The sequence below is a fragment of the Melopsittacus undulatus genome, chromosome Z, assembly GCF_012275295.1.
Source record: "Melopsittacus undulatus isolate bMelUnd1 chromosome Z, bMelUnd1.mat.Z, whole genome shotgun sequence".
In the NCBI taxonomy this organism is placed as follows: Eukaryota; Metazoa; Chordata; class Aves; order Psittaciformes; family Psittaculidae; genus Melopsittacus; species Melopsittacus undulatus.
The window spans coordinates 84,622,055-84,693,520 of record NC_047557.1 but is presented as its reverse complement, the minus strand read 5'-3'; the positions used below and the strand labels follow the sequence as shown (position 1 = coordinate 84,693,520).

The 71,466-nt window shown below is 38.6% G+C and overlaps 4 protein-coding genes across 7 annotated transcripts in view; 2 read left to right on the top strand and 2 right to left on the bottom strand.

Annotated features, from left to right (window-relative positions):
• LOC101868433 (dipeptidase 2) overlaps window positions 1-15,113 on the bottom strand; it is a 16,196-nt gene extending 1,083 nt beyond the window's left edge. The window contains exons 1-11 of one of the 2 annotated variants that reach the window (XM_031052016.1): window positions 14,960-15,113; window positions 13,037-13,137; window positions 7,948-8,089; window positions 6,493-6,619; window positions 5,935-6,064; window positions 5,464-5,605; window positions 4,518-4,587; window positions 3,859-4,035; window positions 3,182-3,269; window positions 2,461-2,536; window positions 586-724 (exon numbers count right to left, since the gene is read on the bottom strand). In XM_031052016.1, the coding sequence (XP_030907876.1) occupies window positions 586-724; window positions 2,461-2,536; window positions 3,182-3,269; window positions 3,859-4,035; window positions 4,518-4,587; window positions 5,464-5,605; window positions 5,935-6,064; window positions 6,493-6,619; window positions 7,948-8,078 (1,080 nt within the window). In that variant the 5' untranslated portion in view covers window positions 8,079-8,089; window positions 13,037-13,137; window positions 14,960-15,113. The remainder of the gene's footprint in view (window positions 1-585; window positions 725-2,460; window positions 2,537-3,181; window positions 3,270-3,858; window positions 4,036-4,517; window positions 4,588-5,463; window positions 5,606-5,934; window positions 6,065-6,492; window positions 6,620-7,947; window positions 8,090-13,036; window positions 13,138-14,959) is intronic. The other variant, XM_005152232.3, reaches the window with a different exon arrangement.
• Window positions 15,114-28,620: 13,507 nt separating this feature from the next.
• Window positions 28,621-38,730, top strand: LOC101868601 (galanin receptor type 1-like). Its single transcript, XM_005152233.1, has 3 exons — window positions 28,621-29,340; window positions 30,874-30,939; window positions 38,375-38,730. The coding sequence occupies exons 1-3, from the start codon at window positions 28,633-28,635 to the stop codon at window positions 38,690-38,692; spliced, it is 1,092 nt and encodes a 363-aa protein (XP_005152290.1). The 5' UTR covers window positions 28,621-28,632; the 3' UTR covers window positions 38,693-38,730.
• A 1,252-nt stretch (window positions 38,731-39,982) lies between these two features.
• Window positions 39,983-43,900, bottom strand: DDX28 (DEAD-box helicase 28). Its single transcript, XM_034072620.1, has one exon. It carries the CDS (start codon window positions 43,898-43,900, stop codon window positions 42,275-42,277), a length of 1,626 nt encoding a protein of 541 aa, XP_033928511.1. The 3' UTR covers window positions 39,983-42,274.
• Window positions 43,303-70,690, top strand: DUS2 (dihydrouridine synthase 2). Of its 3 annotated transcripts, none has more exons than XM_034072621.1 (16): window positions 43,303-43,348; window positions 44,396-44,535; window positions 48,537-48,582; window positions 50,131-50,222; window positions 51,001-51,044; window positions 51,834-51,894; window positions 53,865-53,912; window positions 57,500-57,565; window positions 60,866-60,936; window positions 61,393-61,479; window positions 63,163-63,331; window positions 64,312-64,433; window positions 66,843-66,986; window positions 68,146-68,233; window positions 68,890-68,963; window positions 70,187-70,424. In XM_034072621.1, the coding sequence occupies exons 2-16, from the start codon at window positions 44,413-44,415 to the stop codon at window positions 70,422-70,424; spliced, it is 1,473 nt and encodes a 490-aa protein (XP_033928512.1). In that variant the 5' UTR covers window positions 43,303-43,348; window positions 44,396-44,412. The 3 variants fall into 3 exon arrangements, with proteins under 3 accessions (XP_033928512.1, XP_030907672.1, XP_005152291.2); XM_031051812.1 differs by lacking the exon at window positions 43,303-43,348 and adding an exon at window positions 43,951-44,005; XM_005152234.2 differs by lacking the exon at window positions 43,303-43,348 and adding an exon at window positions 44,241-44,282 and having other exon boundaries at window positions 70,187-70,690.
• The last annotated feature ends 776 nt before the right edge of the window (window positions 70,691-71,466 follow it).

The window sequence follows — 71,466 nt, the reverse complement described above, 5'->3', positions numbered from 1 at the left end:
ACAGTAGGAGACAAGCAGTTTGTGAGTTCCAGCAGATGCTTTTGAAACAGTTGCTGTTTAGGGGGTCCTTACTCTTGTACAGTCTCTCCCTCTGCTCCTCCCTCTTCCTTCTGGATTAGCATTTAACATTTACACATAAAGCTTTTGATCTAGTTGTTATGTTTATGCTTGTTAGTGATCTGGTCATGGCAGAAGCCTTTTGGGTAGCAGCCAGATCCCATGACAGGAATTACATTGATTTGCAGGAGACAGCATTCCTTACTGCACCAGCAAACACAGCCAGACTGTGATGCTGGTACGTCCACAGTTCCTCCAAACCATGAAGTGATTCTATTGAGAAGTCAGTTATGTGTACTTATCAGATTACCATACGGAGAAAAAGTTCCAAAGAGCTTTGTCCACTTTCTCACTTTCCTTTGTTCTCCTAACACTCTCTTGCCATCTCGGATTCTTTCCCAGCATTTGTAATTATTGCATTAAGTGCTTACATTTCCTCATAGCTCTCTCATGGTGGGGTTGAGGGAGCAACAAGGTTCTTTCTCCCTTTTAATAAGAATCAAGATTCAGTTTTGGTTTTAATCTTACATTTTCCACTTCTCTGAAGACACGAAGGAAGTTCTCCCTTAAGACCCCTTTCAGTTCAGTTTCGTTCCATCCTCTTCTAAGAAGTTCCTCAATCAAAGAAGGGTATTTAGAAACGTCTTCCAATCCCTCAGGGAAACTGCTGGCAAGAGTCACACAAGAACATCCAACATATACCATTGAAAAACATGCAGAAAAATATTTTTAATTAGTCTTTTGCACATATTTGCATTTGGAGTGAGCTCAGTTTAGACCCAGCGCTTCCTCTGAGAAGTTAAAAAAATAATTAAGAATTCAATGGACAAACAGAAGCAGGGCTGGGATACAAAGGCTTTTTCTGCACAGATGATCCCATAAACAGAACACAACTGGGTATTCGGGAATTAAGATGCATTTGTGTATAGGTAAAACAATAGTATGGAGCATAAGACAGAAGTGCAAAACACAAAACCAAATTCATGTATGAAGTAACCCACTCTTTATCTAGCCTTTAGAGTAAAAGGAAACAGCTGCATCACAGATAAAGTTGGTACAATCCACTTTTGCAACTGAGAACAAGAGGGAACCTCCTAATACATGATGAACTAAGGAATTGAAGGCAATTCTATGTACTCTGTTGTTTACAAAGTCATTTTCCCAAAGAACATATAATTAGAATAATAACATTGTTTTGAATTCAGCAGTTTAGGCAGTGAAACAAAAGCTATTCAGAATTCTCTACTGAAGAAATTACAGTAAGCAAAATTGACCTGTGTCTTGTGCTAGTTCTTATCAAAATAAAAAAGGAATTAGAAGCTGCAAAACCTGCATTAAAAAGATGTTTTAAAATTGTATTTCTATGAATCTTTGTTTTGAGATAACTAACATTTTCTGTTATTTTTCTTATCTGTGGAGATATGGTGATAAGCATATCTCAAGAAATCTGTGTCATTACTTTCTACCAGGATTTAGGACCTTAACTCCACTACCAATCAAACTGATGGTCTCTGCAAAAATGCATGCAATAAAATTTGTCTTTTCTTTGAAAACTGTGGTTTTATTTTAGAGATTATAGTTTCAGAGTTATGATTAGCTAAGACTCATGTGAGCTGACACACTGTTCTTGTGATCCTGCTTTACAGATATGAGTCTGATTGTGACTCTCATATCAAAGTCTGTCTGACCTCAGGGAGGGGGCAGGGGAAAGAAGATTCAACAGAAAGATAGAAGGCAAAAATAGGCCAGCAAATGCCACCTAATCTGCATTTATTTCCTGTGCTGTAACAACACTAGCTCAGGAGTGAGGAGGAGAGGCTATGTTGTAAGCTGTCCACCATGCTCTGCTTGTCTCAAACACTTTTCAAGCCTCAAAAGTAGGAATGAATTCACACATTGGGCTTTCCGCACTAGAAAGTAATAGTGGAGGGAAGAGTGGTGCATCATCTCCTTAGGCTAACGTATCAACCATGTAAAGCCTGAGGCATTCTGTTATTAGTCTCTGGCTTCTCGGAGGAAATAATTTCTCTTGCTGTTTTTGTATGTGCAAACCACTGCCTAGAACTCACAATTGCGGAGTTCAGAGAGTATTAGAATCCATTTCCACATTTTTAGCACTGCTTCATACAGTTCTACAATGGAATCATTGTGCCTTGTTTTCATAAAAATTGGTTTAGTGCTCCTGACAAGACAACTCACTGTACCTCTTCAAGGCCAGGTTGGATGGGGCTTTGAGCACACTGTCCCTGTCTGTGGCAGGGGGTTGGACCTAGATGAGCTTTAAGGTCTCTTCCAACCCAAACTATTCTATGATCTCTTAGTGTACCTTCTATTTTTCCTGAAAGGATTTAAAACCTTCCTAATTTAAGGAGCAGATATCAATGTATGTGCAATTTTACTAACCGTTCTACTCCATCATAGTCACCACCAATTCCTATTGATTCTGAACCTGCAATTTTCTTTATGTGGTCAAAATGATCTGAAATAAAATGTCAAAGACAACAATATCTAAGCATCCAGCAAGAAGAAGTAGTTCAGACATATTGGAACTAGATGACTTTTCTCCTTAATCATGGGTTCTTAACCAAATCATGTTAATAAAAAGCCAAACAACATCCTGATAATACAAACTAAAATTTAATAATGCAGTTAATATATTTTACTATTGCTTAACTAGATGTTATCTGTTATTAAGGACATCAACTAGCAATCTTCAAAAATAAAAGCTACACTGATGAGATAGATATAAATGAGGGAAAAGACATGATCATCACAGCACACGATTTTCCAACAAGTATCCCACATATACAAACAGATTTTTCCTTACCTGTTACATACCTATGTTTTCCACTCCTAATTGCAAAGGTTTAAGACCTAAGAAGATTAACAACTTCTTTGGGGTTAATGGTTCTTGGCTCCCTTTGGGAGCATCATGTTCTCCAGCTACACACTTTTTAGCTCTTGCTATTGTTTAATGAATATTAGCTCCAAAATTACTTAGAGCTGGAGTAAGGTATGGGAAGGAATAAACAAGCACTAAAATTTACACTGTCTCAAAAATGACACAGACACCAGGAAATTCATAGAAGCCACCCACAAAAACTTCAGTATATTAACTTCAAACCTGCAAGGGTAGAAACATTAACAACTTTTCTGCCGCAGGCCAGTACATCTGCATTGAAAGTCACCATGATAATTCCCTTGTTCTTTTTCTGAAAGATATGAAGAGACAATGAATGGAAACTTGTGTTTCCTGCAAACCTCATGGACATCTCATGTAGAGACTTCTCCATCCACCCACCCACCCACCCATTCATCCATCCATCCACCCATCCATCCATCCATCCATCCATCCATAAGCATAATAACACTTTGTAAAAATCAAAGCTCAGATGGCAACAAAAGGCTGTGCCTCTCTGTCCTTTGCCCTGGATTCATTATATTAGCATGTAATCTGAATCAGCAGAAGTCCAGTCCATGTCAAACAAACTCAACCAGGAACTCAAAGTATTTGCAAGCACTGCATTTTTTGTAGCCAAAAAAAATACACAACCCAAATAAAATGTCTCAAGAAGCAAACGTGTAACTTGCTGCTTACGGATTTGCTTATAAGTCCAATTCAGATATGAGAAAGTGAAAAGTAAGCACCATGACTTGAACATGGAAGTTTTTCTCAGACCACTAAACCGAACAAAATAAATAAATCCCCAAATCAGAAAATCCAAATACCTTCCCAAAACAAAACAAAAACTACACACACACAAACCCAACCAACCAAAACACCGCCACCATACTGCTCACCAGTTTCTGGAGGATGTCATCAGGAACATTTCTTGAGTGATTACAAACAGAAAACGCTGAGGAATGGCTGAAAATTACTGGTGCTTTTGAGATACTCAGTGCAGCTTTAGCTGTCATATCTGAAGTATGAGATAAATCTACCAGCATACCCAGGCGATTCATCTCCTTTACCACTTCCTAAAACAGACAAGAGTGTCAGTATTAAATTTCCTTAAAGGAAACAGTTTGATATATATAAACAGATAAATACATTCTGGAGCTGTCAGCTAGTCATAAATACTCTGTGTCTGTATGGATTTCTGTTTATCTATGAATTGAACAGTCGTTTATTCACTCACAATTAACTAGCACACAACCATGTGCTCAAAATTTAGAAAACTCAGTCAATCTGTAAGTAATTTCAACTGTTATTCGTATCCCACTACTTCCACATATTCATACATTTGATATGTATTAAAAATTGTTAAAATTAAATGTAGAACTTCTTTTACACTAAAGAACACTCAGGGAGTTTGGTTTGACTGAACCCTGAGCAACTCCTAACTATCAAAAACTTCCAGTAATTAATTTTTAATAAGTTACTTTTGAAAAAATAAGGCCAGAAGTTCTTAGCTGCATGAGAGATTGCTAAGGTTAACATTTTTGAAAGAGATCCTTACTTGGCCAAATGCAGTCAGACCATTAACATTAGGGTAAAAGTTGTGCATTCCTTTAGATGATGATTCAGACCTTGGGGGGTGGGGGGGAGGTGAGGAAGGAGAAACATTATATTATTCTGGAGACCTCAGTATCAGCAACTGAAAATTCTTATGCTACACACAATAAAAATCATTACCATGTCACATAGCCAAGTGTAGGGATCATGAGCTACATAATAATCTTGTTCACAACTGTTTTTGTTTTCTGGACATTATGTCTTTATGTCCAGAACTGTTGCATGTTTGTGAAGCAATACAAGACAAGCAAAGAGATGCTTGTAAGAATTTTTCTGATTGAACAAGCATCAGGGAGCAAAGATAAACTGAAATGTCACTGCACTGACTTGCCAGCCAGAAAGCCTGCTTTTCAGCCCTCTCTGCACATAATTCTCCTTTCCCTGAGTCAGTACAAGAAGAAATTTTTACAATCCAACAAGTAGTAGGTGCTAATATTCTGATACAGAACTAAGTACTCATCTCTGATGCTGCACATGGGAGCTGTACTTTTGAGCTGGCCAGAGAGGACAGTGTTGAAGGCTGCTGACTGCTGCTGACCTACATAGCGTTTACCTCTTACCTGTATCTTATGCATTTTTAGTACTTCTTTTTTTCCTTTTTTTGCCCTATGTAGCTTTCCTAATAAAGCAAAGGGAATAGCACATTTACCATCTTTATGCTGTTAACAAGGGTTAAAAGTTCCCGAATTATCAGCATAACAAGCACTACATAACAGATCCTTCAATCTCCCACTTGGTGAATGGCAAGTGATTTACCCCAAGCCCTGTCATCCTTGACTTGGTTCAGAGTCTTTCACAGGTGAACTCTGTGTTTGTATACATCTTTCCCCACCTTGGAAAATGCCACCACTTTGCATTAGATGTGCACACAAAAACGTGACATTAGTTACCAAGGTGTATTGCAGGAATGTGTTAAAGACATGTAACGAACACCAAGGTCATAATACATCCTCAGTGTTGCCAGACTGCTGTCAATGGAGTGACCACCTTCTATTCCAATCAAACACGCAATCCTTCTACTGTCAGAGATACCTGGAAACAACAAAAGAAGATAATTCCAAAGTAATTTCATAATAGATTAGAAACAAGCAGCACAAAGTGACAGTTGTTATTGTAAATTGCAAGCATTAATACCGACATTGCATAGAGCAGGAACTTATACTACTGCATGTTTATATGGCAAGCTTTCTTACGACTGCAGTGGGCTACATCTGTGGACAGTCAGTTATTGTGGTTCAGTGGAAAAAAACAAAGTTAAAGTTACTCTTCAATGCAGGATAACTTGCCTGCTTGCAGCTATGTTTTGCACATTACTCCTACAACCCCATTTAAAACATTTCTGGTATAAGAAAGAGTGTAACCTTGGGAAGTTGTCACAAGTTCAAGCTCTTCGTAGCTGTTACACATCCTCTTGACAACATCAATTTGCTCTAAGGTCAGACGCACAGCATCCTTGTTCTGAGCGCTGCAAAGAACATACACTGACCAAAACTGAAAGAGACATTGACAAGTAAACAAGATAGCTTGTGTTTCAGCTTGGAAAATTTCAGTTGCTAATAGTGAAGTTCATGAACACAGACCAGAATCATTTCCTACAGTTTACAAGGGCAAGAGCATCTTCTCCAGACATGATTAAAGCCTCCTGACATACTCAGTTGCTCCACAGTACATACACGAAAGTGGATACAAGTTTAATTTGCTTATCGCTGAACAAAGATTTTGGATAAGGGTACACAGATTATAAAACACAAACTTCTGAAACACAGATGCTATGGAAAAGTGTCTGTGACTTTTCATATTCATAGTTTTCTCTTTTTCAATAGAAATAGCTAAAAACCAAGGCCCAGAGTATGTTTGTGATTGAGAAGGAGTCAAATGTATAAATATGTTCTCAAACTCACAACCATGGCAGTACATACCTGAGCTCCCACAAAACCAGCCTGAAGTTTCACAAGGTTTGTGTGTGTCTTGTTGAGTTCTCTTAGGTTGACTGTACTGAGTCTATTTTGGTAAAATATTCTCAGTCGCAGTACCAAGTCATTGTGGCTAGAATTAAAAACAAACAGGGCTTGTGATAGAAATAAGTTGTTCCCCTTTCTAACACAAATGTCATTTCTTCCACTGTTCATAGTCCCTTAGACCACTCACTTGCAATAATCCTTGCAGTAATATATGCTTCAAAGTCTCCTTTCTTTTGCAAACAAGCTTTATTTCTTAATTAGGACAGCAAGTAATTTTATTTTGCTTCTTCTATTTTCATAGCTACTGTGTTTCTGTATCTACGTTTCTCCCTATCGTTGCTGAAGGAGTGGAAGAATTTAAATCAGGCATCATGCTTCTTGGAAATAAGTACTTGTGGCAGAATAATCAGTGCTGCCTTTGTCAGAAGAATGAGCATTTGTGTTCCCAGGTCAAAATACACTTACCACAGACATCACTCCTTCAGGTTTTAAGAGTACCCTCTTAAAGTACAATGCCTGCTTTCTAGCTTTGTATAGAAATGGTTGCTATTGAAAGATGCCATTAAATTATGGGAAGGAGACAAGGACATTACATTAAAGGGAAACAATAACTAAGTGGTGAAACATAGTGTTCTAGGATAGATCTAATTTTCTTCATAGTGGTTGGTATGGGGCTATATTTTTGATTTCTACTGAAAGCACAAATAACACTGATAATTGAGGAATGTTTTGTAATTGCTGAGCAGTGCTTACACAGAGCCAATGCCTTTTCTGCTCATTTACTCCACCAGAGATTAGGCTGGGGGTGCAAAAGAACCTGGGAGGTTACACAGCCAGGAGACCTGACCTCAGCTGACCCAAGGGATATTCCTACCATATGATGTCATGTTCAGCATACTAATCTGGGAAAGGAGGAAGAAGGGGGTACATGATGGCATTTTTCTTCCCAAGTAACTGTTCTGCATGATGGAGCCCTTCTTTCCTGGAGATGGCTGAACACCTGCTTGGCCATGGCAAATGGTGAATGAATTCCTTTTTTCACTTTCTTTGTGCACATGGCTTTTGCTTTACCTATGAAACTGTTTTTATCTCAACCCACACATTTTTTCACCTATGCCCTTCTGATTCTCTCCCTCATTCCAGCAGGGGGGAGTGAGCAAGTGGCTGTGGAGGGCTCAGTTGCTGGCTCGGGTTAAACCACAACACCTGACCAGAACATCACAAATGCATTTAGTAAAACCTGATTCTGTAATTAAGTACCATCTGAACAAATATTCCTTCCTGATAAATCACTGCAACAGTAACTGACTGCTATATAGGTGCTAATAACATGTATCTACTGTTGCAAACACAAGTTAGCATTCCCTTCTCGCTTGTCAGATTCACAGGTTTAATTGAATGTATTTTATATACCCATCAATCAAACGTGCATCTTGCATCAGCTCGATAGCTCGCTCTCGCAGTGATTTCTCATAGCTGAATAGCACAATATCAGAGAACATCAAGAGCCACAGCAGCTTTGTTGTATTTATCTTCATTTCCATTTTCCAGTTTGCTAAAGCAAAGAGATATCACCATTATTCTCTAAGGACAATGAAACAGCAAAATTTCCAGTCTGTGGAGACTGTAGGCTTAATGCCTCTCCTTCTGGTAAGGCTCAGGTGAATTCAGCAGGAGGAAAGAAGAAAAAAAGAGAATAGTACATAGAAGGGAAAGTAGCAGCAGAAACCATAAACCAGCTACCTTCTCCCAAAGATTTGAAGGTCTCTGGCTATTGTGATTTTGCACATGTGAACGCCCTTTAAATTCTGCTGCTGCCACCAGCTGACTGCTGAAGGGAACTAACTTCGCAGTCAGACCTGGCCGGGTGAGCTAGGCAGACAACGGATTCACACATCCCAAAAAACAGCTCTCAAAACAGGGTAACAGGATAGTTTTCTCATTAGCCATTTTATTCTCATTATTTGGGAAACTTCACACTGAAATGCACACTGAAACCGTTTTTGAGAAATTCCAAAAATCAGTTGCTTCTGAGTAAATTGTATTGCTAAAACACACTGCATGTCAGAGTATTTTCAGAGGAAAGCTATTGAAATCCAACACTTTTTCATACCTTAGGAAGGACAGTGTGCGCCAGACTTGAAAGGGTCATTTTATTTCCTTGAGAAAATGGGTATTGACAGACTTCAAGAGTAAGACAAGCACCCCCTGCTCTTTTGTAAAATCAGTCAGTAAGGTTTATAAGCGTAAACTTTCTTCTGTCAACACAAAAATTTGTTTTTACTAACAAAGGAAGTTGGGTTTATGTAATCATTCTCTTCACAGGTAAAAACAAATAAAAAATAGAATCATAGAATCATAGATAATAGCCAAAATGTTGTAAAATTACAAGGCAATTGACCTTGCTTGCCCACTTGCCTTCTCTTGTCTTTAAGCTGATTTTCTAAAACAACAGGAGGTAGACATAAACCCAGGAAATGGTTTCCTGATATAAAGCCACATATTCATTTAAGAAGTCAGAGATACTCAAGGGAGATCCATGGGTAATAGTGCTATTGGAAGCAAATTCAAGTCACGCTGGGCAGATTGCCTATTGATGGCACCCTGTTTTAAATACATTTCTTTCTGCCCCTTACACGAACATTTTTATTAGAAAACCGAAGCCAAAATAAGAATAGGCCTGTAATCAGGATATTGGAAAGCAACAAAGTGAAAACCATATTATTAAAATTCTTGTATTTCCAGCCTATATAATAAATAATTTTCCTATCACCTACAATATGCAGGGTGTAAATCAAGGGAAAAGTTAAGTGGCTTATTTGCCCTGCAGATGCCTGATAAAATGTAAATGAGTTTGTGAAGGACTGTTTAATGTTAATGTTAAGGACTATTTAATTAAGCTGTTCAATTAAGATGTTTTAAAATAGAAATTAATCCATTTTGCATGCATTTTATCTCTAAAACAAAATAAAGTAAAATTTGGGGGGTGAGGAGGTGGGGTGAGGTTTTGTTTTGGTTTGAGGGTTTTTTTCATTAAGAAATTACCTCCCAAGTTGGGTTTAGAAAGGTGCAAACTGCTATTCTAACAAAATCCTGTAACTTGGACAAAAAATCCTAAGGTCTGTCTTTCGAGAAACTGGTTCAGGCCATTTCTGTTTCACAAGATTTGGGAATGTATTAAATTGTGGGACCATCTGGCAGGAAGTAATTTTGAACAGTAGGAAGACACAAGCTTCAAGCTTATGCAAAAGTCAGTGTAGATGGAGAAGCAGGTTTAAAATCAGTCCTGAAATGATCTCAAAAAGAAGCTCTAGGAGGGCTTCATAAACACAGTAGTATGCAGGCACAAATGAAGATCCAATATAAACATGATACCAGGGGAGCTGTGACACTGAAAAAAGAAAATTAATAAGCCTCACCCCTTAATGTTTCATACACGGAAAACATAATGTAAGGAATAGTACAGAGAGTATTTGTGAAGTACAGAGATCTAATGCTACATAAAGTACTCTAGAAATAGATCTGTCCTGCAAGGATGTTTGGCAGCCTATGTTTTCATTCATGAATAAACATAACAGAAATGACTGACTGAAAGTTTCTTCTCAGAGTACAAAACTTAAGGGTTTTTGGCTCAGCCCTTAGGACAATTCCTTTGGGAATCAATTTACATCAGAAGTCTGTGCATCTGAGTTTTCTCATGGGAAGGGTTTCCTGCAGGCCCACGCACTTCCCCTGGGGTTGGAATAAGGACAAGACTTCCCAAGACTGGGATGATACCCTCAGATTGTCCTTCACCAGAGCACAGCCAACTCCCTTGTGGCACTAATTTGTATAGGATTTGTACCATAGCTGACCGAAGGTCTTGTTCCTCTCATATCTGGTCTTGTTCCTCTCATATCTGCACAATATGATTATAGAGAACCTTTTGTGTTCTTCCCACATTGACTGATTGGCAGGGAAATTTTTCTGCTTCTGTTGATTGCCACAGCTTTTTTCTTGTATACAGGGAAAAGTTTATTCACAGGGTCATTTTCTATCAGTTTGTTTGTAATGCTACCTTTAACAGAAAAATACTTGAATGATCACTGGAAACAACAGAGATATGTCAATGCTGAACAAGTTGACCTCTGCTATTACTTTAACTCAGAGGAATTGAATATTTATAGATTATATATTTGGGGAAGAAAATGAGGCAGGTAACAGATATGTCGGCTTAAACACTATAATTAGGTACAGCAAAATCCATTTTTGAAATATGAGCCCTGTGTGCTACAATGACTTTATTTCCTTCTGTTACTTGTTCTCAATAAAATTCATTTATGCAAGAGGGCACATTCCAAAAGGAAAAGATAACCAGAATCCTATTGGAATCCTACATGCATTTAAATCTGCAGAAGTTTGCTTACTGTTGATTTATTTCAATTAACCTCATGCAGAGAACTGGAAGATACTATGCAGTGGGAATATAAAGTAAACCAGGCCCAAGAGCCTGCTATTTCTCTTGTGAAACTCCTCTCTCCCTGCCCTGGGATAGGTAAAGCAAAGCATGCCGTTAGTCCCTCTTCTTCCTTTCAGCTCCATTCCAGCTACACAACACAGGCTTGCAACATTCAGACACACAACATGGAAGAGATAAGGAGGGAAGCCAACCGTTTTTTTCACGTTACACTTCAGAGTCAAAATATCTTTTACGTATCTGCCTTTGCATCTCTCATTGAGAGCATAACTGCAACTGCTTTTCATCCCCATCATACCCCTACACACAGGATAGGCATTGCAATTTTAGGGCATCAAGCTTAGAAAAGCCATCAGCCCACAGCCCAGAATAAAAAATGACAGTCCCTGGAGAGCTAAATGGGCACAGAGTGAGTCTTTGCAGACACACACTACAGAAAGAAAGCTTTACTTCACACTAGCTAGCTTCTACCATTGGTTTATGTTCTTCAGGATCTTAACAGCAGGAAGTTCATTGAGTGTTCCCACATCGGGAAGAACAGAGCTATAACGAAACAGGATGGTCATATGTGCCATATAAGGATGCAACAGTTTGCTGTTTTAAAATAGATACATTTTAATGGAAACTTTTACAGTAAAAAAAGTTTTTCTGTGTGCTTCGGTCATTTATCATCTTCAGAAGTATGGGCAAGCTTCCTGGCCCCTCTTCTCCTTTCCAGCAGGCAGACGGTTCAGTAAACTGCCGTTATTTAAGTGCAGCAAATCTCAGTTAGAAATGGCATACCTTTCATCCCAGCTGACGTCCTTATCTTCCTTCTTGTTCTTTATTAAAACACTTCATGGCATACTCAAATTTCTTGAATTATTGTGCCAAATCAAACACATAAAGTGCAATAAATCAGAGGTTCACTCCCTCACACAGTCCAGTTATGCTGAGATCTCATGCAGATATTCATAATGTAGCTCTGAATTAATTACCTCACATCACAGCTTAATTGCCATAGCATAGACAACACAAGGTGACCAGGACCCTAATTTTTCCTTGCTGACCTATTCCTTAAGTAATAAGTTCAGTTAGTAACACATAAATATTAAGTATATTTTAGGAGCAGAACACATGCATCATACTATGAAGTATGTTTTTCAGAAAAGATAACAACCCCTTTGAAAGTCACCTTGTCAACAAAATAGTCTTTCAAATCTTTGTCAAATCTTGCTTGAAATTCCTTTCATCATCACCAGCCCTGAATCATGCCAGGTTTATGTTCCTCTGCTTAGAAACCTCCTGTTAAATTTATAGCTTAAAACAGGAATAAAAAGAATAAACACAGTAATGGTGGGAAGGCATTTCAGGATCTCTAGGAAAGAGAAAGCAACAAGTAGGATAGCTTGTATCAAACTTCCTGGGAAAGGGGAACTCAGTAAAGGCAATCATAGTACTTTTATATAAAGTCACTCTTAGCTTTCAGCCTTGAGTTTTGATGCATCCTTGGATATTCCATAAGATATCTACATGCATGTAGATTGCAAGTTTTTCAGATGAAGGATAACCTCAGTCAGGAAGACTTCTTTGCAAATTCTTTATATAGGAGATTCATTGTTTCTCCTTTAAAACAATTCCATAACAAATGTTATTATTACATATAAAAATTATGTTTTAACTCCAGAAATATTTCTCAGAACTTCCCTTAAAAAAGAACAACTACTGATTTTTTTTTCTGTTGGTTCTCATACCTTACTTCACCATGGTTTTTTCCTGTCCATGTTTTTTTAGACTTTCTGACAAATTCAGATTGCTGAATCTGGTAATTTTGAAGTAAACAGAATCTCTGCTAATGCTACACTTTTTTTTTTTATCTAACTGCTAATGATGAGGACAATTTTCTTAGAAAACTTATCAAAAGTCTTTTAACTTTAAGATAGATACACTTCATGGCATAATTTCCCAAAGGCAGAACAAACCAGAACAACCTGACAGCTACTTCTATAGCACTGTAGCAGACCATATTTTATCAGACAAAACTGTGTCAAGCTTAGGAGTGCTGACCTCAGTGGAAGAGCTGGCCAGAAGTGTTTGATGCAAGGAGTCAGCTTGCTTCTTTGGTAGTGTGCAGTCTTCGCTTTCTCAGATCTGGTGATATGGCTTACCTGGAACACAAACCAGAACCTGTTGAATAGTACGAGTGGACTTCAGCAAACAACTACTCCAGGGTTCCCCTCTGCAAATATACTTTCTACTGTATGGATCACAACAGGTTTCAAAGCTGTGGACAGCAGATTATATGAAATGAATGCTTTCCCTCCCAGCCACCCCATTTTAGCCCCTGGCCCCAAGGTCCTGTCCCTTGTTTAACATGTGCTCTTCTGCATGCCAGGATCAGTCCAAGCTGTACCCCCTCCTGCCCCTACCCCTGACAGACTCATTCATTTTGGCAGAGTTTTGCCCGGTTTCAAAATACTTCTATTACTCTGGAAATGTCTTGATTCTGAGCATTAACAGCCAAGTTTTACCAAAATGCATGCAACCTGTGGAAATACTGCCGTTACAGGAAGTTGCTCTTATAGGAGGTAACACACTTCATTTCAGCAAAAGAAGGCCTACTTAACACTTGTGCCACAGAGGAGTTTACTCGTCTCTCCCTCAGAGCTGTGTTAAGCAGCACACTCGAGTAAGAATGCTCAGTAGAGATTGTCACAAGCAGTTCTAAAAAGAGATTATTTTCAAAACACACCATAGCCTGACTTCCCCCCCCCCCCCCCCCCCCCCCCCTTTTCCTTCTTTGTGGTGCCCATGTTTTTCCAATCTAAAAGAGAGCACTTTGTTTTATTCTGGTAGTGGCATGCAAGTGAAAGATTCCAAGAAACAGCAATTCCTGGAAACACAGTGATCCTTGAAAACCTTCCTCAGATGGGAGTGTAGTCTTACAGAATAAGCTTTTCTTCCATAAACATGCATCAGAAATATACATGCATTGTGAGACCCCAAAACTTCAGTGAAACAGCACTTCTACAGACGTGTGAAGGACAGACATCAACCAGAAGTTGGGTGTTTTTCTACTTCATGCGGCTGTAGAGATTTCTTTCAAATGCGGAAGCAGAAATATAAACTTCCCTTCTTACCACAGACTTTGTTACCACAGTGAAAAAAAAAAACCTTGTATCTCTAATCCAGAAAATGCCAAATTTGGTCATGGCTGCTCAGCATGCAAAATGTCAAAAAAGAAAGGCCAAAAAAATCGCTCAAGCAGCAGAATTCTTGCAATCTGGCAACACAAACTAGTTTCTGCAGGCAATTTTTGGTTTCAAATTCCTCAAACCAAGAATATAGATCAGATCTGCAACCTGTACCTGTAGAACTCCGCCAGACCCTGACAAACTCACTTTAAAGGGAACACTAAGATTGTGGCATTGTGCAGTATAACTACTATTCTAGAAATCCACATCATTTGTCAGTTCAAAATACTTAATGAGAAAGTAACAAAATAACACTGTTCTGATGGTATAGAAACTGCTGCACATTATAAATTTTGGTCCAAATATTTACTATTTTTCCATCAATATGAAATCTATAGTGATATTTGGGAAGATTTTTACAAAATGCTATTCCTGGTAGCTACAAGAGTTCCCTATAGATTTTTTATATAAAAGTACTTTCAAAGCTTCATGCAAAATATTCTTTATAGTTTGACAGTTAGACTCATTTGCCTTTGAAACTTAGGTAAAAGTGTTTAGGTAAAAAAAGACCCTTAAGTGTACCATCATTCAGAAATCAGTTCTTGAAAACTGGAATATTGCAAACCACACAAAATTAAGATCACAGCATATTAGGCACCCCTAGTTAAACCCCATTTAAAATACAAAACCCACACAGCTTTTTCCATTATGACTGCTGAGCAGAGCTGAAAAGTGAAGTTGACATGAGATTTATAGCTTTTTCTTCTTTATCTAAAGGCTCCTTGGAGCAGGTTACCTTCTTAGGAAAATGTTGCAGTCAAAATCCACATTCCACTGCGCTGGATGCAACAGCTAAGCTTGGCACCAGGGCCTTGTCACATCAGAGTGGCGACCAAGAAACATCCTCTAGTTCTCTAGTTCACATGTCACAGGATTCTACACTCAACAGGCATTTGGAGACAGCCTCTTTCAGAGATACAAAGTCTGAAAAAGTTCTGGCTCAGCCCACACAGGGAACCACAGACTTGCGTGCTCGAACCCAGCACTTCCTCCCTCTTGTGGCAGGCTGTTTCTGCAATACATTGTGCATCCGCTCACTGACATATGGTGTGTTAAACACTGCTCTGAGGATGTTGTTTAGAAATAGGTGCCACTCACTGCAGAATAATTTCTTTGGGGGTGGGGGGCAATTCTGGTGGGATGTCATCTAGTCCAGCCACCTAATCCCAGCCAAGGCAACATCAAAGTTAGATCAGGTTGCTCAGATTCTTGCTCAGTGGAGGTTTTGATGTCTTCAAGGAAAAAAGACTATTTAACCTTTCCAGGCCTCTGTTCCACTGCTTGCTTATTGACATTGTGATTTTCCCCACCACCACCCTTATATTCAACGGGAATCTCCCTCACTGCAATATGTGATGGTTGCCTCTCATTCTCTCCCTGACCTGCTCTGACAAGAGTCTCTTAGATTTGCATTTACAGATACAGATACACATATGCATCTTACTGCTGACCTCATTTTTACCATATCAACCATACCTAAACCAATAAAAATCTACTCCTTGTTACCACATCTGGTGGATTTTAATCAGGGTTTACAGTGCCATTGTATGATACCTGCAACAGACAAGATGCTCCATAAGTACAGGTGACCTTTTCAAATACACTTATGCCTCTGAACCTACTGGGACTTTTCACACCCTTTGTGGGAGCTGACAGTCTGGAAACAAAGAAATCCATACATAAACATGATCCTGCAGTCTCACAAGAAATAAGATTTGCTTATCTACAGAAAACCGAAAGGGTATCATGCTTTTATTTATTATTCCATTGCAGAGAAGTAACCTAGCCTCACAATCAAACCTCCACAGGCACATTGCATGAGCCGTATCTTAACAGGAACATAAGTTTATCATCAATCATCTGGTTCCCACTATCTGGAAAACTTAAAAAGCACTCACCGTATCACATTTAATTGTGCTGCACATCACTAAGTTAGTAACCTTCGCTTATAAATATCAACTCAAGCGACTAAAGAACCCTAAATAATACGAATTTAGTATCACAAATTTAATATCAAGAGAAGATATGTTCTTTAGGAAATATCTTCTACCTAATCTGAAGCTTGTCCAAGCTACGTCCATATTTATGCCTATGACAGGAAACTATCTCCCAAATTTAATTTAAACCATCAAATAATAGCTCAGATTAATTTTCCCACTTGTGATCTAGTTCTAGCTCATGTTTACTTGTTGATTTTCAACTTTCCAAATTCTCATCCCCTTCTTCCAAAGTAAGTAACCATTGCATAACCATCCCCATTTGCAAATTATTTTCCTATTTATTTTTTTCCATTGCAAAGTCAAGTTTGATCTCATTTCTACCTAAAACTCTGTGTTTCCACATTCCTCCAGGAAAATGAGCTGATCAAATCCTTGCTCAAGAGCAGGTTTTGCTAAGCCACTAAGCTTCTGTTTGTATATTTAACAGCTCACCTCTTTGCAGATTCAGAATGTAACAGATTTTTTATAGCTGCTATAGGACAAATTCCTCCTTTAGTTCACAGTCAGGTTTTTTCTATCTTTCTATTCCAATAGTCCTAGATGAGTCTTAGCAGCTGCTTGTGTATAATAATTCTTATGATTTTATGTCAGTGTAATTCCATGGGGAAGCCAAGTCAGTTATTCTGTAACATGCTGGAGAGCAGGACAGTAAATCAAGAAACTTGGGGTTGGGCTGTTTTTTTTTTTCAGTTTAACAAAATATATTGAGGTAGCCTAAGTTTTATAAAAATCTTTCCAAGTGCCAATCCTGTAATTAATATTCCAAATGAAACAATAGCTTTTGCATTTATACACACACCTGCTCAGAGTTAAAACTAGAACTAACTATTTGTAGGAAAATTCTCATTAAAAGAATCCACCTTCACTTGCCACACTCCTTGGGAGGAAGCATACTCTGTCCCACTGCTCCTCCTCTCCATCCCACCCACACCAAAGCAAACCACTCCAAGTCAGCTCCAACTTACCTTTTTGGTAGTTAGTGAGGATGTGTAAGTTCACGCATCAAACCTCCTGCCCTGCCTGCTTTTCTATTCTTCCTCCCACATCTCACACACTATCTCCCAGTCCGTGATTACACATGTGCATTGGAAAAGCAAGAACTGCCCTCAAACGACTTGGGGTCTATGAAGGCAAGGATTTACCAGAAAAAGCTCAGACTTTGGAAAGCCACTAAACAGGTCTCATATCCATCTTGACAATACTCAGGGTCGCTGCAAGAAAAGTATCAGTAGGGGATTAAAAGAAAAAAAAAAGAAGAAGTAATAAGCCATTATTTATGTTTTTAGGAGGTGATTCCTTAACAATATTCTTAATCTCATGCCTGTTTTTCAGCTCTGACAGATGGTGAAAGCACATGTGTTTCACTTCCTCCTCTCCTGGCCCAGGGATTTTTACTGATCCAAGCTTTTTGAAGTGGCCCCAGTGCCTAAGTGCAAGAGCAGTGAACTAAATATGAGTAGGGTTACAGAAGGTCTAATATTGACTACTTCCTATACCACAACATAGCTATAAATACAACAGACATGCATTATATGGTAGACTGCTACTGTATTTACACTGAAACACATTCATGCTCTTATACTAAGTTGCTAAATAATCAGTTGTCTACTTGTCACTTTGTTAGCATTTCCTAAAGGCTTATGGAATGACCTTGCTATGTATCTGCAACCTAATCTACCAGGCACGCATACAAGCAGAGGTTACTTTCATACTTCAGAAGTATTATGAACCTAAAGGTAGCATAGAAATAAATTGACTGATTGTGCCTCTTGTCCAAATTGCACTGAACAAACTGGAAACTACGTAAAATTGATCAAAGCCTGTCAAAGGCTTTCAGAGAAATTATTAAACCAAATCTAAAAAATCTAAAATTTAATGCAAGTATTTTAAGTTAGCTGCCCCAGAATATGACATGAAGCACATGCATGTGCTCTTAAACAGCCAGAGCTGTGGGCAAATAAATTATTTTATTTATTTATTTACTTACTTACTTACAGAAGTGTAGTTAAAAGCCTTCTGATTACCTTTGTCTTGGGATAGCTTTGTTAGGCCAGAAAATTTACCATCTTAGGTTCCATTGTTTCTGAGGAACTTTAGCATCTATACAGTATATTGTGTTGCTTAAGAACAGGTTTCTTTAATTGAGGAATTAGGCAGTAATCTGAATAAGGTAGTAGGTAGAAAATTGCTGTGGTTCTGTTGGAAAGATAGCTCCCATGCAGCTCTGAGAGAAAAATTACCATGGAAACCTTTTGCTAAGATAATATTGAAGTGCAGCATGTACACTTACATCTGTCCTTTTGTAATAAGCAGCATTTTGTGATGCAGTCTGAAATGACTAAAAAGGCTATTTACACAGCAAGAGATGAGGACTTATTCAGGAGAATTACTGCAGAATTTTGTTATGCCTCAGAGATGGCCAGCTGGCAGTGTATGTTGTTACAGAAAGAGCAGTATTAGGAGATGGACCACACAAGTCATCTTCCCTAAACAGCTAGGTAAAGTCAAATTGATAAACTCAGAGGAGAAACAGGTTTGTGAACTTCATGCAGCCATAGAATGATCTGTTTTTCAGATCAGTATGGACTAAGCTCATAAACTACAGAGAAGCTGTAGTACCTTCTCACCTTTCATCATCTAAACACCAGCAAGCTTGGTATTTAACAAGGGCAGCAGCACCTCTCCGGGGTGAGGTCCAGTTCTGGCTTTCACAACACAAGTAGATCTCTTCAAACTCTGCACTGGGATTTGATTACCCTTTGCATAGAGTTATATATGTGTTTACAAATGTATCACAAGACCCAGATAGAGACATCTTGTTCTTTTGGGTAAGAAAGACCAAAATGTGAGACATTACTCATACCACTTTGACCACACTGAGTTCATAAAAGAGCTGTGCACAAAACCACAACAGCACACAGGAAGATGTGTTGTCTTGAATCTTAGAACGCAAGCCAGGATATGTTCCTTATTCTCTAAAGAATAACCAGCAAATATCAGCAACCATCCGGGTTTCAAGTTTGTTATGATTTTGGCATCTGCTTGTCCTAGTTTTGTATATACCCGCCACTACTTTATGCCTAACAGTCTTCTCTTTCTGAGCTTTATTCCAGTATAATTTCTATTAGACCCACGATCATAATTCGTTTCTTGGTTGGTCATAAATTAATAACAAATTTTGTTAAAATCATGTCCTCCTTACTGGAAAGGTAGATGCATGGTAGCTATTGCCAATTATAAATACTCTATAAACTACTTTTACCTTTCCTAGAATTTATAACAAAAGTAAACCGACTCCATTTGAACAGCCAAAACCATTGTATCCACAGTTTGTTTGCAGCCTTTCTTCTGACACTTTTATTCACACGTGCAACCATGACACCTCTTACACAGAGTAAGGTTTCTGTCTGTACTTTGAATTCTCACAGTTCTCAAGTTACCATTGTTTCAAGAAAGGAGCTCTTGGGACTCAAACTGTAGACTAAGCATCTAGCTAAGGCTGAAAAACCTGTCAATGAAGTGAAATCTTATTTCTTAGTCTAATTTGTCACATAGAAAAGATTTCTGTGAATATTTTGAACATATTCTCCAGTAACAGGGAAGTATTGTTACTGATTCTTTACGAAAAGCAAAAGGTTTCACTAAAAGGTTTGAGTAACAAATCAAAGATAGCCGAACAGCTCTACTTCAGTCTTCCTAGTGAGTTATTCAGACTGAATATATTTCTGCCAGTAGTGCTCTTTGAAGATTCTCACTGGAGTTCACAGAAAAATGCACTCAGAAGTTCCCACCATGTATGTACAACTAGCATAGAAAAGCACAAAGACAGTTAAATGAAAGAATCAGATCTTGGATTACTGGGTCGTACACTGTGGGAGCTGGAGGATTTCAAACACAAGTTAAAACGGATTTTGACAAATTACCCTTTATATTACCTAGAGCAATGCAGAGAGAAGGATGCAGGTTATTTATAGTATTCACCAATAGTTTTGATTTTTTTTTATGTATAACAATATGGAGCTTAACTAAAATCACTCTTCCATGCAACTTCACTGAGCACCTAATCACAAAAGTCTGAATCATCTAAGGCATATACAACCTTCCCTAACCTAGATAATATGCTACATAACAAATCTAAAACCTATACTATAAATTGGTGCAAGTTTCACACAGCTGTCTTTCTAGTCCTAGTGAAGAAGCTAAATTACAATAAGGTGAAAACAGCATGAAATTAACCTGCAAAAATGCATTTTGAAGACTGAATAGTCTAGTCACAGAAGACAGGGAGCAAAAGACATTCTAGTTTGGGGATTTTTTGAGTTGTTTTTTGTTGGGTTTTTTTTGGGGGGGGGGGTTGGGGGTTTGTTTGTTGGTTTGGTTGTGGGGTTTTGGTTTTTTTTTTCAAATAATAGACCCAGCCAGAAAACAAAATTTTTAATTTTTTTTTTTTTTAAGTATCAGGTAAACTTTTTTAGCAAAGCACAGGAAATGTATGAGAGTTATTGAGGGCCTTAGGCCATTTAGCAGAACATACATTTAAGTTTTCTTTGTTAGCAGACTGTACATTCTGACATGAGAAAGCCTTTATCTTACCATACAAGAGATAAAAGACCTTGGCAAATATATTATTATCAGTTGTTTTGGTAACTATATGGCAGACTGCTCAGAGGAAGATTGGACAAAATGTTTCCACTCTCTTGGTCTCCATCAGATTGAATGTGATCTTGTTTGTTACCAATATTATTTTCTATCTTAGAAACTGGCTTTAAAAGTCATTATAAAACAGCTCTTCAAGGATCTGAAAAGTAAAGATCTGATTTGCTTTGGAGCTTTTTACAGGCACACTCTTTCAGACAACTGCTTGAATGAGCCACATATGTCTATGGTTTAGGTGATGCAAAATTATGTATACAGTGAAGTAGTAATTCATTAGAAGTTGGTTTTTGTTTAGTTTGGGTTTGGGTTTTTTAACTGTTTTCCCACAGCACACATCATTCAGGAAATGAATTGTTTTCCTGTTCTGAAATACACTGCCTGCACCTGATGATTGAATAAAAGCAAGACAGGCTATCAACTCACAGTCTACATGTTCAGTCCTATGGCCTGAAATTCCTATAAGGCCTCCTAAGAGATTTTTAGAAATACTTCTTATTTTAATGGCATTCCACCAGGAATGAAGACTGATTCTTAGCATAATTTATGTGCTAAGACACCTGCAAAATGCATAAACTACATAGGTCATTCTGAAGATGCTTCAACATATAGAATAGAAAATAATTCAGCAATACCTTCACTCTGTTACAGAGCAAACCAAAATAGTTTCTTTGGAAAACTGAGACTGTTCCATAAATCTATGTGAAGGTAAACTTATGATGTTTTATGTTTATGCATTAAAATGGATAAAAGCTAGAATTTGCAAGAGCTGACATTCCTGGAAAGAAGTATGCTCCTGAAAGCCATGCAGATACAGCACTGAAGGACTTGGAATCCAAAGGACTTTTCTTAGTTCAACATACCTTCTACTAAGTCAGCCATTTCTTTGCTTAACAGTCAAAAAAATAAGTTAGAATTTTATCTATAATGATTTAACCTATGGAAACAGGTTAACAGGGAAAGGGAAGAATATTAACTTTGGATCAGTTCCATGCAAATTTTTAGTGAAATATAATGTGAAATTCTGACAGACCAGTAAATTTCCACAGTTTAGCTTATCGTATTTTAGGTTATGTGTTTGCAAGGAAGTACTGCAGGCCAGTAGAAGCCAATTTGGAAAGTGACTGTGGTACAAGCCCCAAGAATCAGGGGTAATTAGCACTCTCAGTTCAGAAGCGCACTTACCCAAATTTCTTGTCCTTTGTCCTTCCTGGGCTTGGAAAGCACAAAACATTTTTTCTTTGTTTGTCACAATTTCAGTATTTAGACTGTATTTACATTTAAGAATATGCTTTGGTTTGCTATTGTTACATATGAAGTTACTTTATATACTATACTGAATAAGCTCATACCTCACTCAACGCTTCAGCAACACAAAGAGGGTCATTAAGCCAGCCAAACAGTTCTGTGATTGTACTATTTTTCTCTTTCATAAGAGAATTTATTCCAGTGATCTAATTTATATATTCCAGTGATCTATATTTATTTAGAATTTATTCATTAGTGATCTAATAGATTAAGAATCAATCAATAAGCCTGTATCTGCTTTAAATCCTGTCTGTACCATCTCAACGGCAACATCACAGGGCTCAGAGCATCTGTGCTTGAGGTTGTCATTCATTAAAAGGACTCTCCTCAGATATGCTCGATTTAAACCCCTTTCATTGGGAATGTGTTTTACAGCCTAATAAATGCTTCAGATCAGGTTGAAACTCTTCAGAAGAGACCAAGTGACTGATGTAATTGTGACTTTAGTTATCACTATGCAGCAAGAGTACCCTTTTGGCCAGCTGTTTGATTAAACCAGCTCCTTCAGTGCTTTGAAGGCTTTCCCTTGTGCATATGCACACATACACTTGTGCCAAACGGGCAGCTGTTTACCAGACTCCTGTCCAGCCCTCCAAGATCCATACTGAGAGGGATCAGCTCCTTATGACCCCAGTTTAGTTCCCATAGTGACACAGCACAGTTTCAGACTCCTCATGCTTTTATCTTTTTGTATCACACAATGTTTAACATTTTCATGGCCAGAGTGAGATACACAGGTTCAGTTCCAATCCTCCACCCAAGAAATTCAAACATTACAGCTCACAAATGTTAAAAGGATTTACTTACTCATTATATTTACTTTTTGACCCTAAAATTCTTGAAGCAATAACATCACATTTCAGAGCCTCCTCTTTCCTCCAGCAAGTGCCTAGCTTGAGCAGTCCAATTATGTTTTCTTCTGACCTTATGGTGTTTGTACTTACTGCAGCATTTCGTCATAGTTCCTGCACAATCAAGACTACCATGTACAGCTTGGCTTATGGCACGGTGGAAAGTAACTTAGTATCTAGGGGACAAAGTCTTCAGTTCCTTTAGGGAACACATTATGTGGGGTTCGAAAGAAATTGAATCCGCGTTCTCATTTTTCTGTCTAATATATGTAGCCCAGGCAGCAGGACCTCCTGCCTCCCTTGGGCTCATACTTTAAGAAGGATGGAGACTAGAATTTCTCTTACAAGGCCATAACCAAACTCAATATCACAACTGGAGAGGGGTGCTACAATCCAAGTGCAGAGGTTTCAGACCCATCAAAGCTTGTTTCCTAGCAGTTGCATTTGGGTAGCTGATTACTCAGCCTGAAGGGCTTTTCAGTCCAAGTCAGCTTTCTGAAGAGCACAGTATACAAAGACAGCTGTTGAACTCGAAGCCACAAAGTGGACTTTTGGGGATGGATGCCTGATTGTTTTCCTTTAAACAAATCTGCATCTGAGATGTAACCTACATTCTCCAGAGAGAGAAAGAGAAGTGTCACAGGGTCTTTGCTCGCTGTTATGCTTGAGTGCCCTTCCTTCCACTCAAAAGTCAAGAGGCTTAGAGAGTTAATGCACAGGTATCAAAAAGCTGAACCATGACTATTGAAACAGTAAGAGTGATTTACAGCATACCTGATATTCAGTGTAATTAGGAGCTGAAGCACCCATTAGCAATCAGAAAATGGACAAATTAGTTTGTACCTACACAGGCTAAAAATATTACCATTTAAATAGTGCCATATAATGTTTTCCCCCCTTACCCTTGTTCCTAGGGCTAATATTCTGCTTTTCTTCTCCTTCCTGCCAATTCATCCATAGAGGTTCAGTGCTGTCCTCTTTCAACAAGACACCCCTGATTCCTGTATGGTTACGGACTCAGCATGCAAGTCCAATGCTTTCATTTAGTCCAACACCAACTCAGACAAAGGCAACAGCATCTGGCTTCCAACTGGGTCTTCAGATGTCTGTTAGATAGCTACCTTTTTTTTTAGCTCCCATAGAGAATATTCAGTTTCTTTTACCTACATCCTCTTATTTATGTTGAAAAGTTTGATGTCTTCATCTAAGAAGCAGAAATTATAAAGCTGTGATATTTCATGTTGCTCTATCCACAGTGCATTAATTGCTTCTGGCTTTCAGGTGAAATGCCACAAATTTTCAAGAACCACACACAGTGTGGGTGCTCCCAGCAAATCACACATTACACGTTCACCTGCTACTTGTTCTCCTGCACTCAGTAAAGTGATTTCATCTTCATCTCCTGGTTGGAGTAATTAATGTGCTTTGTGGCAAGTACTTTGTCTCAGCACAGTCAGTTCCCTTCTAAACGCATTTTAGCTGTGAATCCTCAAGGACAGGAAATATCTCCTGTCAAACTCATGCCATTTAAAGCAGTTGAGGAGTGGTAGAAAGATGGAAACAGAAGGAATCATTACCTTTTATTTTTTTTCTAACTCTTGAATGCCACAGTAAGAATGGTTTCAGGTAAGCTTTCAGCAAAGCATGTGCATTACCACTGGAAATCATTTTCTCCAAGTAAGATAAGCCAGCAATAATCCCACACCAGCTAGCTTCCATTTGAAGTCACATTTGAAGCATCAGAGTTCCCTAGTTAAAGCAAGCTGAGATTTTGCCTAGTTGTTATGGGTTGAGCAGTAGCAGTCATTTTTTTTTCCTTCTTGTAGCTGGTGCAGTGCTGTGTTTTGACTTCTGGGTGGGAACAGTTGCTTGATAGCGAGCATGTTTTGAGGGTGTTTTTGTTCAGGGCCTTTTCTGAGCACGTGCTCTGCCCGGGAGAAGGGGAGACTGGGAGGAAGGAGAGACAGGCCACCTGACCCAGGCTAGCCAATGAGGTATTCCATACCATAGCACGTGATGCCCAGGATGCAACTGGGAGAGAGAGCAGGAGGGGTGGAGCTCTGGAGGAAAATGGAGGAGGGAGCATGCGGTGCATGGCCGGGCAGGGTGGAGTGAGTTATGGGTCGGTGGCTGGTGGGGTGTTGTATTCTTTTCGCTTGTTATTGGCTGTATCATTATTATTTGTAGTAGTAATGGCAGTAGTGACTTGTGTTATGCCTTAGCAATTAAACCGTTCTTGTCTCAATCCATGGGGGCTACATTCTTTGGATTTTCCTTCCTAACTCTCCGGGAGTTGGGGGACTTGGTTTAAACCACGACACTAGTTTACTGGATATTTGATTCAGCAGGTCACTGCCATAGAATCATAGAATCATAGAATAGTTAAGGTTGGAAAGGACCTTAAGATCATCTAGTTCCAACCCCTCTGCCATGGGCAGGGACACCTCACACTAAACCATGTCACCCAAGACTCTGTCCAACCTGGCCTTGAACACTGCCAGGGATGGAGCATTCACAACCTCCCTGGGCAACCCATTCCAGTACCTCACCACCCGCACAGTAAAGAATTTCTTCCTTATATCCAATCTAAACCGCCCCTGTTTAAGTTTCAACCCGTTACCTCTGTCCTGTCACTACACTCCCTAATGAAGAGTCCCTCCCGAGCAGTCTTATAGCCCCCGTTCAGATACTGGAAGGCTGCTATGAGATCTCCATGCAGCCTTCTCCATGCTGAACAGCCCCAACTTTCTCAGCCTGTCTTTGTATGGGAGGTGCTCCAGTCCCCTGATCATACTCATGGCCCTCCTCTGGACTTGTTCGAACAGTTCTATGGCCTTTTTATTTTGAGGACATCATATGCGGCTACCCAGAATATTCACTTTTCTTCCCGCTGCCCCAATTGTAACACTTATTGAAATCTGAAAACAAAACAAAAGAAACCTAAAATAAACCTAAAGCAGTCAAGTTTTATTAAAAAAATCACCAGGATTCTGAAGATGGAGAAGAAATCTGGTAATGTCCCTGCTGTAAGAATTTAGGATCTCTTCAAAACTCTTTTTTGACAAATCTAAATAATCCTATGATCTTTCCTTCCTTACTGCTAGAACTGTGCTGTCTTCTACGCGTTTTCCACTTAGTGTGCAATGCAGTCTTCTCAATCTGCAAAGCTGTGTTAGTTCTGCAGGTGAAACATACAGTTTTCAAACCTTTGCATGCACTGTCTCAAATTCCTTGCATAAGAAACTACTCATGCTGCAGTTTTTGTTGTTTTGCCTAAGTCCACTAAAAAAAGAAAATGCACACTTTCATTTGCTGTGATTGCTACAGGTGCTTCTTAAAAATACTTTCTGATATGACTGCCAACTAAAGAAAAGGGGGGAAAAAAACCCAAGCAGATCTAAAATACAGGAAGAGCTATTGAAATCAGTTTCAGTAAGCTTCTCTAAAATGTCACATGAAGTTAAATGAATAGTACTATAAGAAGTAACCTTACAATGGTCACATATCACGAATTTCGGAAAAGCAAGCATATTTAAGTTTCATGATTTAATAGTACGTGCATGCACAAGGACAAGAGGAAACCAGCAGCAGATCGGGTTAAATTACCGAACTGTTGGAGTGAATTTTTGAGAGAAAGAATGACAGAGGACCGCCGCTGTCTGGAAGCAGTGAAGGAGGTGAAATCCAGTAGATGGCACTCACAGCTACAGTACAGCCCCAGAACTTGCAGCGGCCTTAAACGGGCTGCACTGCAAGCAGCGGTCAGCAAGTTGAGAGCAGGGATCCTACCAAAGATTTGGAGGAAAAGACTTACTAGTGTCCGAGGTGCTGTGCCATGGTATGCAAGGCAGCTGACCTGCAGAAGACCAAGACATCCTGCATGGCGTCCAGGTACAAGCTCCTGCCACAGTAATCTGCTCACTAGCTCTCAACAAGGGTAGATATGTTTTTCCATTGCAGCTTAGACACCTTTAGCTCCCTGGCCACTTCCCACCTCACCCCATAACTAACCTCAGAACTATGGGGGGAAATTAGGAGTTCAGCTTCATAACAGGTTTTAAACAAGGGTATTATTAAGCAGGATAAGGAAAGCAGTGCTATCACCTGACTGAGAAAATTTGGGCTGTTTAGCCTGGAGAAGAGAAGGCCGAGTGGAGACCTCATAGCAGCCTTCCAGTATCTGAACGGGGGCTATAAGACTGCTTGGGAGGGACTCTTCATTAGGGACTGTAGTGACAGGACAAGGGGTAACGGGTTGAAACTTAAACAGGGGAAGTTTAGATTGGATAGAAGGAGGAAATTTTTTACTGTGCGGATGGTGAAGCACTGGAATCACATCCACAGAGCCAGCAGTGGCTCACCCTGACCAAGTGCCTAGGCTTGTAATCAGTTTAAATACAGATGAGTACTCTGTCCTGCATGCATAATTCTCTGTGTGCATGTACTGCTGATGTTTACCTAAACTTTGTTCTTCCCATTACTGCCTTTAGAATTCACAGGATCCCTTGAGAAATATGAGGGAACAGGCTATTAAAACCAAGTGAATTAGTGCATTCTAAAACATACATACTGTTTATATAGGTAAGCATAAAACCCTACAATAACTAAGACATTAACCCTTAATAAGGTTTTTTTTTTTTCAATCTGTATCTCTCTTGACCCACGGGGAATATTACCAAGCTATCAGCTACCAAGACTGAATCTTCCCTTTTACAGAGCAAATGCTATTGGCACTACTGGGCTGAATCTGGAACTTCTTTACAGCTGGATCAACAAGTTCCATGAATATTCAGGCACTAAGGAATTTGGGCAGATATCCAAGAAGTGGCAGGAACCAGCTGCTGAATCTAAAGCTCTCTCAGGTTTTTATGCTGAAAACACAACTATTCAGATTGCTTTATGCTCTAATGTGAGCACATTAAAGCCTATGAAACAACAACAACATTTGATAAAAAAAACATGCAGCCATTTCCAAAGCTGCTCCTCACAGAAATGCACATTATCGCCCAGTAGCTGCTGTTTGACCCGTCCCTTTGGATGAGAACTTGCTTTTGTTCTGCTCTTCCCCTCCTTGGCAGTAGTAATATGTGGGGATAGAGCTGATCAGGGGTTACTTTCTGAAGGGCTCAGGTCACAGACAGCATTTGCTCTCCCTGCCTCAGCTCTGAGATGGGCTGGGAAGCAGGTATGACAGATGCAGATCCAGGCACTGCTGTGGGAGGGAAGCAGAAGAGGAGGGGCCTGAGGGAACCAAGCTGCAGCCTCTTTGCTCCAAGCTCTCAGGGCAGCCTCATCCTCAGTCCTTCAGGAACAGACTTCTCTTCCACATGAGCTTCTCCAGCACCAGCTGCTAAACCTGCAGTTACCTCTTGGATGAGACAAATTCCTCAACCCCCTTTTTTTGACAGCTCCTGGAAGAATTTGCACTGGAGACAAAGCGTACAAGAATCATCTGAAGAAAACTGCTCCCCAAAGACAAAACACAGAGCCCTGCAAAACCCAAGCATTCAGCCTCTGGCCACCACTAACAAACAGACCTGCCTGGTAGCAGCCAGGGCTACAGTGACTGCTCCGTGCCTTCCAAGCAGCCTAGCTACATGGAGGAGCAAGAAGACATCTTTGTACTTTCCCTCGGAACCAGCACCAGCAAATGCAGCCTTGACACTAACCAAACAGGAGCTCCAACATGCTGGTCAGGAGCAGTCAGGGGTGGCCCAGAAGTGGTGATTGTACCAGTGCTTTTTGGGTTGATTTTCCTCCTGGGAATAGTGGGAAACACATTGGTGTTGGTTGTTTTGGGACATTTCCGGCCTAGGAGACGCCCATCACGCAGCGTTACCAACATCTTCATCCTGAACTTGAGCATTGCAGACTTCTCCTTTCTGCTCTTCTGTGTCCCCTTCCAGGCCACCATCTATTCCCTGCCAGAGTGGATCTTCGGTGCCTTCTTTTGCAAATGGGTTCACTATTTAGCTATGGCAACAATGCTGGTCAGCATCTTTACACTGGTGGCTATGTCCATGGACAGATACATTGCTGTGGTCCACGCCAAGACTTCACACTGCATCCGCAGCAAACACAATGCTGCCCTTGGTGTGGCTGTCATTTGGCTGCTGTCTCTAATCATTGCCATCCCTGTGGCCGAGCATCAGGCCCTCGTGAGTGGTCATCAGCAAGCACCCAACAGCTCCTTCTGCTGGGAGCATTGGGCAAATGGTTCAACAGCCAAGCAGATGTACAAGGTCACCATCCTGCTGGTGGGGTACCTCTTGCCCCTGGTGCTCATCACCTTCTGCTATGCCAAGGTGGGTGAGAGGGATGGGAGTAATTTTTAACTGGAGGGAAAGGTCACTCCCACACTCTTGGTGGCTTGGATGTGTACACTCAAGCTGCCCAGCCAGCAAACAGTAGATACAATCCTTTCCATATTCTATCCCAATATAGAATACTTTTGAGGCAGGGGGAGGGAAAGAAAACAAAATTCAATTACACCAGTTCACAAACAGAATTACAGCTGCTAAGTTAACACCCAGCCTGACACCCAAATCCTGTAAAGACTTGCTGGTTTTCCTATTTTTCAGTTTGTTCTTTCTTGATAACAAATGTTTGTTCCTGGCAGGAAATAAATTAATGGAGAAATAAGCAATGGCACAGAGTGTACGGAAACAATATTAAAGACATCACCCCGATTTCTGTCTTTCTTTCCTTTTTTTTTTTTTTTTTTGACACAGAGCTTAGACACTGTGCCTTGCAAAAAAAAAAAAAGATATTAGAATTGGTTTTATTCAGCAAGAAATCTCTTCCTTTCTTCTTGTGGATTGCTAAAGCTCAAAGGTTTTTTTCCCCTTGCTGATCTTTATCATGTTTAAGTCTGTGAGTTGTGCTAGAGTGCAGAATAACTATTCTATGAATTTTGAATTCATACTCTGTTGTGGAGTGCGAGGGACTGGAATTCTTTGTCAGTAGTCAGTGGCAGGTCTACCCTCTTGGAAACAAAATGTTTTCCCATTTAATCAAGAAAAAGATTACTTTCCATACTAATCTGTTCTGCTATCATTAGTGCTAAGGACAGGGCAACACACTTAGGTTTAAGCTAAAAATCTCTAAACTTTAGGCTTTGCTTGTCACAAAAGGAAAAAGCCACTAGAGCTCTTAACTCACTGTAGCTCCAGCTGTTTGTTCCCTCACTACCCTAGACGAGCACAGCATCAACTGAAAGGTAAGCTGCATTTAATAATAATTGCTTTAGAAACATTTAGTTTCTTAGCTTCAAAGGCCAGAGAATTGCCAGGTTACTGCCATGCTGTAATCAGGTTTCAAAAGCTTGATCTAGATGTTGTTAACTGAGCATTTCTCTACATGCTTTAACATTTCTTACAATTCTCTCTCTGAAATGAGAACTGACTCAAACTGCCTGCCCCATTTGTTAGTGCTGCATTCAGGAGTGGCAGGACGGTCACACCAGGGTACAGTACTGGCAACCTGCTCTCTGCCTGTGTGTATAATCAGCCTAGAGAATAAATGTAGATAAACTCAGGCACAATCTAAAATTCAAAATCCATGGAAAGACTTCCCTGGATTTCAGCATAGTGCCAGTGGAGCTCTTATTATATGCTGAACTTTATCTTCCGGAAACACAGCAATCTCAATGCCTTTGACAAACCTTGTTTCTTGAAGGAGAAAGAACTGTGCAGAGCTTAGAACTGAAAGTCTCAAAACATCAAATTCAACTCTGGTTGAAGTCATGTTAAAACAATTATTTTAGTTTTTGGTAATTGTACGAAAAGTTCAAATACTAATGCACACAATTCAATTTCCCATTCAATTTTCTCCCTAAGGTTCTGTATCATCTCCATACAAAAGTAAAGAACATTTCCAAGAAGTCAGAGAGATCAAAGAGGAAGGTAAATATCTTTGGTTTAATCTGTACACTGACTATAATATAATAGATATATGAGGTTTCTAAAATAGCTAATAGCCTTTTCAAGCTCCATCCACGTACTGAAATGTCATTCAGGTAGCAGTCTTTCAGCTCAGGTTTAGAATTCATGTTGACAGTTTGTTGTACCTTTATAGACAGAGTACATAATGTTGCCATTATTGAAATGCTGTATTGCTCTCTATATACATGCCTTTTGATTTATTGTGCTATAATAGAATTCCACAAATACTATATTTTTTACACTGTCAGCCAGTAAGATACTCAGACTATAAAAATATTTAGGTGTTTTGAGGACACCTTAGCAAGCTAAAAGGAAAACAGTTAAAGAGCTATGAAACTGAAGTACTTTTGTTGCAGTTTGCATTTAAGATCTTTCTTAAGGTTTGCAAAAACCCAGACCCTGGGTTGATCCCTCTGCAAGCCAAAGAACAGGGTTATCTGTGGTTCAAGCTGCATGAAATAAGCACAGCTGCAAGTATTTACAGGGAAAAATATAAGGATAGTTTCCCCAGGCCCCATCCCCCCCGCAAAAAAAAAAAAAAAAAAAAAAGAAAAAAATAAGAAAAAAATCTTAGACTGGATAAGCCATAATTAATAAAAGCCTTTGGGCAGCAAACCTCACTGACTTCAGTGATGCAATATCAGATTGACCTGGCATGAAAGTGGAAAATGCTATTTCAGTCAGAAATGTTTTAATTGTTGAGTGTACATTGATAAGCGAAACTGTGGGCTACCTGGCTAGTCAAAGACAATAAGTGGTGGAGTACCACCGTTAGATGCTGACAGTGCAGTCTGGTCACAGTCTGTGCCAGTGGTGCTGCAGCTGTTCAACCCAAATGAGCACAGTGTGTGTCTGAGCAGATGTGACAACCAGTGGAGATGACTAGAGAAAGCCTTGATTTGTCTCAGTTGATGCATTGGCCTGTTTCAGGGCTACCTACCACACAAGGGCATCCCTGCACAGTATTGTTGTAATTCCATTTATGATATAAATGAAGGCCATTATAGCAAAAATGGCCATTTGATTGAAAAGGGTGTGAAAGACACAGAAATCAGAACTTTGATGCAACTCCAGAAAGACACAGACACTGGTACCGCAGCTGCAACAAACTACAGATGTTTTGAAACACAGAAACACTTCTGAACAAGTTGAGTCCATTGATTTATTTACTAGTCTGTAAATCTAGATCACTGTGCATGTCAGCATATAAAGGACATCTTGCTTGTTCTGAAATACATGTGTGACATCAGTGGCTAAACCTAAATTGCCTTGATCTGTCAAAAGGAACTGCAACACAACAGCAGTCTTCTAATATGAGGTGATAAAATCACCTGATTTACACCTGTTAATTCATAGTGTGCATCTTGACCATACTGACAGGGAAAACAAAGTGTCATACTGGCACAAAAGACTACAGTCTGGAGCTATTACACCTGAGTTATAATCGTCCTCCCATCCCTAAGGGAAGGGGGGTTTGGGTTTGGTCTGTTTGGGGTTTTTTTGTTTGTTTAGTTTGTGGGTTTGGGGTTCTTTTGTTATTGTGGGTTTGGGTTTTTTTTTTTAATAGATAAAAGTTTCCACTGCATACTGGTATATGAAGCATCTTCTCTAACTAAGTCTTAAATGGCAGGCTTCGCTTCAGCAGGATCTGAAGACTATGCTGTCATGAAGGCAATATTACCACAAGATATATCTGGGGTTCCAATGTGGATTTCATTGTGTGTATGATGCCTTCAAATCACCTTTCTCTTCCCTTTCATTATTTGGCATCTTTCTACTGTCTATTATTGTCTAATTTGCCACGATATTGTTGAGGCTATGTAGGGACTAGATACATATAGTATTTCCATAGATACTACAGGAGGGCCCTATTTTCTAAGACATTGTCAAACATTTGGACAATGTTGGATACATTATTATAAAGTTAACTACAAACGTTTTCATTGAATGGGCCCAATTTATTAATAACCCAGAGAGCTCTGACAGCTTCCCCCTCCAAGTCAGTGTTCAACTACTTCTGAAAAAAAAAATTTGTCTTTAACAGAATCCTAAAGATGACATACAGTCTTCCAGGCACATATAACATATGCTTGGGTTGCGATTTGTAAGTTTTCAAGTTACAGCATGATTATTTTCAAACTACAGCACCTTTTTCAAATTAATGCACACTTGAAACCTTGCAAAAATGTCCCTTGCCCAAAATTGGTTGCATCCTGACTTCATATTCCATTCTTAAAAGAGCTTGACTTTTATTCCAGGTTCCTACTTTGCAAGTTTATATATATGCTTGCCATGTCAGTCTTGGACGTGCTCAATTTGATGTGTTTTTTCCATTCATATGTAATATTTGTGAATTAGATCAAGGAAGAAATTTAGGAATTTTTGCAAGCTTAAACTGAAATTCTACATGGTGAACTAAGACTACTTAAAGAAGAGATACATGACTGTTTCCCCATTTAATACCACACTAGCAACACAGGTTTGCCAGCCTTAAAACTGAGATTGTGCGATGCTGCAAGATTCCCCTTTGCAGTTTTGGATAACCATTTCATAAGGCCAGCCAGCAACACCAGATGCTACGAAATCATGTGCACCCTTGTAACACAAGCAAAGTATATTTCTGTTCTGTTACTTCCTTTCTGCATTAGGCAGAGTACAGAAAGTCTATAATCTGGCTGCAAGGAAAGCTAACAGTTGCCTGTGTGACTGTGTCGAAAAGTGTTTCATAAAGGCCCAGCCCTAGGAACTCTGAACATATATTCGCAGTAAATAAGATAATTTAACTATAGAAATCAATGCAAACCAAGGTCTATTCTGATCATGAAATTGCCCTGTGGTGTTTTACTGACCTCTGGAGCACACCAGGGTTTCTCAATGTTTACTCAGTTTTGTCCTTTACATCTCTGAAGAACAAATAACAAGACTTGCAAACTGAACAATCGGAAGTGCTTTTTCGAGTTTAAGAATGTTTCCGGGGATGTGAATTTCACAGATATTTTGCAAACTCCCTTGAAAGGACACTAGGAGTTGTGGAACCTTGAGGCTAAAAACTCCAATTAACAGACCCTCTTAGCCATTTAAAGCTAATAAATTACTACTACACTTTTCTATTGCTTAGCTACAATAGAAATATGAACCATGCTTACCTGGTGGGAGAACAGTGTCTCTTGCTTTCAGCTCTATTCCTTTCCTAATAATTCCTACAATTCTGTTTTCCTCATTTTATTACTTAAAAATAAAATAAAATACACTCTTCAAATCACTAGTTGAGAACCAAGCTGTCTGCAAAACTACCACAAATCCAAGATTTTGTCCCAAAATTGTAATGGTCAATTCAAAGCACATCTCTCTCTATGAAGCTGTTTTCTTCCTCAGCTCATATACTCACCACTTGTGTGTATACTTACACACACATTAGCTGTTCGTTGCTCCCAGAACTAAGTAAACACAAATATATAGAGTTGATTTGAGACACCCCCTGGAATATTGCATTTTGAAGATCATGCAACTTGAGCTTAAGGTAAAATGTACATAATTCCTTCAAGGTAGATAAGTATTCCTGAGCATCTTTGCCAAGAGAGGCAAACAAAAGTTGCAGTGTAACTGCTTTCCTACATGCTGAGCTATTTCTTTGGCTTCTATTCACACAAATGGAAGGTTTTCCTATAGTCTTAATGAATGTGATATTCAGGCCTTGGCACTGGAACAACAGGAAGTATAGCAAAGGGGCATTGGAGATCCTGGGGTCCATCCAGCAAAACGATATTCATCAGAAGTGAAATCCTGTAAGTTGTTTTGCTAACAACAGCCTAGGGCAGCAGGAACAGAAAGTATCATTACCAATTAGTGAATAATAGGAGTATCATAATGCTTATAGGCATCTATGAATAAAAAGTAAGCAAACATTAAGGGCATCAACAGAAGAGATTAATGACAAACACAGAATGAGAGATGTCCAGATAAGCCATTAGAATACTGCAACCAAGCTGCCAAAAAAGAGAAGTCCAGCTCTTAGCACATGCTGCAAATTGCCAAAATGAACTGATAACTGAAAATCTATTTGCTTCAATCCCTCCTCCTCTTCATGACAAGCAATGCCTATCTCTGATTGCAAGAAAGAAAATACAGAACATTGAAAAAAAACACTTTCAGTGTGATTTTCAGACCACTGAAGAATAGATTTACACTCAAGTATAATAAAAAAGACTAAGAACAGTTATAAGTGTTTCAGAAGTAATTAACATATGTGTTTGCTCTGAAGCAGAGGAAGCTGCTACCCAACATTTAAGTTAAGAACAGGTAAGTACCTCCAGCAGTACAGTGGTAGATTGTACTAAGCCACATGTCCTTCCTGGGCCCTCATAGAGTGTATCTGCAGTATCTAAAAGCAAAAATTTAGGGCACCATGGGTCACTTCTTTGCTAAGCTTTCACTACAGTAGAAGTACAATACATAGCCAAGTCTGAAACTCTGTAGCTTACTCAAAATCTGAGGCAATCAAAACATGCACAAATTATCTCTCAAACACTGGGGGAACAAGTTAGAGATTAACATAACACAAAAAAAATAATTTACCAGTAAATCACATCACCAGACTTTTATTCAAAGTCAAGAGAACTCCCAGCCCACACACAATGGCTGAGGAGTATCGTATGGTATGGTATGTTATGTGGTACAGTATGGTGTGGTATGGTACTGTACGGTATGGTGTGAAGAAGCAGGATTAGCTAGAATAAGTCTGCTTTTAGAATCATTGCAGAATATTATTAACTACAACTAGTTTTGGGGAGTAAAGGGAAGGATGACTCAAAGTCCAAACCAAGTTTATTACACCCCCCATCCTCCCATAGAGCAGTAATAAAGCAAGAGTCAGTTGATATTTGCTGATCAGACAGTGCGGAAGAACAGGCATAGGCTTCTTTATGCTTCTTCTTTCAGAATCATCGAAGGAAAACAAACAGAGAAAAAAACTTCTACCACATTCAGAAAACAGCATTTGTCTCACTAATGAAGCCCAGTTTTTCTGCAAGTTAACAAGAATGTACTGTTTCATAAAAACCTCACTTAATGTTCTTTCCTGTTTCTGAGTGGCTGAGGTACACAGTACAAATGGATGGCCTGATCAGCTCTGAAAAAAGATGTGCTTCCTAGCATCTTAAACTGTGACTAGGTCAGGAAAGTGACAAGCTCTCTACCTTGGGAAAGGGAAAAAAAGACAAAAGCAGGAAAGCATAAACGAGAGTCAGATCACCTATAGAGATATCAAAAGAATAAGCAGGTAAATTCTGGGCAATCTGTACATGGCAGATACAACAGGGGGAGGAATAAGGGAGAGGTTTATTTGAGAAACAAAAATATTTATGACTCTCCTAGTCTTCATTTCCCACAATGCTATGGATTCACTGTATAGCCTACACACACTTACTTTGTAAAACAAACAATGCTCTAAGTTACTTCATGATCTGATTGAAACACTTCTAGAAGTATAAGAAGAGAGTTAAATAGTTCAGTAGTGGCCATTGTACATGTCTGCTATGGATCCACTGAACCTTTAGAGATGAACCAGAAGTCTGGCACTATGTGGGCACAGCTAGACCAACAGTAACCCATTAACTGTGCTAATTACCACAGCCCACTGAACACTCTCAAACAGCACACAAGCTGTTTGGATCAGTCCTTCACAGCTGGTACTAACATTAGGTTTAGCTACAAAGTTACCGTATTAAAGGCCAAATAGATTTTATTTCAGTTTCCTCTATCTTAACTAGATATTCCCCAACTTGAAAAGACACAAGCTGCGTTTCCAAAACATGTTTCTTGAGTCATTAATTATGTACGTCATTGCTCTAATATTGTCTGTGTTTTGCATCTGCAAGATCCCAAACAGATGGGAAAGAAAAAGCTTTGTGCTAATACATAGCAACTGCAAACCCATTTTTTAGTATGCAGCCCTATATGTTAAATACATGGTTTGTTATTTCACAATAAAGGGAAAAAAGAATATAGGCATATATCCCTTATTCAAAAGAATATTTCAGTTCTTGTAGCCCCCTAATTTAAGCACAGGATGCTATGAAAGGTTGCCATGGTAACAAGCCTGAGCTACTTAACACTGTCGGAGGGTAATATAGTAGCACCATTATTACTGGTAGAAACTAAGGGTAGAACCTGTTTATTAATTTCTTTAGAACCTGTCATAACACAGTAAACAAGTTAGACCCCCACAAGGCTACTATATCTGTCTTTCAGTTCCATCAGCTTCTAATCATACCACTATATGGACAGCATCTGATTCCCAGCACAGCCAGTTTGAGGCCGCTTGGGAGCTGAGTTTGTTTATTCACATGGGAATATGCTTTGTTAGTTTATATGACAGGCAATTTTCCCCTGCAGTTACTTTCAATAGCCTTAATATTCCTCAGCCTCCAAATCCTCTGGATTATTATTTCCACTCCTCCACATAACATAGTTGTAGCCTCTGAAAAGTTTGAGGCTTTAAGGGGAATTATGTACATTGATGAGAAACTTAACGTGAACCGGCAGTGTTCACTTGCTTCCCAGAAAGCCAACCATACCCTGGGTTGCCTCAAAAGAAGTGTGACCAGCAGGTCAAAGGAGGTGATCCTGACCCTCTGTTCTCGTGAGACCTCACTTGGAGTATTGTGTGCAGTTCTGGTGTCCTCAACATAAAAAGGACATAGAACTGTTGGACTAAGTCCAGAGGAGGCCATAAGGATGATCAGGAGGCTCGAGCACCTCCCATATGAAGACAGGCTAGGAAAGCTGGGGCTGTTCAGCCTGGACAAGGCTGTGTGGAGACCTCATAGCAGCTTTCCAGTATCTGAAGGGGGCCTATAAGGATGCTGAGGAGGGACTCTTTGTCAGGGACTGCAGTGATAGGACAAGGGGTTCAAACTTAAACAGGGGAAGTTTTGAGATATAAGGAAGAAATTCTTTACTGTTAGGGTGGTGAGGCACTGGAATGGGTTGCCCAAGGAAGCTGTGAATGCTCCATCCCTGGCAGTGTTCAAGGCCAGGTTGGATGGAGTCTTGGGTAACACGGTTAATGTGAAGTGTCCCTGCCCATGGCATAGAGGTTGGAACTGTATGATCTTCAGGTTCTTTCCAACTGTAACTATTCTAGGATTCTGTGATTATATTCTATATCCATTGCTTATAGAGTTACTTGCTTGAGCCAAAACAAGGCAATCCTTGTTTTCCACACAGGAGACCTGGGTTTAACATTCTTTTTCATAGTGTCATAATTTGCCCACCTGGTAGTTGTCAGTGCTGCCTTATTCTGCCTTCATTACTGACAGAGAAAGGCAAACTCACTCATCCCACAGACTGGCTTCATCACTGAAACCATTTTAAATTGTGACCTTGTCTTTTCCAGACAGCACAGACTGTGCTGCTTGTGGTTGCTGTGTTCCTGCTCTCCTGGCTGCCACACCATATCATCACGATGTGGGCTGAGTTTGGGCAGTTTCCCCTGAACAACATCTCCTTCACCTTCCGCATCATCTCTCACTGCCTAGCCTATGGGAACTCCTGCATCAACCCCATCATTTACGCTTTCCTCTCAGAAAATTTCCGCAAGGCCTGCCGGCAAGTGTTCACCCACAAGCTCTTCCTGCAGCCAGTTCCTGCTGAGAAATTGGTCAGAGTACGTATGGAGAACTTCTCCACCACACACTCTACCACTAACATGTAAATTGGGCTCACAAATATATTTCAGGAGGAAGAGGAGGGGAGAAAGAGTGCTGTCTGGGGAAAACAAGTACACAAGTACATTTCAGGGAGCAGTGCAACCTGCAAAATATGGATTTTGCTAGATTACCAGAGTGGTAGGATGCATTTTCCATGTGGCTGTTAGGACACTTGACACAGCTTATCCAAGGGCACCTTGCTAGGTGCAACACAAACCTTTTAATGTCCTTGTGCTGCCCATAAAACAGAACTCATATGTAGTTGTAGTTATGTCTAAAATTCGTGGTAGTAGTAAAGTAGTAGTCTAAAATAAGACTTCCACAGAAGATAGGACAGACAGAACAGTTAATTACGCATGTAGACAGCCATTAGGATGTGAACAGTAAGTGATGTGATGTTTAAAGATTAAGAAAAACAGTTTAAGAAAAGTGACTCTAAAACACGTTTGAATACATCTTTGTTTCTTAAGCAGGTTTGACCATACACAAGCTACATTTTTAGCTCACTAGCTCTGATAGGTTCTCTAAATCTCTTTGAAGGCTTTCCTATAGTATTTACCTATTGGGTAGTAGAACTTTCATGACATGTCACTGATGTGCATGTCTGCATTTGTTAGCTCTGTATCAGCTTACATATCCCAGGGTTTGAATGTGTATGCCCTCCTAAATGGAAGTAATGGTGTTTATCCTGGCTCCAGTAACTGTCTCTTTGTCAGCAACAGTCAGAAAGTGGTATTTCTCAAAACATGCTTAAAAGAACAGTGGTTTTGCTTGAAAGCAATGTTTACTTGAAAGCAATTTACAAAAGGCTTTATTGTTAAACATAGTGTTCTCTGAGTAGTATACCTAAAGTTTTTAATTGGCCACTTTAGTATGTAAATGTCGAAAGTTTTGGGTGTTTTTGCTAGGAATATTTGTTTTGATGTGTTGTGACATGATGTGTTATGACCTGTTGTGATGTGTTGTGATCAAGGGTACCATAGCAACACTTGGATTAAACACTGTATCAAGTTCAAGGTTCCTGTTTGTAAATATATAAAGTGCATATTACTGTGTTGTCTAATTTGATCATACAGTGTGCTACAATCCAGACTGACCTGTCATGGGATTCACTGTAACACAATTCCAAATTTATAGACTATGCTACTGAGCTTTTAAAAGTGAGTAACAGAAGTAAAACTACAAACTATACACCTAAAAAAAATAACAAAAATATCCAAACAGAACATTGAAGGGTGTTTTCAACAGAATTTGATACAGACATCAGAATATTCACTTCAGTTCTGTAACATATAACATATCAATAATTTATTTTCAACTTGTGTATTTTATACCTCAGTTCCAAGTATGCCCACTTTGCCTTTTATAATCTGGATAATTTATAAGAAGTTAACCTGCCTTCCATTTTCCTTCCACCTATTTTAACACAAGCAAAAAAATACTCGTATCACCACTTAGTTTCTAATACAAATTAAGCAGATACCTTCATTATTAACAGCCACTGCCACATAATTCAACCACAGATCGTGTCAGAAGTGACTGCTTATGTGGTTATCATTTAACTGTAATTAACTTTGGTTGTACCATTTAGCTGGAAACTATATGTAATAGAGAAGAGTATTACAGTACACATCTGCAACAGTTAGGAAACCTTTGCCAGAACTGACTGATTTAGTCCAATATAAGAACTATAAGAAGACAAATACTTAAAGTCAGACATTAGAGATCCCAAGCAACAACTTTCCTCAGAAACTTATAAAGGCATCTCCCTATTATTCTAGGAAGCAGTCACCATCACCAGCTGCCTCAGGAAAGACACTCTATGAAGCAGGTAGTAACTTATTCTAATACAGTGAAGTGCTGAAGCTTTGAAAACGATCAGATCCAAATTATATGACGCTTGAGATGGAGCCAGCCTGAAATTTCTTGGCCAAAGCAGACAAGCAAATATTAAAATTTCTTACTTGTGAGTTTCTCAGATACAATTTACCTCACTTAAATTAATCTGTATGCCTACAGTTAAAGAAAGCTATTTCTCAGCAGTTCAGAGAACCTGATACAACATGAGACGCATATTAATGAATGGAATTATGATTTTTAAATTAAAATACTAGATTTTCTCCAGATTTCTGTTTAAGTTTTTACCCTACTCTTACACATGAACAGTAAGGTTCTGCTTGTGGACACAAAAGCTGCCTGATTTGCAGTTAAATGATCTACAGAAGACACAAGTAATCTACACAATGCATGGTCCAAAATACGAAGATTTCCAGTCTCTGAGAGAATTGCTCTTCCACTGCATTTCTACTTGAAAATTTTCTATTATATGACATAATTTTACCACAGCTTGTAACTTCCCCTAGGAGCCTCTTAACTGTACAATGTGAGCAGAGTACATGTGTACAATTTCTAGGTTATACAGCCTTATTCTTAACTGATGTGTAAGCTGTTTGTTTAGTTTTTACTCAGAATACTACAAGTAGCTCCAGAACATGATTTCCTCTACAATCAAATATTTAGATAATGTTCTGTGTTCTTTTAGCAGCTTACTATCTCTACATACTGAGCTTTAGTACAGGCTAAAGTGGACAGCATGGGAAAAACAACTATTAAAAGCTGCGACAAATCACTGCAACAGAAATCAGAACTAAAATGCTGGGTCTGTGTGATTATTGCCATGGATACAAACTAGCAGCTAGATACAAAATAACCTCCTTTTGGTTTAAAGCAAAAAAGAACAATGGCAAGATACTCAAAAGAAATCTTGTACTCACTCTGTTACAGGTGAGTCATTAGAACCTGTGAGTTAGAATTAGAACCTGACTTCTTTCCTTTAACAGGAGGCTTTTTTTTTGGTGGGTTGGGTGGTTTCCTTTGTTTTTACAATCAGTTCAGTCTGGACATGTCATCACAGCATGCAGAAACAATGTGCAGAAAATACTTAAAGGCTTTCAGAAAATTTAATAGAACATGAAGCAGCAAGATCCCATTTCTCAGCGACTATAAAATGCCAAATTAAGACCCTGGAAAAGCCTCATGCTTTATTGTGCCTTCTTGTTCCCACCAAACAAGATAAAGAAGCATCTGGTCTAGAATTCTCTGAATGAACTGATACATCACAAGAAAAACAGATACAATTTGTCCTTTAGTCTTTCCACATGTATCTAGAATCGCTTAAGTTAGGGAAATATTTTCTTTTTCCTTCCTGCCACAGTAGTAATTTTAAAGCTTTAACAATGAATGTTTAGCTGCTGGTGGTGGGAAGCAATGAAACACAACAGAGTTGCACATCATACAGGCATGCTTTCATTCTGTTTTGGATTTAAGTTAGAAGTCTAAACAAAAATAAATAAAGTCAGCTGATGAGATCATTCTTCAGTCTTCTTCAAAGGCATTATGTTACTACTCGCTTACAAACTTCCTTTTGTATTCCAGTACGCTGCAGTAACACTGCACAGAGTTAACCTGGTCACCTGGTTCTGGAACTCAATCCTCTATTCTTCCAGTCTAGCTTACACACAGAAGCTCGTTTGCTCTGCCTTAATGACTTCACACTTAGGCCATGTATTACTGCTTGGCAATCTGAATCAACCCTTGCTAGGTGAAGACTTATTAAAAGAGGAGTCCATGCCTGGGAGACCCGTCCTTTTCCGGGCTGCAGTCTCTATTTTCCGCACAAGGTCCACATCCCACCGATGGGTGACAAAACTAACCACAGCTCCAGGTGTCTTGCTTCCAACGCGTCCAACTCGTCCCACACGGTGCAGGTAGTCCTGCAGGGTGTCTGGAAAGTCATAGTTGACCACTAGCTGCACACTGCTGGTGTCCAGTCCCCGCGAGGCAAGGTCAGTGCAGACAAGGATAGACACGTCACCCTTCTGGAATGAGGCAAAGATGTTAGCTCTAGCAGCTGCCGACATCTGTCCCTGCAACCTCAGGTGCTTGATTTTGTGGTCATCCAGGATATAGCCCAGCCAGTTGACAGTGCTGGCACTTTTACAGAAGATAATAACAGCCCCACTGGACACTGGGTGCTCCTTGAGGAGCTGCAACAGTTCAGACAGCTTGTCCTGGCCTTTGATGCGGACAAACTTCTGCTGGACATGGGGTGGCAGGCGGTGCAGGCTCTGGGTGGCAAGGGTGACAAACTGTCCCACATCGGTGAACTTCCCCAGTGTCTGGCTCAGCCCCGTGGGGAATGTGGCTCCAACCACCACCACCTGGGTCCTCTCTTCCCCGGGGCCAGCCGGCCCGGGTGCACCAACGGCCAGGGGTGCGTGTGCCAGGATCTCCTCCAGGATCCCTGCGAAGGAGTCATCCATCAGGGTGTCTGCCTCGTCCAGCACCATCCAGCGCAGCCGCTCCAACGCCAGGAAGCGCCGCCGCAGCGCCTCCTGCAGCGCCCCGGGGGTGCCCAGCAGCACGGCGGGGCCGGGCGGCGGGGCCCGCAGCTGCCTCCGCAGCCCGCCAGCCGCGCCTCCGCCTGTCAGCCCGCGTACATGCAGCCCCGCCGGCCGACAAAGCGCTGCCGCCACCGCGCACACCTGCAGCGCCAGCTCCCGCGACGGCAGCACCACCAGCCCTCGGGGCGCTGCCGGCCCCGCCGCCTCCACCTCGGGCTCCGCGGGGCGGGAGAGCAGCCCGTCTAGCAGTGGCAGCAGGTAGGCCAGCGTCTTGCCGCTGCCGGTCTCGGCGGCGCAGAGGGCGCTCCTACCGCGGCGCAGCGCGGGGATCGTGATGCGCTGCACCGCCGTGGGGCGGCTGATGGAGAGGCCCTCCAGGCCGGCTATCAGCGCCGGCTGCAACCCCATCTCCTGAAAGGATGGGCCCTGCCCCGCGTCAGGCGGCGGAGCCTGCAGCGCAGGAGCCGCCGCCTGTGAGGGCTCCAGCTGGAAGTAGTCCCCGCAGGCCTTCCTGTGCTTCCAGCCTGCCGACACTAGCTGAGGTTGCTCCCAGCGCCCCACCGTCTGCCAGCGGGGCTGGCTCAGCTCTGGCCGCCGGCTCCGCAGCAGCAGCTTCCCGGTTCGTGGTGCTGCCGCCTCTCCTTTCTTGCGCTCCCGGCGCAGCGCGGCCCGCTGCAGCCGCACCCGCAGGGCCCAGGGGACGCGCACCACGTTCTCTGGGGCCGCCGCGCCCTCCGCCGCCCCGGTGGCCGTCAAGCGCCTCGGAACCAGCGAGAAAGCGGCCAATACGCCGCTGCGGCCCAGCGCCATGACTGGCTTTCACGTGGTCGTGGCGGCGCTCCCCGATGACGCTGTCAGCAGGCGCTTCCCCTGGTTCCCCCGCCCTCAGAGCCGCGGCATAGCCACGCGCAGACGGTGAGTGCGGCGGCCGCTCTCGGCCGTACCTCACGCGGAGGGGTCGGCAGCGGGTACCTCAGGTGGCGGCGGTGGCCCCTGCATGTTCGCGGTTGCGGCTGGCGGCTGAGAGCTGACCCCCGCGGGAGTAAACATGGCCCTGAGCGGTTCTCGCAGAGGTGGCCCGGCGCGCCTGGTCGGGGAGGGATCCCCCACGGGCCGCCCAGACACCGCAGGGACCGCTGGGCGAGCGGCGGAGAAGCGGCCGGTTGGCTCGCTGCCATGGAAGCGCTGTCAGGTGTGACCAGGCCACACGCAGCTCCCACCCCCCTTCCCACCAAAGGAAAGTTCTGGGCGTTCACGAGTAGGAAACGATATTCCATAGCCCTCTGCTGCGATTTTCTCTCTCAGGTGTTGCCGCAACAGGAATGACGGTGAGCACAGCTCTGTGTTTTAGAGGAAAGAAGATCCTGGCTCCAATGGTCAGAGTGGGAACATTGCCGATGCGTCTTCTCGCTCTGGACTATGGTGCTGATATCGTGTACTGTGAGGTATGAAGAATGAGCAGATGAAAGCATCTTAACTAGTAACATAATTGTACAGAAAAGTACCAGTAGAGTTTGTTTATTGTAGAACTTTTTCCTTTTACACATACTTTTCATTAGAAAAAATGAGGAAAAGTCCCTGGCTTAAGGCATTTCCCTTTGAGCAGTCCTCAAGTTACACAGACCCATATTGTAACTGTTTAATAATTTCAGTTTATTTAGACAAGACACCATAATTTCCACACATTCTACTGGGTTTTGGTTGTTGTTGGTGTTTGGTTTTGTTTGGGTTTATTTTTTTGAGTCATAACATTGAAGGAAGCTTTAGACTGACATACTGTCTCACCTGGTTAGTTATGCTGTGCTAATCCAGAGCATCCATATATACCCCTCACAGTGCTGCTGTCATTGTTGCTTAACCACTTTTCTTAAAGCTGACAAGTTGAGACTTCAGTTTGCTGCAGTTATCACTGGTAAGGACTGCTCTGTAACTAAAGGTACTTAGTCTTCACTGTCTTTGTTGTTACAGTGCATCAGTATTCCCATTTTCTCCTTCAGCATGATTATTAGCTCTTCTCCCATTGCACTAGTACAAGTTAAATGACTCAATTCAAAGAAAAAAATAGTAAACAGTTAAATATAATATAAACATGCCTTAAATACTGGTATTCCTGGAGAATATTAGATCTATACCTGTAGAACAAACTGAAACGAACTAAGAATCTGTCATTTATAATGTTCTCCAAGAATCTCTACAGCAGTAATCTTGTGAGTTTGCTCACTGCCCCTCTTTGGGGAAAGGAGAGATTTGTTCTAAGAGGCAATATGCTGTTTTTATCTTGGCCACAGCTCACCTTTTGTCTCTAGCTTCTGGAATTACAAGTAATATTTAATTAGTTGGATCAGCTCTATGTGAAATAGTTGTTGTTGAACAATTCAGAAGAACCCTCAAAATTCAGTAGAATAGTTGCTGTCTGATACAAAATTAGGAGTAATAAGATGTGTTTTTCTTTTTTGACAAACAATAGTTAACCACTTCCTAGTTTATGAATTAAGACCTCTGCTTTATGTGGGATTAAGTGAGAATAGCTTTTCTGATTCTCTGGGAGGGTAACTGTAGATTGTTGTCACAGATTAAGCCCAACCAGTAACTCAGCACCGTGCAGCCACTAGCTCATTCTCCTTTTTATGCCTCCACCTCCAGACAGGAGAGGAGAATCTGTAAACCCCACATGTTGAGATAAGAACAGTCCAGTAACTAAAGTATAATATAAAACTACTAATGATAACAATACGGGAAGTAACAAGAGAGAGAATATAAAACGAAAGAGGGAAAGGAAAAAAGGCAAAAAACACAAGTGATGCACAATACAATTGCTCACCACTGATACCCAGCCTGACCCCAGAAGTGATTGATCCCTTCCAGGTGACTCTCCCCAGTTTCTGTACTGGGCATGATGTGCTGTGGTATGGAATAGCCTTTTGGCTAATTCGGGTCAGGTGTCCTGTCCCTGCTACCTTCTAGCTTCTTGTGCTTCTCCTCACTTGCAGAGCACAAGAGACTGAAAAGTGCTTAATCAGAGTTAACATTACTTAGCAACAACTAAGACATTGGTGTGTTAGCAGCATTGTTCTCAGACTAAAGCCAAAACACAGCATTGCACCATCTACTAAGAAGGAGCAAAATAATTTTACAGTTAAACCCAGAACATTCATGAATAGAGAAATCACATGCAGTTCCAGTATCTAAAAGTCTTAGACACTAAAAATGAGTGAGGCTTTGGACAGCCATGGTACTTTCTAGTGTATCTTACCCTTGCTGGTAGAAAAGAGCCTTTTACTGAGCAACTATGGCATTTCTAACCACAGATGTGATAGGGCCATTGTATGTGGAAGCTATTCAGTGGAAGCTAGTAATGTAGAAATTGTTGATTTAAATAAAAAAAACAGGTCAACCAAGCCACACACATAAAGGTGTATGAGAAGTTGCTTAATTCAGTATTATAAACTGTATAGCTAAATGTTTCTTCTTCACACACTTTGCTATAATACCAGAGAAACTACCTCAGAAGAGGAGACCCTCAAATGTAGTTAAGTTGCAGTATATAACAAAACCTGTAGTGTGAAAGTTAATCCTGTAACCAAAAACCTGTGGCAGTTTTTTTTCATCTCACCTCAAAAATAAAGTCTCCTACATGGTCTTCCCCCTCTCCCCACATTGCAGTGGAGAGACAGGAGAGTTAACATGCCTTTGACATGGATTAGTGCTTGTAGTTAGCTAACTGTCTTAATAGATTTTATGAGAAAAACTATGCTTTGTAGGTTTTCTTCAGAGCTGACAAGAAATCAGAAAATACTGCTTTTTAAGGCAAATATACTGCAGTTGTTTGGCATCAGAAAAATAGGGATAACTACATTTTGTAACTTTTTCTGTACGGTAAGGTTTCATTTTCTGATTTATCCTTTTGTCTTACGATTTCCCTCCCAGTCCCCTCCACATTTTGGAACTCAAAGCTGTTTCAAACTTAACATGAACAGTACTTGATGAGGAGCATTAGTTTAAAAAGTTACATTAAAAGCATTACTCATAAGACCTATAGTCTTATGACCTATAGATTGAGACTAACCTAATTTATTGCATGTCTGTCTCTTACCTGTAAATCAGTAGGTCTTAAACCTTGTCTTATTTGCTAAAATAGAGATTCTGTATTAGACTAAACTTCTTCAAGTAACTAACACTTGTAAGCATGGGAGGATTTTTTCCCCTCAATTTATGTAGTAGTTGGATTAACAGCTGCATGTTTCAGCAGCTAACAAGTTATATGGGCTCAAGCTGTAGCCCTTTGTCAATTAAAGGCAGTTCTTAATAAATTGAGTTGCATAAATCTACAATTAAGCTAATATATGTAGATTGAAGTTCAGGGCCTTTTCTGAAGGAAAGGCAGAAGTTCTGGAAGGATGGTTACTATAGATCAGGTTCTTCAGTAAAGGTCAACACAAAGCTTCATTTTGTCTTTTAATACATGCAGAGAACTGCTGTCCTGGGTTCAGCAGTAGCAGTCATTTTTTTCTCCTGCTTAGTAGCTAGTGCAGCGCTGTGGCTTTGACTTTCAGCCTGGCAACAGCACTGATAACACTGACGTTTTTAGTTATTGCTCAAATGTTTAGTCTGACCAAGGACTTTCTGAGTCTCATGCTCTGCCAGGGAGGAGGGGAAGCCAGGAGGAAGCAGAGACAGGACACCTGGCCCAAACTAGCCAAAGAGATACTCTGTACCACAGCAGGTCATGCCCGGGATGTAACAGAGTTACCCAGAAGGGCTGGTTCACTGCTCAGTCTGGCTGGGTGTCAATGGGTTATTTCCCTTGTTATTTCCATATCATTATTATTACTGGTGATAGCAGTAGTGGGGTTGTGTTATACCTTAGTTACTGGGCTGCTCTTATCTGAGCCTGTGGGATTTACATTGTTTTGATTCTCCTGTCCCTCCAGGAGCTGGAGTGGAGGAGGAAAGGAGTGGGGGAGGAAGAAAGGCCGGGAATGAGCGAGAGGGCTGCATGGCTGACTTACAGCCTGGGCTTAAACCATGACAACTGCTCAAGCTCAGGGTTGCAGTAAAGAAGCCTTAAAGTCTTAGCTGCCATTTTGTTCACCTGTGTGTTTGGCCAGTACAAATATACACTGATTCTTTATGTAGTCTGTTGCTAAAGTGTTAGCTGTCTTCCCCTTCTGCTCTAGGTGCTTTGTTTCTGTCTTGTTAGATAGGTATTAGAAAAAAATGGTTCTTCATAGAATTATGTGAACATATTCATATGTTCAGATTTTGAAACTTCATATTTTGAAACTTCAGTTGAGCAAGTTTTATAGTTAATATCTTGTTTTCATTTGTGTTCTTTTTTTATATTTGGTACATTCAGATATTCCTATTTAATAAAATGGGCAACTGCTTAAGACTGGGTGGCTTAAACACTTCAACTCACCTAGGTATTTTTATTATTTCTAATCAGGAGCTGATTGACATAAAGATGCTGCAGTGTAAGAGGGTTATAAATGGCAAGTATAGCATTTCTTTTGTTAATATCTGTAAACGTTCCTTTGGTTATATAAAAGGTAATTATTTTTCTGTAGTAATTTTATAGTGATTACAATGAGGTATCAGTATATATAATCTCTCTAAAGTGTGACTAGGGACTTGAAGCTTTTGAAGCACTACCTTATGCCTGTCTTCTTTACAGTTTCAAACTTTCAGTTTCTCTTCTTTAGGAATTTTAATAGTTCAGTTAGTGCCCTTCAGAAAAAGCATAAACTTTTTTTTGAGAATAGGGCTAACGTATTATTGAGTTACTTTTATTTTAGTTCCCTAACACCGGCTCTTTCTCTGCCATTGACTTTTAGTTTATTGCAAGGATTTGATGAGTATTCTGAAGTCACTGAGTGTGCAGGTGTAGGGCTTCTAAAGTTAAAGTTAAATTTTAGCTGGTGGAATTATGTCTTCCTTTTTTTATTATTAATAAAAATGTGATTGGTGCTGGAAATCAGTAATTAATGTTTCAGCATTATGCTTCCTGGCAGCAGATGAAAGAAACTAGCTGGAATAGACAGGATGTTAAAGTTCCAGTGCATTGCTTAAAATGTCAAAACTTTAATTTTATTCAGGTTAAGAAGACAAGTAATAAAATTGTAATTAATACAGATAACCTGTCTCAATTCTGGATCTACATACTGGCTTCAGTCTCTTTATTGCCTTCATGTCTTACTATACCAAACAGTAAAACTTACTTTATTTTTGTTGTTTGGTTGGTTTGTAGGGATTTTATGTGTTTGTTTTTGTTTGTTTGGTTGGTTGTTTCTTTGTTTAATTTGTGGGTTTGTTGGTTTGGGGTTTTTTTCACCCCGGAAATTTTACTTGTATATGTGCTAATATAAAATCTGAGCAAAACTAATATTAGTTACAAAGGCTTTTAGTTTTTGAGAAAAGTTTGATAGTGTCCAAGAAAAATTTATTTGGACTGCAGTAGAGACAGTTTTCAATCACAAGTCTTTATAAATGTTAGCCATTTATGACATTATAATATACACAGCTTTTAGTCTACTGCAATAAGGAAGGAAGGTGTACAAGATCTCACTGTTTGTCATTCTCTTATGAACTTGAGGTCCCTGGGCTAGATTTGGCCTTATAAGATTTTCACAGAGAAGTTCTTAAAAAGCTATCTTTGGGATCTCCCCAGCTGAGCAGCATCAGGAACAGTTGCTTGTAGTGTCCCTGTAGGGGAACAGAAGTCCACTACAAATCTTTTTTTTTCTACTGCCCTTTCCCAAAAGTGGTAATGTAATGTTCATTCTGGCTGATTTATCCTTAGACTTGTTCTGGGTCTGATGCTTACTCAAGAAACAGGCTAGGGATGATTAGGGAGTGCTAAGGGAAGGAAACAGTAACGTGCAAAAAATGTGCAGCAAGGATGTGGACGAGGTAGGATGCCATTAGTTCTCCTGTTCACAGAAGATTTACTTGATAGCAAAATTACATAGTCATCTGACTTTCTTTATGATGACATTTGTGTATGATTTTTGTCTGGTTTATCTGCTTCTCATTCCATATAGAAGTACTTGAAACGGTGGACTTTGTTGCACCTAATGAAAGAGTTGTTTTCAGAACCTGTGAAAGGGAGAGGCACTGTGTTGTCTTTCAAATGGTAAGAAACCAACCACAGGTACTCTGCTAGTAACAACATAGTTAAGGTAGTGCTAGTAACATTAATCACAGTCTAAAACAGCTGTCTGTACTGTAGACTATCAAATTACTTGATGCTTCAGATGGAGGTAAAGTTTCACACCAGATTTGTTGCAGAATTTTTGTTCTTTCATCATGATGCTGCATTATAAGCTCCCCATACAGCTGTTTTCAGAAGAGGTTATTAAGATGAATTCTGTTCTCTGTGACAGCCGTCTGATTTTGTAATCAGTATCTTTGATACATTTCTAAATGTACCATATATAAATTATGCTTCTGCGTGATCACGTATTTAAGTCTTACACTGTTCAGTAAAAAGTCTCACTGGAAGGACTGAAAGAAATGGCATTGGTTAGTGTAGATAAGAGAGCGTTAATGTCTGCATATAATATTACACAAATGGATTAAAGTCTGCCAGAGAGAAAAAGATAGTAATTTACTTTTTGAGACCTCTTTATGTAGGACAAGAGGTGATTTGGGTTAGTGGGAGGGAAGGAGTAAACTGCATTAGGTATTGAAAAAGACCTTTTTCAATGGCAATAACAGCCCTGGAATAGGTAGAGGCTGTAGAGTTATTATTAATGGAGCTTCTTAAGAACATGATAAATAAATTTCTAATTGTGATGGGCTTAGAACATTTGATACTGCTGTAGGTTAATATGCGTAGCTGCAAGTGAGTGCGTTTATTTTTTTAATTTGATGATATTTTATAATTATAAATCCTCTTGTTCTACCAACAGGGTTCAGCAGATGCTGAAAGAGCCCTAGCAGTAGCTAAACTTGTGTAAGTCATCTTCTCTCAGTCCTTCCTACCATGGGTTGGTTTGTTGTTTGTTTGGTTTGGTCTTTTTTACAGAGGAATTGTTTTGGAAGACATTTTTTTGTGAGGGTATCAAGGTAGGTCTTGATAAGACCGAGAGAAGTTCTAGAGAAGCTGCACAGTGAAGTGCACCATCTCAAAAGGCCAGTGATGTAACTACAACTTCTACTTAAAATTCTTGCTCAAAGCAGAAGCTTGCTAAGTTCTTTACTGAGATTGATGGTTTTATGTTGGTGCAGTGTGTACTTGATGTCTCCAATATGAAATTTCCCTGGGTATTGCAGAGCTGCAAGTAAGACAGATATGCCTGAAAATGTCTCCTACTGCTTGTGGTTTGAAGTCCTCAGGAAAGTATTGTACAGAAATAAATGTGTGTCTCAAACCTTTTTAAAAGATGTTTTTAAGTCTTCATTTAAAATAGATGGACGTTCCAATAGAACTTGCTTTAGTGATGGTGATGAATTTAGTGGTGGATATACTTACATATACTTAATCCTGTGTAAACTTATTTAAGATGAGTTTTTGCAGCTTCTGCACAACACTGGTCATTGAAACCTGTGGACTAACTGATCTTTAGGCCACAATTAAAATAAGTATGTAACTTCTTATATAAGTAAGAAGCTAAAAATTCAGAAGTCCAAATACAAACCTTAAATTCTCATTTAAGCCTTCACGACGAAACAGGAAGATGCCTGTTTCCTGATTTTTGTTCTAATATGCTAAGAAATATTTTAATTGTTTCTTTTCTTTCAGAGAGAATGATGTAGCTGGTATTGATATCAACATGGGATGCCCAAAGGAATATTCTACTAAGGTTACTTTTAAATAAGCTTTTTCGTTCTTGGACATGCGGAGTACGTGTTCGGGTTTTTTTGAGTTGAACAAATTTAAGCAGTAAAGTTTTCATGCAGATGAACTTGAGTTCATTTTTTGCAATAAGCAAAAGATTCTTGAAGTTGTCATGGCTATATGACAGTAAAGTAATACTCTGTTAGTAATCTCTCTTGAGAATAGGTTTGGTCATATAATCAAACATACAGTATCCTTAAGTGGATAAGCATGTATGTAGTTTGTAAGCTCAGGTTATTGTGGAGCAAGTGGTTGTTGTATTTGCTGTCAAAAAGACTACTGAATATTGAGAAAAACATAGTGAGGTTGCTAAATTGTATTACTGTACAAAGTTTAGAATTCTGAAAGCTCTGTCAGGCTGTGTAAGGTGGAATAAAATAAAGGGTTTGTTAGGGTTTTTTTAATGCCTTCCTGAGGTCACTAATCTGTTGAATGAGTGAAATATGTTTTGTCTAGCCTTAATAGGAGTCATAGTTTGTCATATGAGTAAGTAAACTTTGGCAGTTTATCAATCCTGAGTTCAATTATTGATCAGTTTTAAGTGTGAGGAGGATAGACCAGTTGAAACACGATTTTTTGAGTTAAACACATGCAGTTCTAAATTAGTCTTCTATAATCTGTGACTAAACAGAGTAGTCAAGCTGTTTGCTAGCACTGTTAAGCCAGTTAGTGTATAGGTAAAGGATCAATGAATTAGACCATGGATCTCCATTTTTATGTCAGATATTTTTGCAGAATAGATAAATATTGCACTTATCATTTCACTGCTTCTTAGTTTTGTAGGTTGGCTTTCACTCTGAAGAATAATTGTTTAAATTCTTCTAGTAGATTCCATCTAAATTGTGATTAATTTTACCCACATACATTTCTAGGATTTTTCAGGCTTTAATTCCATTAACTTCTTTGTTTTGATGATAACTATGAAAATGACAAGGTTAAGTGAGGTATGATAAAAATTAAAATTTGAATTTAAACAAATATGAAAATACTGATTTTCCCTGTTCTGGAGTCTTTATATATTTAGATTCTGTTGTTTCTGAACTTCCTCTTTTATTCTACAGATAGCTTTTGAGATAGTGGTATTATCAAGGAATCATAGTCATGCTGAGGACACATCGTTAAATTTATAATGGTCTCATGGTACTTCCATTAATGTTTTCTTTAGCCTTTATTACTTTCTGTTTTCTACCAAATTACATGGAAGACTATTTTATCCTTCCACAGAATCGTATTTAAGAATGAAACACCAAAACATCCTCCCTGTGCTAGGATGAAAGATCGAAAATGTAAATGCTGGTGGTTAATCTCCACAGGTAGTTTTGGGTCAAAAAAATTCGTGCAATTTTGAACGTATGTTTGCCTGTTGGCCTCCAGGTCTATGTATGCAAATGAAATAGTGCAGAAAGAACAGCTAAAATACTAAGTTGTTAAAATGTTCATAATTTGTGTTCAGTACAGCCACTTAATTTGTGTTAGCCTGTTTTTCTAACTGTAGAGTGTAGACAGAAACTATGGACATCAAGACCTCTCAAACATAGTGTACAATGTTAAAACAATAAATCTGTTCAGCTGTCACTTAATGAGTAGAAATTGAATGATTACAAATGCTAAAAATGGCTTTTTGAAATCCTGTCTGCTCCATAAAGTAATGGGAGCAAGCTGGTGTCCTGAATTACTGCATAATTATTCTGATACAGTTCTAGGCAATGTTTCACCAAAGCAAGTAGATGATCTTGAGGTCCTTTCCAATCCTAACTATTCTATGATTCTATGATTCACTAATGCTCCTGCATTTTAGGTTTTGTCATCTTCCCCACCCCCTTTTTGTTTTCCTCAGTATAATGTAGTACTTTTGCTGTGGTCTGATATTAAGCAAAATAATTGAGTTAAAAATGTGGTTGCCTAATGTGTAACAATTTCTATACTTTTTCCCAGGGAGGTATGGGAGCAGCACTGCTGTCTGATCCTGACAGAATAGAGTCTGTAAGTATCACCTTGTGGATTTTAAATTGCCTTGAAAAGTATTATATACTGTGATGCTCTACTGGAAAGGGGAATTAATGTATACAAGACAAATTTGTAAAAACTAGAATGGAATAATCAGTTTTAAATACTGAAATTAAGGTCATGGATAAATAATCCTGAGTTAGTTCTCCTGGTCATTGTCTGGACTATAAAACTGCTGCTTTCCTCCTTCTCAGTTTGAAAAATTTCACATGTAGCACTATATTTGAAGAGGGAGGAGTTTTATGTGCATATGCATTTAATTCTGTATAAAACACCATGTGTATCAGTATGAAAAAGGTTCATAAGTATGTATATATGTGTATATATATATGTTCACTTATATATCATAGAATCATAGAATAGTTAGGGTTGGAGAGGACCTTAAGATCATCTAGTTCCAACCCCTCTGCCATGGGCAGGGACACCTCCCACGAAACCATGTCACCCAAGGCTCTGTCCAGCCTGGCCTTGAACACCACCAGAGATGGAGCATTCACAACTTCCTTGGGCAACCCATTCCAGTGCCTCACCACCCGCACAGTAAAGAATTTCTTCCTTCTATCCAATCTAAACCTCCCCTGTTTAAGTTTTAAGCCATTACCTCTTGTCCTGTCACTACAGTCCCTAATGAAGAGTCCCTCCCCAGCATCCTTATAGGCCCCCTTCAGATACTGGAAGGCTGCTCTGAGGTCTCATGTATAAATATATATTAAAAAAAAAATATATATATATACATCTGTGTATATGTAATATGTTTATATAATATGGGTTTTTTTAATTTTTTTTTTCCTAAGGACTTCTAAGCTTCCTGGGATTAAACAGAGTCCAGACAATGCTCTGGGTTTCCAGGAACATTCTTAGTATTTAGCTATTTTATTTTCTTTCTGTATGAAGACTAGCTTCTTCATAATTCAGATGAATTGACTGTGAACTTTGTCTTGTTTCCCCATAGCTTTTAGTTGTTCACTGTATCTTCCTTCAGACTTCCTGGGGGCAATTCTAGTTTACAATTTACTTCTCAGTAATAACTGAGTCATGGTTCACAGTAGCTAATGTTTTCATTCTTCATTTCTTGTACTATCAGAAGTGTGCAGATCTAGACAAAAATACCAAAAGGATTTATCTGCCTTTTCCCATGGTACTCCTGAGTGTGATTTGGTTTAAGGGTTCTTTGGTGTAGCTCAGTCTTTTGAAGAGACCAGGCTTTCTTCACTGATCTCTATGACTCTTCTGAACCAGTCTCTTTCTGATCCCTGCAGTTTCTGCCTTTTCCTTCTGTCTAAAATGTATGCTGAGTCAGTCCTTTGTAAGTCCTTCTTTTTATTGCGGTAATGTCATTTGTCTTTGTAGGCTAGGAGGACTTACACAGTTTCCACAAGCTGATCCATTGGTTAGATACTGTTCATTGTAAGCTCAGATGTGAAAACAGGTTGTTTTGCATTGTTTATTTCCTTTTCTGATGACATGCCATTAGAAGGGAACATTATAACCATATAATGTGTTAGCCTTTTGCCAAATCTAAGAAACTCTCGGTGTGAAGAGCCACATTATTAGTGAAGCTGTATAAACCGACCATTCAGCAGCTGGAAGCATTACTAATTGTGCTAAAGCAAGTGTTTAAGTGCAATAGACTGGATCTGTTACTCTCTTTCATTAGCTGGTAGGAAAAGCAAAAGTACAAGTGATCTAGTCGTGATCTCGAACTATTTTTGCCAATTGTATCAGTCTCAATTTTCCAAAAGAGAGCACAGAATCAGGTTGAGTGTTGCTGTCTACAGAAAGTCAGCTAACAATACAGAGCTGGAGCCAGAACCAAATTTTTTAAGGCCTACATGGTGTTCACCTACATAGTGAATTAGGTAAGGTGGGTGACACCATCCAGAATTAAATTGTAATTTATAAAGTATGAGGTGATGAAGGCTGGAAAAAAAAATTAGGAGTGGGAACTGAAAGGAAAATAACATGCTAGAAGTAAATCTAGCAAAAATTTCTCACAGGAATGAGAAGCAGTTGTAAATATGATTGCTAGCAGCTTCCCTTCCCCTCTACAAATATTACATTTCATTTCTGTCTTCAGAAGAACAGGGAACTTGGTGTTCAAAAATTTGGAATTGTTCTTTTAATTTAAGATGCTAATAAGCAGTAAAATCTTAGGCATAAAAATTATTCTTAGCTGCAAAGGGGTAACTGAACTCATAGCCTGCAAAAGAGATCTGTAATTATAGTTCCAAATCAAGCTTTCCATATGATTAAAAAATGCAGGGTGTGGTTCTCACTCTGGAATCTGTAATGAGGCTGACACAGAAAGCTTGTAAGATCTGCTGATGAAGTTATTGCAGGAAAAATGGTATAGTGATGATGTTTGGAAAATTACGTCATTTCAGTTTCATTTCAATGCAAATATAGTACATATTAAAAATAATGAAGAGGAGTTTTAGATATCTTTCTTGGACCTTACTGTTTTATTTGAGAGAATCCTGCTTAGGAAAGATTTCAGTAGCCAGTGCAAGGTGACACTTGCCAGCTGTTAAGGGCTTGTGAGCACTAGTTGTAACAGCTTTTTGTATTTAGAATCTAATAGTGCGGTAACTAAACTTCAAGTTTCACAGTATACAAAACTTTGAAGGAAATAATTTACCTGCGGAACCATCCATTTTATAAAAGAGAAGTGTACTCAGACTAGCATGTGTGATAATATCTCAAAAAACAGTTGAAAACCAAGTATTTTTCTGGTAACAATCAGGATCATCTGATTTCCACTCTTTTATTTAGACAGCTATTGAATTTCTGATACCACTTACTGTATAGTTATGCAGTGACTTAAACATATATAGGCCATTATGTGGCCCTTTCAAGTATGGTCTGTTGGTCTTAAATTCAGCCTGTGGAAAAGAGATTTTGTGTAGCCTAGTTTTTAGATGGTTAAACTAACAACTGCTCATTTATCTGCTTATTCTAAGTTTGTTTTAATGTATAAAATGTGTTTTGTGTTAAGCATGGAATTCAGTTTATAATTTTCTTTTAGAAGATTTAATGATGTTGTTTGAGATTTCATTTTGAGTTTTTCATTTTGAGACTTTAATTTTTAAAAAAAGAATCTCTTTTTCTGGAATACTTATATTTACTTTTCATAAGAAGCTCACAGCTCAAAAACTCTGAAAGCAGCTGCATGAAAATGAAAAACTTTTGCACTTTATTTTGAAATTATCAGAGTTTACTAGTTGCCTCATTCCAAAAGCAGCAGCAGATAATAGTTCTATAAAACTCCAGTTAAAATAAAAAAAAAATGGAAATAAAAATTATTTGGACTAGAAATAGGTTTTTATATTAGTCGGATAAAATGATATACTTAATTGCATGTATATGTCTAGCATGTAAGATTCTTTATAGAGGAACATTAGTGTTACATTTTTCTAATTTCTTTGTATCTTGGAGAGAGAAATAGAGGAACACTAAGTAGTATTACATTGTGCTTATTTCTTTGTATCTTCAAAAGAGAAAGGAGGAGAGCTTTATTAACCTCACTGTTGTGATCATGTTTTTTTTTCTTTTCCTTTTTCCAGATACTGACTACCCTTGTTAAAGGAATTTGTAAACCGGTAACCTGCAAAATCCGCATTTTGCCCTCAGTAAGAACAAATTGTTATGCTAAAGTGTTTAGCTGTTGCTTATTTTTGTGATTTAAAAATGAATTATGATGTACAGTATTCTAGTATACTGGCATTTTAGGCCTGCTATTGTGAAATAGCACTTGGAATTATAATATCTCTTTGGGATGCTGTCATGACCTGAAGGGTTATCTGCTCTTTGGGCATATAGATACCATGATGGTGCATTTCTTGGGTTCCATGATACACAAGGACTCAGAAACTTTTAGCCTCTGAATTCCTCAACTTTATTATGTTACAGCAAATAGCACAAAAATCACTGTAGTAAATATGCTAAATAAAGCAAGATACAAGTATATCTATCTCAAGCTACTGCACATTATTAGCAGCAATAAACAATAATATGACAGCAATGATTAATATGGCAGCAATCAGTAATAGCAACAATCAGTAACAGAAAAAGCGAGTATGTGTATACTATTATAGGTTAGTATAAACTTACCAGTAGTGAAGCAACTTTATCAATAATGCAACAGTAGATCTGATAGAATTCTTTATGCATATATATGTGTATGTTCATGGTATAAGACTGCTTCCTTTCAGAAGGAAACCAAATTGTCCCAGACAGAAGGAGAAAGTGATCCCAGATGGGAACCCAAGCATCCCAGGAGTAGGAAGACAAACTGAACCAACTCCAAAAGTAGGCCTGGATGGGGACCAATAAAGTAACAGAGATTCACTCCAAAGATTATCTGTGTCATGGAGTTTGGAGTCAGCCAGGCATCCTTGGCACAATTCAGTGATCTCATAGAAAATTTACCTGGAGACTTTAACCTGTTTAGGAAAAGTATGTGCAGCATGGGAACTTGTCAAGAGGCTCTATTTTTTGGATAAAAATGAAATAATTTTCATGACCTAGAAACACAAGAGGGAGTAGAACACCACCCCTGGAGCAGCTAGTAGATGCTGTTAATTCCTGCTTTTCACCTGGGGCAGCCAATAGATGATTGTTTTTTATTCTTCCAGATAATTTTTTTTCCCAGACTTTTTCTGTTCTTGCAGTTTGAACAGCCAATGGCAATTACATATTGTTTCTTTCTCGGGATGTTTTTTCCTTTTTCTAGACTATTTTTACTTTTTCACATGATGAGCTGCTGATATGGTTCCTTAGGTTTACACTTACTGATGGTGTCTCAAGATGTGTCCAGCTGCACTTACCAGGGATACCTTGGGTTCACAGGCCTAGTTCCCAGGCTGGTGGTTTTCTGACTGGCTGGCATTTTCTCTCTTAGTATTTTTCAGAAGATATTTTTTTCTGTTTGGTAATTTTCCCCTTACAACCAGGTGCCATTACTGGCTACTCACATCAGACACCAAACTTTGTTTCTCCTCTCTAAAAAGTCAAGAAAATACTAAACATTAGATGTGTACACGTTTTTATTCCATTGAACTCCAAATGTGGATACTTTCATTAAAGAAGTATTTTAGTCCTGTTAATTGTAACCTGTTGAGTTAATCCCAAAGCTTTTGCTGGTGGATAAGCACTAAATGAAAATAAAAAGGAAAAATGCGCTCATTTTAGAAGATGACTGACAAGTTTGGAATTGACTGAGCATAATATCATGTGTACATAAGAAGTGTGCAATGAACTTTGAATTTCTTCAATCAGCTTGAAGTTTAATCTTCAAGGGAAGATGACTATGGTGTTACTTGTCCAAATTCCAACATTCAAATTAACAATGAAGATTTCAGTAATGAAATAGTGTTTATAAAAGAAACTGCCTGTACTTTATAAACTACTGGTATTCTACACTGCAAAGAAATTTTGCATTTGCATCCAGTGATACCTGAATTAAAAACAACTTCTGCAGCCTTTTTAGAAAATCTTTGATGGACTGAAGTACTGAAATTGCTAGCTTATACAAGGAGGTTCAGAATCTTCCTTCTCAGTAACAGCAATCTCATTGCAATTAGAATTATTTTTGTCTGGTGATTCTTGGGTACAGTCATTAATTTCAAAGAAATTATGGTAAGACTGTTATATTGCTAAAGCTGTTGCATATTGTTTTCTCAGCATTTTGCTAGAATTTAATTACGAACATAGTGAAAATATAGTGGTGATTTTCTCTTTACAGCTGATGTAGCTTCCTTACTGTTTTTTTTTTTTTCTCCAGTTGAATTCCCTGTATTTTTAAATCTCCAGGAGACAATGTGCCTTCTCTTTTAATGACTGGTTATTTTGCAGTTCTGTATTTAATTATGTGCCTAGATATCATAATTGCGTATGACCTGGATGAGTATTTCTGTAGATGGATGAACTGTAACTGAGCTAGCTATTGTCCGAAAGTCATTCACATGTGCACTTAAAATGATAAAATGAATAAATGAAGCCTGTGTCAAAAGAATCAGTAACTGTCTAAGTTAGTTTTGATTCTGAAGGTGCTAAATGAGAGAACTGGCACATCTCCAGTTTATATCCTGCAGCTATCCTAGAGCCTTTTCCTTTTTGTTTCAGCCTATTTTCCCATAACATTGTCCATCAGAACAGCAGGTGAGCTGCTGTCATTCCGTCCTTGCCAGCTGGAAGATGTTGCACTTCTTAATCCGAATGTGCTGGGTTTGTGATGAGCTACAGATCATTCTCCAGCTTTTGAAAAAAAAATTTGTCTCATCTTTTTTATGTTCTCCCTTTCCACAAAGCTGCATAAGGCAGGCTAATCCAGCATTGTGTCAAATTTCCTTCTGCCTTTTAGCAGCATCTTAACTCTTTGAAGGTACACTGTGAGCGTCTCCTTTTTCCCCTCTGTCTTTTAATACACTGGTCAGGTATGAGTATCCCTGGAATGTTTTAGATACTAGTTAACATTTTTAAGACACATGTGAGAGGAATATTTATGAATGTGTGATTACATGTTACATTGATTTCAGAAAGGATCCTTGTATTAAGATGCATTCAAATGATAATTCACAGAGTACTCATTAGATAGGACTTTCTAATTACATGTTTTGGGTCATTTTCAAATGATAGTCTGAAAACCTGTTGGACAATATTCTCTTATTACAAAATCCTGTGTTACCTGGTTTGAGAAAGTTTGTGATCTGTAGTTTCAAGGAAGTATCGAAAACAGTTTTGTTATTTTTGACATAATATTTAGTACTTTGCTTGAGGATATGAGATTATGCACTTTGGGGTCTACTGCTGAAATACAGGAATCATAGCCCTCTGATAAAAGTCTTTCAACATTTGTTTCTACAGCAGTCACATGATGGTTATTCCTTTTTCTTTGAACTAAAATCATGTCATTCTCTCTTATCCCTTAGGTGGAGGATACTGTGAACCTGGTAAAGAGAATAGAAAAAACTGGTGTTGCAGCCATTGCAGTCCATGGAAGGTAAATCCAGTTTAGGAAAGAAAGACTTTAATTTTTTTTAGTTTGCTGACGAATGTAGCACAGTAAGATCTGACTAGAGTATACCCTACATGTAATACACGTTTCTGATTTCAGCTGCTAATGAGATCTGTATTATAGAAAATCAGGCCTATAATTAGGCAACTGAACTGCTTGCTGCTATTTTTCTTAAGTTTTTGTTTCAAAGACCAAAACAAACTAAAATTATTTTTCGTCCTCTGTATCTAAAATTGCTGCTTATGTGGCTATGGAATTACGATAACAATGTTTTAAAATGCATTTGACATAAAATAATTTTGTGTTAAAAAATAAATATATATATAAAGTAAAAAAGCAGAAATAAGTATGTCTCAATAATCCTTAGTCATGTCTGCTGTGATTCAGATATGTACAAACTCCACAGGAAACCTTTGGTTTTGTCTTTTGTTTGTTGGAAAGGAAGAAAGAGGAGAGGCCTCAGCACCCTGTCCACTGTGATGTGATCAAAGCCATTTCTGAAGCAGTCTCCATTCCAGTAATAGCAAAGTAAGTTCAACTGTAAGTTCAAAGTAAGTTCATTACTGCCAAATGCCTGTACCTAACTTAAGATTTGCAAATGCAGGAAAAATCTTTCACATAGGGCTAATCAGAAGTTACTTTCTACCGAGGATCAGATCTGAACAGAGATAGCAGTGACAAAAGTTGGCCTTATGAAATATCACCATACCTCAGTTTTCGATTTAAAAATTTCATATATTTTTCAAAAAGGTATTACTTTTGTGTGTCACAGTCTATCCTGGTTGAATCCAGCACTTAAATTCTCTGTGTTTTTAAGCCCTATGCAGCGACTGGTTATATATAAAATGATCTTGAAGTCCTTTCCAACCCTTACTATTCTATGATTCTATGATTCTGTAACTCTATCACTGTGTATCTTGGGCGCTTGTACATCAAATATCACCTGTCCCACTGCTCAAAACCAGTGTTATATCCTGTGGCCTTACACTTTTTGTAAGACCTCTGTAATGGCCAGACATATGGACATGATCCCACTGAATCTCTGCTTGTATCAATAGATTCTTCAGTAACAATGTCCCAGTAAAATAAGTAACTTAGTCTTAGAAAACTTTAGCTACAAACAGGTGAATTTTAAGAGTGATTTTGGAAGCAGAGGTAATGTAAAGTATCAAGCTGTATCAAAATGTATCTGATCTACCTGACCAACATCTTCAGAAGTTTGACCTCTTCACAAGTGGTAGTAGGATATCCTTGGCCAGAGAAGCAGCACCCTTAATTTATTCACAGGAATGAATAAAAGAAGTAGATTGATCCTAGAAAAAGACAAGAAGGTTGAATTGATTCTATGATTTCTAGAATATTACTGTGTTAATGGAATAATCTTTCACTAGTATAGGAAATGTGCTTGTTCTGTCTTCTCAGCATAAATGTCTGGTTTTAAAGTAATTTATCATTTTATAGTTTTTGAGTTCGACATTGTTTTTTTGCTTTTGAAGGGATAAAGATCCTACTTCGTAGTTCAACAGTCCAACTTTTACATTTAAAAGATGTAGTGTCGGGAAACATTAAAAGAAAGAAAAAGTGGTTTAAGTATTCTTTTCGCTTTCTAACACATCTGATCTGCTGACTTGAAAGCAAAGGCAGTACAACAGAAGCAGTGTAACCTTCTCTTAACGTTGAAGTGCTCCATGATTGATCTAGGCATGTTACTTGTAGTTACACTTTATATATTAGTTCCAGAGTGAAACAGAATGATGCTGCCCATACTTGTTCTTAGTATGCAACAAAATTAATATGACCTTGAAGGTTACAGAACTGGCAAAAACAAGGTATCATTATCATCTACAATATGGAAATTATTCTCTTTGAGCCTTAAATATTAAAAGTGTGTGAAAATACAGTTTGTGGAAAACACACAGTTTGTGGAAAACACAAACTATTCTTTCCTCATAGTCTTCTGCTTTCAAGAGAAGCATGCAGATAATGAAAAGTACTATATAAAATCAGTGTTTTACTGAGCTATTGCTAATAAAGCTGTCAGAGAACACGTTTGTTCTCTTAAATTTGATATTATATCCTAAGTTGACTCTGCCACCATAAATAGTGTAATATCACATGGAAATACAAGGCTGTGTTAAAGTAGAAATAGTAGCAAATAAAACTTGATGAAAACTTAATAAAGCATGATTATAACAATGATATTATTTTCAGTGGAGGATCTCACGACTTCATCAAAGAATATATGGACATTGAGAACTTCCAGAAAGCAACAGCTGCCTCATCTGTAATGATAGCTCGTGCTGCCATGTGGAACCCATCTATCTTCAGAAAAGAGGGTTTTGTTCCTTTGAAGGACGTAATGCAAAATTACATCAAATATGTATGTTTTTCTTTAAATCTTACTTGTAGTTAGCATTATTTAGATTTGTTAATCAAACTCTTACTATGCTATTTTAGCTCCTCTTAGCCCCAGAGCCTTAGGCTCTGGGGATATTTTAACATACTGCATATGACGTGAATCTTGCAAATCAACCACTGCCTCCTCTGTTATATTTTGTTCAGAAAAAAGGGATTCAGAAATCTGTATTCAGAAGACAGTCTTTCTGGATGATTCTTTTCTCATGTACCATGCTTTTTAACCCTAGTTTCTTGGGAATATTTATGAGGCTTACATGGCTATCTAAAAATGTCTGGGAATGTAAAGCTAATGACATGTAGGAGAACTCTCTTGATGTTAGAGTTGTGCAAATAATATCAAACAGAAAAGCTAAGGAATATTAAGTACTGAGTTGCTGCTAGATTAAATTTTAGAAAATAACTGCTTTTCACAAATACTGTCAAGAGTTTTTAACAGCGGGAAAGCAAAGGCAATGATTTGCCAATAAAGTAATGCTGTAGAATATTTTAAGGCCCTTTCCAACCCTAACTCTTCTGTGATTCTATGATAGTAGTACAGTTCCGTTTGCTGAGTCACTTGTTACAGAAAGCTTTATTGATTATTTAAAATTTTAGTAACAATATGAAATTAATCAGAAATCTGTGACCTTGTTCATGCCATCAATTCAAAATTTTGGGGGTTTTATAAATTCGAATTGCCATTAACTAGTTACCAAAATATCACAACATTGCTAGTCAGTATGTACACTGGCCAGCTCTTTCTTATTAAGTATATTAAAAAGTTGAACTCTGGTTCATGAAAGCATGCCAGAATAATCAGATTATACTCACATTCAGGAGTAGTCTTGAGTATGTTGCTGGTTTCCCTTTCAAAAACGATTTTGAAAGTCATCAAGAGACATGAGCATTATATAAGATAAATTTGTTTGGTATGTTTTTATATACATTGTCTCTCTCCTTCAGGCAGTGAGGTATGATAATCACTATACCAACACAAAGTACTGTTTATGTCAGATGTTAAGGGAACAGTTGGAAACTACTCAGGGTAAGAAGCTGCATGCTGCACAGTCCACACAGGAGATCTGGTAAGCAAGTACTTCAAAAGCAGGAAGCAGGAGTTGTACTCTCTGTCAGACTTGCATTTCTCTGTCTCTAGTATTGCTTAGTATCTCATACTCTCAGAAAAAGTTGCAAAAAACAAAATAAACCAAACAAAAAAGCCCTGTTAGTGAGATGTGCAATAAACTTTCCAGGTTAAAATACAATAAACTATTCTAGGTTTTTTTCCATGCTCAGATTTTAAAGCTTTAAGCCTCATGTTTATGTATTCAACATACCAATTTAAGTGGTGCCTCACCGAGAGAGTATTTTTCTAATATTTACATTAACTGATTAAGAAAAGTTCCAGCATTCTCTAGTGTAGTCTGGAGCCTTAATAGTGTAGAACTTGTCTTCTCCCAGGGATATTTATTTGTTTTAACTTTTCCTTTTCCATGTTGTTTTTTTAATGTTACTGGAATGTTCATGACAAGGTGTTCTTTTAAAATTAACATTTAGAGATAAACTAAAACCAATGTATATAGGTCACCTATATATCACTTAGATGTATTTCTTTTGTGCTGCTTTTCACACCTGAAATATCCTAATGAATAATGACAACCTTTTCGAGGAAATGTAGTAGCTTTAGTGAATCTTTTGATCCTGGACATATGAAACAGTCTAAATGAAATTTCTCAGATTGAGAGAAAAAGGAGAGAAGGAAAAGTCTGAGAGAAACCATAAAATAAACATGTGATTAAAGGATTCACACAGAATGGAGGGGCATTCAGGTTTTGGCCTGGGTCTGAAACTGCTTGTGTCGTACCATGTTGTCTGCTATAATTATCCTTCTGATGGAATGGAAGGCAATAGAGGGTTTTTTTTGTTTTGTTTTTTTTTTAATAAAACAGTTTGAAGCTGTTTGTTATCGTACGCGTATGAAAATGGATAGAAATGTTGAAAGCTTGAAGTATTTTGCATGTGGAGTTCTTGTTTTCTAGCAAACCCTAATAGGCATCCTGTCCTTGTTCAAAATGAATGAAAATGCCTGCAATCCTTTTGCCAGTTTATTGTGATTTACCAGTTTTGGCTCTCTCTAAACACTGCTGTTCATGATTATTACATTACAACACAATGAAAGGAATTTGTATTTTACATATGTGAGGAGCTAGCCTTCATTATTTGTAAAGGAACAGTGGAATCCATGAGCAACATTTAAACTTTGCAAGTTGCTTTTCCCTTTTACAATGTAAATAATGAAACAATTTTAGTATAGTACCTTACTATCCATTTTGCTTATAGTTTTCCAATATGGTTAGAAGAGAGATAGTATAGCTTGAAACTGAAACAATCTTCTACAGCCTCAAAAAAATCTTCTCCAAAAGAGTGGTGGTGTTTTCTACAAAATGAATAGTAATGCATATTATGCGAAGAAAAGAAATTGTAAAGTAAGAGTCAATTCTTTAAACAAAATATTAACAGAGTCACAGTTTATAGACATGAACGCTGAACAGAGGTCTAGTGTAGAAGTTTTTGGTGGTGATGGGATGTTACACCCATTTGTGATTTTAACTTCAGTACTGAATGCAAGACAACAGGCTGCTGCATTTCAGACAAAAAAAGTTACATAACAGTACATGATAAATTATCTGATCTTAGAAGCATCAGTAAGTACTATTCAGCTTCATTGCTTTTCCACTTTAGAACACTGAAGATGGCTTTGTGCTCAGAATTTGTTTTGTCATTGAGCAGCCCTATACCAATGAGCATTCTTGTAGCAGCTAGAAAGTAAGTTTTATTACACTGCAGGTTTTATTGTTATCACCTGTAGAAAATGAATAGTCTCCATTTTTTAAAGTAGATGCAGCCTGGCGTGGATCTGAAATTTTAAGGATTTGAGGCTCTTGTGTTTGACCCAAACCCTGGTTGCTTGTTCCCTTGCATTTGGGCTTGTGAATAATCTTTTGAAGTTAGAAAAACATAGATTTTGAGATATTTGGTTGTTAGTGTTTATTTCTTATAGTATTTTTAAATACTAAATTTGAAAGAAGAACCAATTTCCTACTTTTTCCTCATACTGCCCTTATGTAGTTGAGTCACTCTAAGATGTTCTTTTTTGATTAATTCACCTGCAATTTATTAATTTAGCTAATAAACTGAGCATTGCAGAGACAGTATTTTGGATTGATTCTTCCTGAACTTTCAGGCTACAGATAGAATATAAAATGCTGGAAATGAGAGCGTTCGTTTTCTACTTATGGCTCAAAATTATCTGATAGGAATTGGAGGAGGAAACAATAAAATGTCACTGTGCAGAATATGGCTGCACTTCCATGTGATTCTCTGTACATATATACTCTACTTAAATACAATCGATTTCTATATTTTTCTCTATCATAATGTGATACAAAAATTTGCAAGATGATTTCTAATACAAAGGAATTCTGCTTGAATAGTGAAGCCTTTGAAATGGCTGACTTCTATGAAAAATCAACAGCTATTTTTGAAGCAAAGAAAACATCTTCAGAAACTGAGACCCAAGATGAAGATGACCAGCTGGAAGATCCAGATGTCATAAAAATGGCTGTTAGATTTGACAAGTAAGAACGCAAATTAAATTTTTCACTATCTTGCATGTGTACATAAAATCTGAATTTCAGCACCTTATAGCTTTTTTTGTTAAGTAACAGTTTGCATATCAGAGCTTACTGAGCAAATTTTTATGAAGCAATTTGTGTACATCATTACATAACCACTAGCTTCACCACTTTTCCTGTGCTATTGGGATGTCATAACATGTTCTTTAGCTCCAGGCTTCATGAAACTGCTTAATTCTCTCAGTTAACTTATTAAAAATTCTGAGTGATTAAAAAAAAATCAAACATCTGTATGTAGAAGAATGTGAGTATACAAAGATATACAGTTCAGTTGTTGTTTTTAGTGAAATTTGACTAAAACACAATACGTTCTAGAAAATGTTCTGCGCAAGTTTCAGGATACTCTTTTCTAAGCAAAAAACATATGTGCTCATCTGCAGTCTTATAAACATGTTCCAGTCATAAGGAATTAATTGGAAAACTAATTCATGATGTTATAAACAATATTACTCTAAGTGACCTTGGATTATAATCTGTGAAGTTTATAGAATTGCTGTTGTTTTCCATGTTATATCAGTGTTTGCTATTTTTGCTATGTTTGCTATTAAGTCTGTCAAATAGCTCAAAGTAAAGTATGATATAAAATGCTACCTGACTCCCTGAATACAGTGGCTTTATAGTATTTCTCTTTTTTTTCTGCCAAGTACAAGAGGCTATAATTCCATGTCAATATCTGAATCAATGCCTACCTTTCCTAACTTACTTTATTTGATAAATTTGCTGTCATAACAGAAGCAGCTTTTCTTTTTTTCTAGTGTTTAACCTTATATTGCTACTTATAATAAGCAATGTCAAACTGTATCTTTATTCTGTGTCATATGTTTAGTTAGAATCTCCTTTCTGGTATGTATTTTTTCTTTAGTTGCGTTACTACAAGATGTGAATATTTGGAAAGAATTAATAGAAAAATTTAGATTTTATTTTAGGTGTTACATTAGACATACTATTTTTCTGATAGACTTATCTAGTAAGAAAGCAACATTTTTCTCATAGTTTGAGCTGTAAAATTAAACCACAAAGAATAACTGGTAATAAAATAAGCATCATGATTTGTTTAAAATAGAACTCTGCACAGTTGTTGACCACAAATTTTTCTGTCTAGGCGAGAATATCCACCACAGATTACTCCAAAAATGTATCTTCTGGAGTGGTGTAGGAAAGAAAAGCATCCTCAGCCTGTTTATGAAACTGTGAGTTAATGAAGAAACCCTTTCAGTCCTATTCCTCTGCCTTGTCTATTAAATTCAGTATTTTAGAACTCAAGCTAGTGAGAAATTCTGCTTCCCATTCTAGCATAGCTCTTGAGTAAGCAGCTTCAGAAATGGTAATACACATTACCATGGAATTTGTATGTTGAAATATGGAAAATATGGAAATAACATCTTATTTCATTAGAAAATAAAAATCTTAAAGTCAGACCTTCAGTCTGATTTTAATTCACATGTGGAAGAAATTGCTTTAACTACAGGTCATTACATGGGAGGCCATGACTGACTGACTTTTACTTCCTCTGTGAGGTAAAGCATTTGGATTCAGAATGTTTTCTCTGTTGCATGCTGTTACAGGTAGGAACTATAAGCAACAGGAGCAACTGCTTTGTTAGATGGGATATTATTTGTTTTGGGTTTTTTTTTAAGCAAAAATGCTTGCAGTTTGGCCAATTTCTTTATATCTTCTAATCTTAAATATGCAAGTTTAAACTCGTGGTGTGATTTACAATATTTTTAAAGGTGGTACTTGATTGTGGTGTAAAGAATAACAAAAGACTTAACGTTGTTTGCTCTGTAAGTGACATTGCTGTTTTTTGACAGCCTACTCCCTTTTAATTCTTTTTGTTTTATTCCAGGTTCAAAGACCACTGGATAGATTATTCTGTTCAGTAGTGACAGTAGCTGAGCAAAAGTACAGATCAACTCTCTGGTAAGCAATTCTTAATGTTTTTTTCAGCTCTGTTGTAATTGTTTCTGAATTTTTGCATGAAACTTGCAATGAAAATGTACTGAAGTTTATCCCACTTGACTTAGATAGAAGTCAGCTAAAAGCTACCTTCTAAAGCTACTCTGGGAGGGAGAAAGGATTAAAAATTTCTGAGAATTGTCTGTGATAAGAGGAAGTAAGTGTTAGTATAATCAAGTCAACCGTTACAGATTTTAATTAATTTAGTACATTAGTCCACAAATTGTATTGGATGGGGAGCAAATAGGTGATATGGTTCAGTGTGTCTGTGAAGAGGTCAGAAGCTAAACCAAGGGAAGCAGAAGGGAATGTTGGAGGAGGTAATGTCTTCAGCCACTATAGCAGTTCCAGTCTCAATAACAAGTTAGGATTAAGTGTCCATATGCAGTGAAGGGCAGGGCAGTTTAATGGCTTCTCAGAGGTCACAGTTAATCAACAGTTTCAACCAGGGCTGCTCTGAAGTTGTGACAGTATTTTATGCAGTCATCTGTTAACACTGAAGTTGACTTCAGGCATTTGCCACCTGCATTGATCTTGATTTAACTGCAAAGCTAGAGTTCAGCACTGAACATTTTAAAGAGGACAGATGCATGCGAGGGTTATTGGTGCTTTCAGCACTCCAACTCAGAGACTTTAGGAAGTTCATCTGATAAAAACTTCGAGAAGAAAATGTTTTCAAATACAGAATTTCACAAATGTGTGATCTGCAGTCCTTCTCAGAAATGACGGAATTTTTATTATTACAGAGCAGTTCCTGCTTGTGTCAGGGTCAGTGAACTTGTAGACTTAGCAGAGTTTATATTTGGACCTGACTATTTCAAGAAAATTGATCTTTCAAAACTCAGTTATTTGTATGGTAAACATATTTGTAGAAGTAAACTTCCCGAGGATTGCAACCACTTCTGCCAAACAAACATTGACTTCATACCTTTGAAATGAGAGTTTGAGACACAGGATCTGATAGAAACAGATTTTATAAGAGTATTACATCAGGAGTGGTACATCAACATTGACACCTAGCAAGACTCAATTTCTGGAACTAACCAATTTTGTTCTCCTGCTATGACATGACTGCAGATGCTGTTATTTCACAGTGTTGCATCAGAGACACATAATGGATTGTCTCTTGACAGTGTAGTGACTTCAGTTTCTACTTTTACCTGTGCTTTGTCTGCTTTGCTCTTCAGGGACAAGTCAAAGAAACTAGCAGAACAGGCTGCAGCTATTGTCTGTCTGAGAACATTGGGTGTCCCAGAGGGAAAGCTGTGTGAGGGAGAAAATCACCTGATTAGCAAACGCAAGAGGGAAGACCAAGAGCACTTGAATAACAGAGACCATGGAGAAGATCTTGCTGAGCCTTCCCATAAAAAAGCTAATTTTATTGAAGAAAGTTCTGACAGGAATGTGCCTAAGATGCCACAATAGCATGAAAAATAGTGGTTTCACACCTGGGCAGCTGCAAATTAACTCGTTTGTATATCTTGCTCTTTATATTTCATTTGGATTCTCTTAGAGACAGATAAATTCTCCCGTTGTGAAAAATGCCAATGAGATGTTTACTGCTCACCCACCACTCATAGTCTCTATGGTGCCTTTCAAACACAATAAATTAGCAGCTTGATTTTAAAGAACATTGGGAAGATTATCCTAAATAATAAATTTTTTAAAAATACCAGATATTGTCACAGCAATTTTGTCTTTATTACTTGTTTTTTATTTTTGAGTCATCTCTGGTTTCTTGGTAAACTATATATGAGTACATCATCTGTCAGTAGATGGATTCATTGTGGAACTATGTAGTTATCAGCAAAATTAATGTAGGAAAATATTAGTAGTCACGTAGATATGGTTTTGTCAAGTGAGTTTCATGCATGTCTTGGAAGCTTTATTTACAGCCATCATATATCAAGAAAAACATCCTTCAGAGAGAAGGACTTAGAAATGATAACTCTAAGCTTGAAAATAACCTTCTTTCATAACTTCTACTACATTTTACCCTCTGGAAATATTACATTAGAGTTAGCCATTTTTTCCTAGTCTTGGGTATTACAGTTCTGCCTTTCCAGTAAGGAAATGGAGCCAAGCCTGGTAGCCATGAATTTGTTGAATGAAGGTGCTTTGAGCTCTTTTGTTCCCTTGAGTTCTTAGTAAATGTCTACTTGTATCTTATTTGCAATAATGGTGTTATGTTTTGTTCCTGAAGTATGACCTAGTTCACTTCAATATTTAGCTGTTGGTTATACTGGTAGTCTTAAACAAAGGCACATGTTTTCTTCTTAATTTGCCATCATCATAACTTCCTATTAAAGTAAACTGTAAATATGTGATATATGCCAAGAGAAGATACAGACCCAGTCTGATTTCATGACACTCTAGCTGAGCTTGTCTGATTGAAATTAGAGTTTTGAATCTCCAAAATAATGTCTTAATGGATAAAGAGAATTCAGGGACTTCACTTATTAATGGT

Excerpts from the sequence above, each read along its gene's own strand:
- LOC101868601 (XM_005152233.1), top strand. The coding sequence starts at position 28,633 with ATGGAGGAGCAAGAAGACATCTTTGTACTTTCCCTCGGAACCAGCACC. Across the intron at positions 29,341-30,873 it reads TCACCTTCTGCTATGCCAAG|GTTCTGTATCATCTCCATAC; the intron begins GTGGGTGAGAGG and ends TTTCTCCCTAAG. Across the intron at positions 30,940-38,374 it reads CAGAGAGATCAAAGAGGAAG|ACAGCACAGACTGTGCTGCT; the intron begins GTAAATATCTTT and ends TGTCTTTTCCAG.
- DDX28 (XM_034072620.1), bottom strand. The coding sequence starts at position 43,900 with ATGGCGCTGGGCCGCAGCGGCGTATTGGCCGCTTTCTCGCTGGTTCCG.
- DUS2 (XM_005152234.2), top strand. Across the intron at positions 61,480-63,162 it reads TCCATTCCAGTAATAGCAAA|TGGAGGATCTCACGACTTCA; the intron begins GTAAGTTCAACT and ends TATTATTTTCAG. Across the intron at positions 63,332-64,311 it reads TGCAAAATTACATCAAATAT|GCAGTGAGGTATGATAATCA; the intron begins GTATGTTTTTCT and ends TCTCTCCTTCAG.